The 60,948-nt window shown below is 50.3% G+C and overlaps 2 protein-coding genes and 1 long non-coding RNA gene across 5 annotated transcripts; 2 read left to right on the forward strand and 1 right to left on the reverse strand.

Moving 5' to 3' along the window:
* Positions 1–23,118: 23,118 nt before the first annotated feature.
* On the forward strand, positions 23,119–27,123 carry LOC122383334. The gene is made up of 6 exons (XM_043369645.1): positions 23,119–23,252; positions 23,645–23,854; positions 24,614–24,754; positions 25,410–25,674; positions 26,315–26,460; positions 26,753–27,123. Exons 1-6 carry the CDS (start codon positions 23,126–23,128, stop codon positions 26,860–26,862), a joined length of 999 nt encoding a protein of 332 aa, XP_043225580.1. The 5' UTR covers positions 23,119–23,125; the 3' UTR covers positions 26,863–27,123.
* Positions 27,124–39,883: 12,760 nt separating this feature from the next.
* On the reverse strand, positions 39,884–53,215 carry LOC122383336. The gene is made up of 4 exons (XR_006256820.1): positions 53,080–53,215; positions 44,775–44,905; positions 43,128–44,089; positions 39,884–40,601 (listed from the first exon to the last, which is right to left on the reverse strand). It is a non-coding gene; the product is annotated as an uncharacterized LOC122383336 (long non-coding RNA).
* On the forward strand, positions 53,095–58,539 carry LOC122383335. 3 transcript variants are annotated; one of them, XM_043369648.1, is made up of 3 exons: positions 53,095–55,296; positions 56,254–56,464; positions 56,780–58,539. In XM_043369648.1, the coding sequence occupies exons 2-3, from the start codon at positions 56,255–56,257 to the stop codon at positions 57,185–57,187; spliced, it is 618 nt and encodes a 205-aa protein (XP_043225583.1). In that variant the 5' UTR covers positions 53,095–55,296; position 56,254; the 3' UTR covers positions 57,188–58,539. The 3 variants fall into 3 exon arrangements, with proteins under 3 accessions (XP_043225583.1, XP_043225581.1, XP_043225582.1); XM_043369646.1 differs by having other exon boundaries at positions 53,581–56,464; positions 56,777–58,539; XM_043369647.1 differs by having other exon boundaries at positions 53,691–56,464.
* Positions 58,540–60,948: the final 2,409 nt, after the last annotated feature.

A 60,948-nucleotide genomic window follows, 5' to 3' on the forward strand; every position in this document is an offset into this window, starting at 1 on the left:
TTACCTAAGACCTGTTTGCCTGCCTGCCAAGCTTGCCTGCCTGGTATGCAACAATGCGGGTTGCATGACAAAACATGTCGTAATACGTGATGACATGTCGTTTTGTGACGTGATTAGACACGACGCTGCACGACATGTCGTAATGCGTACGACGTAACACCACGTACTATGTCACCTTTTTATGATTAGTAGAAACGTAAAAAACTGTAGGTAATTATGCGTTACAGATGGAGATGACAGATGTGCGTGAAGACCTGGCCGCCCTTCGCCGGGAGGTGTCCGCCCTTCGTGAAGTGGTGGCTGCCCTTCGTGAAGAGATGTCCGCCCTTCGGGAAGTGGTGGTCCCCCTTCGTGAAAAAGTGACCATTCTAAACGAGGTGGTGGCAAAAGACAATAAGGAGACAAAGAAGCTCAAGGGGGAGTACGCCGCACTTCACGATGCGATGGTCCGCCTGGAGCAGGCAGTGGTCGAAGAGCGGACCACTCGCCAGACCGTGGTGGAGGATCTGCGGCAGGAGGTCCGCCGGCGAGCGGCGCCATCCGGCCGTCCCCAGGGGTGAGACTGGGAGGCAGCAGGGGTGGCTGTGGGGGCTGAGAGATTTCGGAGAGCTGTCATGGTGAGAAGTAAACTTTCTTTGTAGAAGGTGTAAGAAATAAACCACCACTAGGTCTGTGAAGGTCGAGTAGCTTGTAATTGTAATTTCCGCCCAATTAAAGAAACATGCCTTGAATTCGTACCATCTTCTGCAAGTTAGCCGTTTAGTCTCGATCGTATTGTTCCAGCTTTCGACAGACGTCCTGCAATCTGCATAATGTTGGCCAGTTCGGGGCATTATATCCCGCACGTATTTACATGTCGTCATCAGCAATCGTGTCACAAAATCTAATCGGTCGTATCAAATCGTTCAGATTCGTATGAAATCAACTCTGAACGATTTTATTCAACCGAATAGATTTGACAACATACTGTTGCTGACGACGATATGTAGGGGAGAGAGGTCATATTGCGCCATGTTCTTAAATGCGCCACACCTTCCTCCTGTCCAAAATTCGATTCGAATGAATGCTCGAATGTGTGCATTTACTTCACCACCAATAACTCGCTCTTATTCCGGTCCACGGGGGCAGGTGAGGTGTCTCAGCTTTCTCGCAGACCATTTTTTTTTGTGATTTCCTCTATTTTCTTACGCGAAACAGTCTATTTCGACCTTTGCTAGTGTCATGGTTTATCTTAGAGATAGTGATTCAACTAATAATCATTGTTAATTGCTCGTTTAATGGTAGTTTTGAAAGTTTATCATCACCGTGGCTTCGCTGTCCTCGCCATATTTGAAGCTCATGAAAAATGTGTTCCAACCGTAATTGCGTCCACCCTATTTGCGCCCTATTCTTCAGCCCAGAGAAACAGCATCTTGTGGTTGGGACACATTTCATTGAACACTTTGAATATTAGAGCGCTCACCTTACCATTACCTTAGCCTTCACAGCATAAATGGTTAATGGGCTGACACGTCCAAATAGGCTACTTAGTTAGGTGGCAAACCGTTGTTTTTAATAGGGCGCTTTTACATGAGAGGCATGGGCGCTTTTTGATGGGGTAGTCCGTAAATGCGCCCTTTGCAGGTGTGTCGGAAAACTTTTCTCTTGTTATTTTTTATGGGTGTGATACAAATTAGGAGTTGTAATTTGATGCCAAAATAACTGAGGTACAATTTGAGATATCATCAAGCATGACAGCTGGTCAACTTTAGCCGCAATAGGCCGATATCCTTAACCCTATTAGTGGCAGGCTCCTGGCTACCTCTATTAGTGGCAGGGGGGCTGTTTACGACCCCCCCCCCCCTGATATCTCGAGATCTAACGGGCCGATTTTCAAAATTCAAACGGCATTCGATTTCGCTCCACGTGATCTCATTTCTAAAAAATGAAAATAAAAAAATGTCAATAGGGGGGGGGGGGGGAAGGGGGGTAAAAACGGGCAAATTGCAGATACATTTTAGACTGTTTATCACGGCCAGGTTTCTGAACCAATCTTAACGCAACTTTTGCCCATCGATAGAGAATGAACCAGGAATTCACATGGATCCTAAAAATATGCATTTTCAAAAATCATAGGCGGATACAGATCATTGAGATTGGGGGTACACAAAAAGTATAGTAAATAAGGTTTTTGTTGGTACTGTTTCTAAAAAGGGTGGTAATGGTCTTGTTATGTTAAATTTTCTTATGAGAGAACGACTACAATTGTATTGGTCATGCATAGGCGGTGTCAGGGCACCTATGTTGGGAGGTAAAACATGACCCCCCTTTTTGGACGCCTGGATCCACCTATTATAGCAAAAACGTGTCAAAAGGCGATGCACAATAATGTTTTATATGTTATCACATGATACCTTTCATTCACTGTTCGTAAAACTGGTGCAGCATCGTGATCTTCGCCCAAATGACTCGCTTCACGAATAGGACCCCCCCCATTCCCAGTGCTCTGGAGCTGCCCCTGGTAAAGTTATGAACTTGAAATTTTCAGGGAATGTGTCCACTTTAGTTTTAGGAAAAGTCAGAAAATTTCAGCATCGTAGCTTCAGCGGTTTCGGAGATATTCCCGAAAAAAAAAAACTGAGGGGTGGATGAAAACAACCCCCCCCCCCTGCCACTAATAGGGTTAAGGTGGCGCAATATGACCTCTCTCCCCTACCTAAATGCATATCGGATCATCAAAGGAGCCAACTAAAGTTGTGAACTTCTTTTGCATTTTGATTTATGTTCCTTTTTCTTGTCTTTTCAGTAAAATTACAAAAGCGTTTCATGACGTCACGGTACAGACGGAGCCGCAGCCACCGGCAGACAGTGATACCACAGTGCTGAGAGAGGCGCTAAGGACCGTGACGACGTTCGACGCTCCGTCAGCCCTTGGCGAGGACCAGCTGACGGCGCTCCTGCAGAGTCTTCCCCACTTGGAGGAGCTGACCGTCAGGGTCCCGTCCTTCGGAACGGGGCGGTGGCTGCGGCTGCTGCCGACGTCACTCAGGACGTTATACGTTGCCGGTAAGAATATGTTGAGGAAACGCGTACTATTACTTCTGAATGGTGGTAGGTACAGGTCTCGCGGGTTTTAACCCTCGCATGTGTAGGGGGGGGGGGGGGGTCGGATGGACCCCCCCCCCATGGTTTTTCGCGAATAACTCGCGTAAAAAGCGGCCGATCGCGACGAAACTTTCAGTACCCTCGCATTGATCAATTTGACACCTACCCTGAAAATTTCATGACCCTGACCCAAATGACCTTTGACCTGTGACCTCTTTTCCGAGACCATGTTTGGCCGGAATCGCGATTTCGCGTATGTCGGCTCGCACTAGCCGCGTGTTTGCAAGCTTTTCGTGGTTTCAAACGTTCAAACATGTGATTTGATGTTACTCCCGTGTGTGTCAAGGTCACTTGAAGGTCAGGTCAGGTCATTGACCTTTGGTGACCTCGGGTGACCTCGGGTCACTTTTTCGAGTTTTACATGTTTCTAGGCTAGTTTTTGGAGCTGAATTCGAATTTAGCAACCATTTGAACATTTACGAAGTAGTTTTGGTGACTTCGTAACATGTTACGAAGCTGTCAGAGGCGGTTGACACGTACTACGAATACCCGTCACGACGCCTACTGGTTGACCTGACCTGACCTGACCCGACCTGGTCTAAATGCTTCAAGACATCATCTGTGATCAAAACTAACACGATATTCGTGATCAGCACCCCGAAAAACCCCTTAGCAGCCACACTTTACGACTTTCTAACAGGTCCCGATTTTCCCGGTTTTCGGGTCATTGACCTGACCTGGAAGGTCAACCAATGACCTAGGACCTTAAAATTGGGTATCATCGGCTTCCTCTCGTCACGGGCAACACGCTCGTTTTTTCCGCGAAGCTCTAGCTCGATCAGGGGCCAAACGGCAGGGGGGGTCCAACCGACCCCCCCCCCTACACATTAGAAGCTGGCAAACGCCGCACACATGCGAGGGTTAAGCGTAGGTTTTGCCTTTCCGGCTATATCTTTTTCGTCTTCAGCTTTGTAGGCTTGAAGATGTGACCGATTTATTCGTATAACTCCCTTTCATGATCGTGGAAAAAGGTTTGATCGTATGCCGGCTAGTTTCGGAGAAATTAAAAGAAAACCTCAAAATTCGCCGTTTGGGGCATTCTGACCGCGGCTTCCCTGCAGTCGCCTATGACTACAGTGGCGCCACCCGACGAGTAGGACGCTGAAACACAGAGGCATGAATGAATCCAGCGCGTGTTGAAGGGTGGATAGAGGCGGGACTCGGCAGAGGCTATCACTGCGGCCCGCGCAGGGTGTCCTTGGACAGCGGTCGAGCCTTCGGGCGGTAAGGCCAGAGGTCACGACAGCCAGTCTCTGTTTGGCATGAAGGGAGGGGAGGCGCTCGCCTCAGCCAACTCGGCGAGTTTGGTGGTGGTGGTGTGGGGGGGGGGGGGCAGGCGAGAGGGGCTAGAACGAACGGGATAAAATAGAATGGAAATGTCGTGCCATGGTCAACTTACAATATTGACCTTCCAAGTCAGTTTGATGACTCAATAGTCGGAGGGGTCTAGACCTGCCTTGAAGTTTTTGTCGTGAGCTTTTATGGAGCTTTCGGTATAAGAGAGAGAGAGAGAGAGAGAGAGAGAGAGAGAGAGAGAGAGAGAGAGAGAGAGGGGGGGAGAGAGGGAGAGAGAGAGGGAGAGAGGGAGAGAGAGAGAGCGAGAGAGAGCGAGAGAGGGAGAGCCAGCGAGAGAGGAGATTATGCGAAGTGCTCCATGGGATGACCAGAGTTGGCCTCCGGACGAGACAGAGACAGAGACAGACAGAGGCAGAGAGAGAGAGAGAGAGAGAGAGAGAGAGAGAGAGAGAGAGAGAGAGAGAGAGAGAGAGAGAGAGAGAGAGAGAGAGAAAGAGAGAGAGAGAGAGAGAGAGAGAGAGAGAGAGAGAGAGAGAGAGAGGGCGAGAGAGAGAAATTAGCCTCTTTAGAAAACGGTCGGTATAGGTATTAAGCGACAATGCACGGATTTAAAATGAACGTGAATCCTTCTCAATAGCCTGTTCAACGTGTTTCCATTTCCATCGCTAGTGACCTCGCCTTTAGGCCATGTGACCGGAAACCGGCAGCTAAAAAGCAGATATTCTAGGGGCGCGGAAACCTTGAAGATTAGCTGTGCCGCAATGTCATTCCGAGTGGTTTTCAACCTGGCTAGATTGGCTCCATGCGCTCCGCAGATCGGCAAATTTGTAGTTAAGCAGCCCTGAAGGCACCGGCCAAGTTCCTGCGCTGGTCCCGGCCAAATAAGACACAAGGTGAAGGGACCAAACACAATTTCAAATGTTGGGACGTTTCTAATCACAAGTCTGGAAACGAACGGTTAATGAGACCTGACACGCCGAATGCCCATTCTGGCCTGTAATGGACTCTAAAAACTGGTCACAGACCAAAGGTCATTTTGGTCCGGGTCATGAAATTTTCAGGGTAGGTGTAAACTTTTAATTGCAGATGGCCTGAACTTATCCTGACTCCTGACCGCATGGGTATTATTTACTTATGGTGAGAAAAATAAGTTACGGCACTGAAAGCTTCGCTGTTATCCGCCACTATTTACGCGAGCTATTCAGGAAAAACCGAGGGGAGGGGCTCATTTTATCACCCCTAATAAGAAGTAGGGTTTCCATTAAAAGTAAGCGGTAACATCTAAAAATAACATTTCCTATAGGCATGTTTCTCAATTTAATATGGTGGGTTCTTTCGTAATGTTAATACATGCTTATAAGGTAAACAACGCATGACCTATGGTCAACGAATGACCTATGATCTATAAATTGGGTATCATCGGCTTCCTCTCGTCACGTGCAACATAACATGCTCCTTCTTTTCAAAAAGCTCTAGTTTGATCAAAAGGTTTTTCGCGAATAACTCGCGTAAAAAGCGGCCGATCGCGACGAAGCTTTCAGTACCCTCGCATTGGCCAATTTTACACCTGCCCTGAAAATTTCATGACCCTGACCCAAATGACCTTTGACCTGTGACCTCTTTTCCGAGACCATGTTTGGCCGGAATCGCGATTCGGCGTATGTCGGCTCGCATTAGCCGCGCGTTTGCAAGCTTTTCGTGGTTTCAAACGTCCAAACATGTGATTTGATGTTGCTCCCATACATTAGGGTGGGTGTCAAGGTCACCTGTTGGTCAGGTCAGGTCATTGACCTTTGGTGACCTCAGGTGACCTCGGTTCACTTTTTCGAGTTTTACATGTTTCTAGGCTAGTTTTTGGAGCTGAATTCGAATTTAGCAAACATTCGAACATTTACGAAGTAGTTTTGATGCCTTCATAATATGTTACGTAGCTGTCAGAGGCGGTTGACACGTATTACGAATACCCGTCACAACCCCTACCGGTTGACCTGACCTAACCTGACCCGACCTGGTCTAAATGCTTAAAGACATCATCTGTGATCAAAACTAACACGATATTCGTGATTAGCACCCCGGAAAACCACATAGCAGCCACACTTAACGATTTTCTAACAGGTCCCGATTTTCCCGGTTTTCGGGTCATTGACCTGACCTGGAAGGTCACCCGATGACCTAGGACCTTAAAATTGGGTATCATCGGCTTCGTCTCGTGACGGGCAACACGCTCGTTTTTTCCGCGAAGCTCTAGCTCGATCAGGGGCCAAACGCGAGGGGGGTCGTACCAACCCCCCCCCCCCCCTTGTGCCGTCGAAGGACGCAAAATGGCCTGTGCCGGCGAGGGTTAACTGTGGGGTCTGATCCATCCCCGTCCAAACGTTAGCGCCTGCGAAAACGCCGATATGGTTGCGAGTTATGGCGTATTCCTATATAAACAATGTTATGTTTTGCTTTTTTAGTGGCTCACTTCGATTTTGTTCTAAAAATAACACAAAAAATCAGCTTACAGTGATGTTACTTAAACTCCTACGCCTGGTTTCCTTTTAATAATATTGCATTTTCATTCACGCAACATATTTATTGGTAGTTTCGTGAAAAAGTTTTGGAAATATAGTGCAGCAGAAAACAAAACTTTGTTGTGAAACGACCTCCAGCCTCAGCAGGTCACGGTTAACCCTCACCCCGTTGGGGGGGGGGCAATATAGTCCCCGTGTATTTTCCTGAATAGCCAAAAAAAAAAACGGCGGCGCGCAGCCCCGCCAAATTTTCAGTAGTTTGCCGGGAATCAATTTGACACCTTCACACAAAATCACAAGCCTTGCCTTACCTTACCTTAGGTCAGGAGTTATTGAGGTCAAACTGAGTTCATGTTCGAGAAAAAATGAGCAAAAAACACGAAATATTGAAACGCTCATACAAGCTACAGTTAACAAGCAATTTCAAAGCTCTCTATCTGGTCGTGTAGAGGAAAGACGGCGCTACAAAACTGCAATCTGGGATTTTCGAACTTTTGAGATTTTGACCCCCAAATAAAAAATTGGTCTGTTATAAAATAGCAAAAAAAAAGTTTGTAGAGTTAAAAAAACGGAATACATATAATAGTGCCTGCTTTCTTCGATCAACATAACAAATTGTAGGTCGATGCCTCCTTTTTTGGCCAAGTTTTAGCAAAAAAAGTTCAAAATTGATGAAGTCAATTTTTAAGTCAGTTTTTAGCAATTCTAAACCACGTAGCGCAAAACAAAGACCACCACTAGCCTTCCCGTGACGAGCTGCATCGAATCGATACCCATTTTATGCAAAAATATCAAATTAGAAATTTGGCAAAATTTGACCAAAACTTACCTGACCTTCACTAGAACATAACCTAAACTGGCCCCAAAGGTTGCCTGACCCACATAATCGCATTTGTCATAAAACAGACCAGGAAACATGCATCACATAATAGTTATTTTCATATTGTGACCCTGAGTAACCTGACCTCTGTGACCTGACCTGGTATCAGTGACCTCAAATAGCAAAATACAGGCGCGTAACCACCACTGGGGACACTGGGGACCGGTCCCCAGTAACTTTTAGGTTACTGGGGACCGTCCCCAGTAAAACCGAAGACCTCCTTAATTTGCTGCCAACTATTGTCTCTAAATCGACGTGAAGAGTAATATGTAGGTAGTAAAAAAGACAAAACTATGGATATTTTGTTTAGCCAGCGCCCGGGTGGGCCTCTCGGCCAACTTCGCCATGGTGAGAGGGGGGGGGGGGGCTTTTTGGCCGCACCAGATTATCTCGGAAAGTAAGCAAGCTAGAAAGACGCGGTAAAAAGCAACATATAGCTCGCTACAGTGTCTTTCAGAATTACTTCTGTCAATTTTAATCGGTTCAGCGATGAGGTCACTGGAGGTCACCAAATGTAAAATTTTCACGAACGTTTGTTGCCAATTTTGACAACTTTTCACAAATCGGCGCATAACTCAGGAACCGATAGAGCTGCATTGCTGCGGGAAAGCGCATTCGATAGCTCTTTTGAATGCCTTTCTGATTAATGTTCTCAGATTTGACCTAAGGTCAACGGTTTAGCTTCCAGGTTGGCGTTTTTGCGGAAAAGGTTTTTGGATCATAACTTTTGACTCAAAACTTGTATGACGCTGATTTTACCGGCATCGCGTTTGTCTCGTCGAGACGCGTCGAATGAATTATAAATTTACCTGAAAAGGTCAACATGAAAATTTGACCCCTGGTCAAGGTCACGGAAAAGGTCATGTTGCATGTCATTCGATTGGTGTTGTTGAGCTGAACCCATTCATGGTGTTTTAAGGGCTCTAGCATGTTTCTACCTAAAGTTATAATTAAAAACTGTTGCAGATGTTTCATGACCTGGAGATGACCTCAGGGGCATAGAAGGGGTCACAAGGGGCAATTTTCCGGTTCAGTGTTTACCTGTGTCACGGTGTTTGAATGTGTTTTCGGCCAAAAGAAGAGCATTTCAATTTTTCCCAATGACTTATAACGAAGAGGTCTCAAAATTGACCTGACATTAGGTCACCGATGTGAAAATTTTGAGACGATTGTTCATACTGATTTCCTCATGCAAAAGTTTGAGTTTCAAACTTCTGGGATGTAAACTGTAGGAATGACAGTCACAAAGTTTTCTAGAGGCATGGCTACTTTACTTGACCTGGTGACCTCACCTTATAGGTGACCGGCGGTCGAAATTTTCACACACGATGCGAAATTGAGGTATCATAGGCTATACCTACCAAGTTTCGCGACGGTGCGCGCCGCGGCTTTCCTTACACGCCCAGCAAAAAAAAAAAAAAAAACTGACAGGTGTGGCTAAAAACGCCCCCCCCCCCCCCACCCACCCTCTGCCCCCCCCCACCCCACTCGGACCAAGGCTGATCCTGAAATATAATAAATATTTGGTCTTCGCGGCCCTCCATGTGGTCCCCAGTAACTTCAAACTCGTGGTTACGCGCCTGGCAAAATATGTGTTTGACGAACAATTCCCCATCGAATATTGTCATTCATCGATTCCTTATCGATGAATGACATGCATTTTACTCGATTTTACAACACACTTCTTGAAATGCCTGTAAACGGTGAAACTTCGACATTTGACCTGACCTGTGACGTCATCGGTTTGACTGAGGTCAAAGAAATTGAGCCAAAAGGTATTTCCTCGTTGGGGCCATCCAACACCGTTTGCTGCTTGTCGCTATTTTGCGTGGTTCTCGAGATCTTAGGTGAGGGGGGCAAAATACTCCCCCCCCCCAATGGGACCGATGCTTGGTAGACCCTAACGGTGCGCGGGTTAAGTGACAGAACTGTTCCCAAGAAATAACATTACAGTCGTCTCCCGGCCTCAATGGTAAGCGGCTAAAACTTACGACTACCTATGGATCGGCACGCTGCCGGCTCACTCCGCCCGCTCTGGCTACGTGTGGCCTTGACCGTTCAATGTCGATTGGCCAACGGCCGAGGTCGTGCGCTGGTCAGCACGCAGAGAGGACGGGACGCGGTACTGCACATTGTGAGTGACCTCTGACCTTTCCCCGTCCCCTGACCGCATGCCGTGTCGCCGGCCCAGACGATAGAAACCGGTTCTAGCCTCTACGCAGGCTGCCACTCTGACCCTTCCCTCCCCACTTTACTATGTGTCGTAGTACGCACTCGCGAGTAACTGGGCGGAGCAAATGGTCGCCGATACAGAGGCGGAACTGGTTGCCCTCCCGCTCGCCGAGCGACCTACCGCTAAAACCCGCTAGACCTGTACTTACATAGCACAAAGTAACAGTTTCAGTGATAAACGTTCAGCGGTCATATGTGTGCCATGCTACCTACATGCTACACAAATATTAGCCACTGTATTGTACCTTCTTTATACTCTTTCAAACGAATAGGTATGACCTGTATGTACTGAACTGTATTAACCCGCGCCGTGCTGGTGGCCTGAACTTTCCGCCGAGTGCTGGGGGGGGGCGTTTTCACGCCCCCCCGTCTAACTCGGCTCCTGGGCCACGTAGCGACACGCGGTAAGCGGCAATCGAAAGAGCGTCAAAAATAAGGACGAAAACACTTCGGTCATTTTTTGGGTCAGGTCAAAGGTCAGGTCACCAGAGGTCACCAAAGGTAAAATGTTGACTATTTCAACATTTTGGAAACTGCCAACGGCTATCTCGGGAACCGATAGAGCTACAGCGCCGCGGAAAAGCGCATTCGATAGCCCTTTTACAGACCTTTCTGAGTAATGTTCTCAGATTTGACCTCAGGTCAACGGTTTAGCCTCCAGAGGGCAAAAACTCCAAAAATAGCCGTTTTTACGAAAAACGTTTTTTCGTCAATAACTTTTGACTCATAAGCGCCATGACATTACTTTTGCCAGCATCGTGTTCCTCTCGTCGAGACGCGTCGAATGAACTATTTGTTGACCTTGAAAGGTCATTTTGAAAATTTGACCTCAGGTCAAGGTCATGACCTGACCGAAAAGGGTCATGTTGCATATCAGTCGATCCGTATCGTCGAGCTGAACACATCTGACGTGTTTTCACCGCTCTAGCACGTCTCTATCAAAAGTTATAGCCAAAAAACTGCTGGCGACCGTTCATGACCTGAGATGACCTCAGGGGCACACAGAGGGGTCACAGGTGCATTTTTCCTATTCAGTGTGTCATGTTTACCTATGAACCGATGTTTGAGAGCGTTTTGAACGATATTCGTCCAAAAGAGGCGCATTTCAATTTTCTCCCATTGACTTATAATGGAGAGGTCGCAAAATTGACCTGACCTTAGGTCACAGATATCAAAAATCCGAGATATACATTTTATACATACTGTTACTCATATCAATCGCTGAAAGTTTCAAAGTGATCGTTCAGTCGGTGTAGCTATAGCGAGCCTTTGAACTTTTTCTGAGGTAAGGTCACTTGACGTGACCTGGTGACCTGACCTTGAACGGCCTAGGTCTGAAATTTTCACAACATGTGCGGAAATAATGTAGGAACACGTGTACCAAAAACGGCGGCGCTGCGCGCCGCCGTTTTTGAGATATTCGCGAAAAACCTGAGGGGGGGGCGTAAAAACGCCCCCCCCCAGCACGGCGCGGGTTAATTAACTGACGCATGTATAAGCGTAGGTTATACACACTAGTGCATGCATTGTGCACAATGTTCAATTACTGTCCAACAGTGCCGATCGACCCTGGCTTTGTCAGTGTCGTCTGTGTCAGGGTTTGACACCACAGTGTCAGCCGCCTCCCGACCCGGCAGCAGCTCCGTCCGACTGCTGTCAGCTGACACAGCTCTGTCCGACAGGGCCGGAGGTGACGAAGCCGAGGTGGCCGGGACGGTACGGGAGTGGTCTGTCGGTATCTCTCCAGGGGGTGGCTGCCGACACCATCAGCCACCTGGCCACGGAGCTGGGGTCTCGGATTACGCTACTAGACACAGATGGTGAGCAGCGGTGGAAGTTATTTATACATTAACCCTCGCCGGCCGAGGGGGGGGGGGGCGGGTGCCGCCCCCCCATAGGGTTTTTTCGCGATAGCTCCGAATACGCTGACGATAGAGAGTTGAACTTGGCATACCTGACCTTTGATCCAAGCCGCATCTTTTGACACCAATCGCATTTTTGGGTCAGGTCAGGTCACTGACCTATGACGTCATAAGTGAACCTCAACGCCCTCACTGCCAGAGGAGATGTCACAGGGAAATGAAACTTGCAGGATCTAGTATCCATTATGAGTCTCACAACTTGTATATCTCGGATTTTTCCTAAAGGTCATATGAGGTCAGGTCATTTTCGTGACCTCACCATTATAAGTCAATGGGGAAAAATGAAAACTGCTATTCTGGCGCCGGGAACGATCTCCAACTATCTCAAGCACACAGAATCGTGATTTGATGCACTCCTTGCAAGGTTAGATGCGTCACTTTTGCAATGTTGACCTTGCGTGACGTCATTTATGACGTCATCAAGGTCATATTAGTTTTTCGTCAATAACTCTTGATCAAATTGAGCTAGCGAGTCGAGAAAGCCACCAATGGACTCAGGAAGACCTGCCGAATCGAATGATATGCGCCATGACCTCTTTCGACCAACTTCGTGACCTGGGGGTGCTGACCTGACCTTGACCTGAGGTCAACACCCCAAGTTGACCTGACCCGGACAAAAAGTATATCATTCGACGCGCCTGAGCGAGGTGAACACGATGCTGCCAAAATCGCGGCTGCGAAGTTATTCACCAAAAACTGAACCGTACCCTGGGGCACTTGACCTGACCTCAGAGGTCACCGGTTGACCTAGGACCTTAAAATCGGGTACCAATCTCTGCGTCTCGCAACGGCGCACACGCTCGTTTTTTTCCGCGACGCGCTAGCTCCACCAGGGGCGAAACGGCGAGGGGGGATCGTACCCGCCCCCCCCCCCCCTCGGCCGGCGCGTATGTAGAAAACCAATAGGTCCGGCGAGGGTTAATGGTTAGGAGGTGATTAACTACAGTGGGTGTTCCGGCGCTCGGCGCTCGCTGGCTGTGACGTCATGGCCACGCCGGCGGGCCGCGGCCCGGCTGACCTCCAGTGACCTTGAGACGCGCTGCCGGGCGCGTCAGCTGATTGTCGGCGGTGTGCGGCGACCCCAAACGCGATCGGACTGGTCAGGTGCAGGTGGCGCTGCCGGGTGCTCCCGAACGGGGCAGGGGGGCTATACGAAGACACGAAGAACAGGAAAACACTCCTTGCTTGTTATTTTTGCTCTAAGGAACCGTTTTTTTTTTTTGCAAATGTTCATAAATAACGTGGAGAAGCAGTTTATCTCTGAAAATCTGAAGCCTAAATCAAACCAAGAATAACTGGATACAACACATATTACATGTACTGCAGGTAATGCTGCATCATCCTAAGGTAAGACGGAAGCCATGGTAAGCCGTAGGATGACAAGTCGTGTGGTGAATGGTGCTGGTCAATGGTTTGGGCCTGTATTGGACATAATGTTTACGCTACAAAATTTAAAACTATACAAAATTGAAATAATAAGCTACACATAAGAGCTGAACAAAATACTTACGTGAAAAGTTTTCAAAAGCTTTCAGATTGATCAATTGACATCAATAAAATATGCCTAGTTCGGAATATAGGGGAAAGTGGGGTAAGACCGGTCAGTGCAGATAAGACGGGCACCCCTTCTGCAGAACAAACCAATAGCGCTACGAGCGAGAAAAATTAGGACCAGAATTGCCTTTCCCACTACACACCACCATTGAAGTCTGGTGAATTTGTGTTCGGTCGATAATCTTTTATTTTGATTTCTTTAACCCGCGCACCGTTGGGCTCTGCCGAGCAACGCGCCCTGTTTGGGGTGGGGGTGGGGGCATTTTGCCCCCCCCCAAGATCTCGAGAACCACGCAACCTAGCGACAAGCGGCAAAAGGTGTTGGATAGCCCTATCAGGAAACTACCTTGTGGCCCAATTTTATTGACCTAGGTCAAACCGACGACGTCACAGGTCAGGTTAAAGGTCGAATTTTCACCGTGTACAGGCATTTCAAGAAATGCGTTGTAAAATCGAGTAAAATGCATTTCATTCAAAATCATCGATGGGGAAATGTTCTTCAAACACATATTTTGCTATTTGAGGTCACTGATACCAGGTCAGGTCACAGAGGTCAGGTCACTGGGGGGTCACAATATGAAAGTGTCGTGTGATACATGTTTTATGGTCCATTTTATATGACAAATGCGATTATGTGGGTCAGGCAGCCTTTGGGGCCAGCTTAGGTCACGTTTTGGTCAAAGTCAGGTCAAGGGCAGGTCAAGGTCAGGTCAAATTAGGTCAAATTTCAAAGTTGATATTTTTGCATAAAATGGGTATCGAATCGATGCCGCTCGTCACGGGGAGTTCAATGGTGGTCTTTGTTTTGCCGTACGTGGTCTAGAATCGCTAAAAATTGAGTTCAAAAATTTGACGTCATCATTTTTGAACAGTTTTTTCGCTATAACTTGGCCAAAAAACGAGATATCGATCTGAAATTTGGTATGTACATAGAAGAGTGCAGGGACTATCACATATATTCCGTTTTTTTCGAAATTCGGAAAATTTTTGTTTTTTTAAGTTTTTGAAAAAAAAAAAATCATTTTTTTGATTTTTTTGGGTCAAAAACCCAACATTTTAAAAATCCGAGATCGCAGTTTTGTAGCGCCGCTTTTTTTCTACTAGACTATATAAAGAACGTTGAAATTGCTTGATAACTGTAGATTTGGTGAGCGTTTCAAGATTGCATGTTTTTTGCTCATTTCTGCTCGAACATGACCTCAGTTTGACCTCAATAACTCCTGACCTAAGGTGACCTAAGACTTGAAATTTGGTGTGAAGGTGTCAAATTGATGCCCGGGAAGGTACTGAAAATTAAGCGGCGCTGTGCGCCGCCGTTTTCTTGCTATTCAGGACAAACCACAGGGGGGGGGGCAAAATGCCCCTCCCCCAACGGGGCGAGGGTTAATTAAAACACTCATTTCATTGAAAACATCCATGATGTATTGTTGAAGCTTTTGTGTGCAGCACTATAGAGTTAAAAACTTGGAATCACTTGCATGGTATATACACTCATATGCCACCGGTGTTCATTTACCGCGGATTTACTTTGTCTGCATCAAATTGTCCACAGAGCAAAATCGTGCTTAACTTCTGACATTGAGTTTGGGGTAAGACGGGCAACTATGAATCCGATGGGTCTGTAAATGGTGAAAATATTGTTGTTGCTGTAGGAAAAAAGAAACATTTCTTATAAGAATATGCTCGATTCCGATACTCACAGACATGTTAGCAATATTCCTTCGATACAGTTTATTCTCGAAAGTCGAATAATGAATGTGAAAAACGGTTCTACATGGCTTCTGAACTAGGGTCTATATAATTAGGAACTAGGGTCTATATACGAGCATACGCCTTCTGCACGAATCTCGTATACTGCCATTTCCGAAGCACTTCAGACCAACGAGCGACTGTATCAATGCAGCTAATATCGGGTATTTGTTGCGAGCTGCGCTGGTCAGTGAAATAAGCTGGCCGTCTTGCCCTACCCATATGACTGTTTTACCCCATGGGGTGGGGTAAGACGGGTTTTTGCAAGGTTTAGCAAAGAAAGCTGCAGTTTATTTTTTGAATCAGGTCTAAGTCTCATATTCTGGCAAATGGAAGTAAAATGTCTAAAAAAAGGTTTTCACTCAGTTTCCCGTTTCTATGATGTTTCTAACCGGCCGAAAAATGGCTCCAAAGTTAAGGTGCCCGTCTTACCCCACTTTCTCCTAATGTACTAAATAATTGTGATTTTTGTTTTATATGTCAAAGACCCATTATCATTTTGTTTGTTGAGTACGCTGTTCCGGAAAGTCGCCGTAATTTATGAAATTTACATGGTTTTGATAAAGTACATATTCACTCAGACACGGAATTATCACAGCATTGTAGCCACAAACAGTTTTCACTCTGTGTTTTCTACACCTGTAGGTAAGTGTACTATGTTTGACCTAGACAAATGCCTGACATTGGTTCAATCACCTTTCCAGCACAAATTACTACTATCCCAAGTCAACTTCGTGGTGCCATCATCAGGGTGGAGCCAGACACTGTCATCCTTCCGGCCGGAGTCGGTGACAGCGAGCTGACGGAGCTGCGGAGCTCACGGGAGACTGTGAAACGCCTGTCAGTTTCCGCCGCCGACCTCCCGCGACTGAGGGGGCAGCTGCCGGAGGGCCTCAAGCGCTTCAATGTCAGAGGTGAGATACCACGGATCATGCATGCAATGCCGGTATAATGGACAATGCATATGGATATACAAATGGACAGGGAGACGGCAAATGGACGAACCGATCGAATTCAGCCAACATCTTACAGCCTTGTTTGTGTTATATAGTATTGTTAGAGTGATGCAATGCATGCATTTGCATATAGTGTGAGCATCAAGTGCATGTATGAAATATTATTGCACCAATTATTGTAATTTGAAATGGTTTCATTGCAACCACTGCGAACCATATATTTATGTAGTCTACCAACCTGATCCGTTACTATACCATGACTGGCTGCCCAGTGCCTAAGCCAATGTGCCTTGCAAAAATCGTAATAGGTACTTATGTTGCTCATATTTGAATATTTACGTATGTATGCCGTTGGTAAAAATATCGTTGTGCAGCCGCTCGGCTGTGCTAGTGCTGGCTGTGTCAGTATCTGACACTCTGGTGTCAGTGGTGCAGCGGGGAGCTGGCGGCAGCTCTGTCCGACTGCAGTCAGCTGACACAGCTCTGTCCGACAGGGCCGGAGGTGACGGAGCCGAGGTGGCCGGGATGGTACAGGGATGATGGTCTGTCAGTGTCGCTCCAGGGGGTGGCTGCCGACACCATCAGTCACCTGGCTGACCTGGGACGGACGGTCAGACTACTGTATATATACGGTGAGCAGCGGCAGCATGGACATGCCGCTGATATACCAGCTCAGCGAATGGCGGACACCGAGTAACGGTGTGCCGTTGTCGCACCTCATGGAGACAGGTGTGATACATAGCCAATGTGCTTTGCGATAAAATGAAGCTAAATGAGCTCCAAACAAAATAGAGGAGGACTGTTCACTCAGTGACATATTCGTTCAGAGTTAGTTGATCATACTCATAACAATTGTGTTGCACTGTTCAATGAAGTTCAATGCATTTGCTTAACATTGCATATCATATAATAGCACTGTTTAGTGTTTTACCATTGTCTACTGTGTCCATGAAACCATGTGAATTATTAGGTGTTGTTTCGTTTTGTCATATATCGACATGTATTACAGCCAACTGATCCTGTCTGTATGTGTGTCTGCGTGTTTTCCAGATTGTACTGATCACACGACCGGCAGCCTGGAGCCCCTCACCAGGTGCCGTGGGCTGCAGGATCTATCAGTCACCGCCGCCGACCTCCCGCGACTGAGGGGGCAGCTGCCGGAGGGCCTCTGTCGCCTCAATGTCAGAGGTGAGATACCGCAGATCACACATGTAATGCCGGTATATGCAAATGAACAGGGGAGACGGCAAATGGACGAACTGATCAGCCTCAACTAGCAAGTTTCATCGTTAATCGTGTATATTACTCGTCTCGTATTGTGGTGAGAGGGGGAAGGGGTTCAATGCATGCCCTTCGATAGTGTCCATGCTTGTGGCATATGCGTGGAATATTAGTGTAACGTCACGGGGTGATTTAAAAGTTGAGGTACTAGCGATAGTTGCATTGTTACAAGCAGCAAATTTCCGAACAAACGTATTGAGTATTAGTGCGAATTCGGCATCCGGAAAATCAGGGATAATTTTCCTGGATCAACGGGATCATTCGGTGTTTTAGGCTGACACCGTGCACAACGCACATGCCAATGAGTAAAAGAGCCATTACTGAAGCAAAAGCAATATAAAAATATGACTTATTGCATCGATAGTCCTTGCAATACCAAATTATTACCGGTGATCCCGGATAATTATCCCTCATTTTCCGGATGTCGAACGCACGCCTGATCGACAACTGACACTGACTGACTACATAGAGAGCGTACTGACGACGAGTCTGAGCAGACTGACGAGACTGACTGGCCGCGGCCCTGGCGGGGCGGTTATACAGAGTATACATAGGTGACGCCACGATCGAAGGCGGCCAGCACGGGAATGCAGGCATTGCTACAATTAGTGAGCACGTATTCCAATGAGGAATGATTATAGACATAATACAACCAATGAGAGTAGTATAAGTAGTTTTATAGACTATTGTATTACGCATATACTTATTCCATATACATCTTATGTTCATATTCACATTATACATACATTTGACTGCTGGTGCTAAAAATTGCTGTGCGGCCGCTCGGCTGTGTCAGTGCTGGCTGTGTCAGTGTCTGACACTCTGGTGTCAGTGGTGCAGCGGGGAGCTGGCGGCAGCTCTGTCCGAATGCAGTCAGCTGACACAGCTCTGTCCGACAGGGCCGGAGGTGACGGAGCCGAGGTGGCCGAGACGGTCCCCGTGGAGCGGGCTGTCAGTGTCGCTCCAGGGGGTGGCTGCCGACACCATCAGTCACCTGGCTGACCTGGGACGGACGGTCACACTACTGGAGATATACGGTGAGCAGCGGCAGCACGGACAGGCCGCTGATATACGAGCTCAGCGAATGGCGGACATCGAGTAACGGTGTGCCGGTGTCGCACCTCATGGAGACAGAAGTGATACATAGCCAATGTGCTTTGCGAAATAATGAAGCCAATTGAGCTCCAAAATGGAGGACTGTTCACTCAGTGACATATTCGTTCAGAGTTAGTTGATCATACTCATAACAATTGTGTTGCACTGTTCAATGAAGTTCAATGCATTTGCTTAACTAATTGCATATATCATATAATAGCACTGTCTTACCATTGTCTACTGTGTCAATAAAACCATGTGAGTTATTAGGTGTTTTTCGTTTTGTCATATATCGACATGTATTACAGCCAACTGATCCTGTCTGTATATGTGTCTGTGTGTTTTCCAGATTTTACTGATCACACGGCCGGCAGCCTGAAGCCCCTCACCAGGTGCACTGGGCTGGAGCGCCTATCAGTCACCGCCGCCGACCTCCCGCTACTGAGGGGGCAGCTGCCGTGGGGCCTCATACTCCTCAATGTCAGAGGTGATATAACGCAGATTACACATGTTGGTAATGCCGGTATATACAATGGACAGCGGGGACGGCAAATGGACGAACTGATCAGCCTCAACTAGCAATTTCCACCATTGATCGTGTACATGGGAGGGGGAGGGCAATGCTTGCACTTGCATAGGGTGCACATGCTTGTGGCATATGCATGGAATATTAGTGCAACGACGCGGGGTGATTGAAAAGTCAAGGTACTAGTAATAGTTGCAATGTCACAAGCAGCAAATTTCCAAACAAACGTATTAACCCTCGCCCTGGCAGGGCATTTTTCATAACACGGCCTGGCAGGGGGGGGGGGGTCGATGCGACCCCCCCTCGCGATTGGCTCCTATGGCACCTAGAAACACCAAATTTGGTAGGTAGGTGGGCCCCCTGGAGTTCTCGCCCCTGTGCAAATTTGGTTGCTCTAGGTCAATATTTAGGGGGGCTTTGGGGGGTATAAATGTAAAAATTTCGCTAAAAACAGGTCAAAAGTTTTTCGCTTATTACTTTTGATCTAATTAAGATAGAGCAAAAAGAAAAGCACCAGTGAACTCAGCACGTCAAGGCGCGTCGAATGATATACTTTTTAGCTTGCTTAACCCTCGCCCGCACATGCCATTTTCCCATCCTAGAACGCACATGGGGGGGTGGTTGCCACCCCCCCCCCCCGCGCCATTTCGTTCCTGTTGGAGATAGAGCTTAGCAGTAAAGACCAAAAAGATTCTTTGGGAAGAGACGAATCCAATGATACCCAGTTTTACCTTCTCAGGTCAGTCATTGACCTTCCAGGTCAGGTCAAACTAAAAAATGTTGCTGTTTTGGGTCACCGTTGGATATCAAGTGCGCTGCTTATCAAATACCGATGACGATGCTGTTTTCTGGTGTCAAGCCAGCTAGAACCTCTTTGTCACACTATCCGACCAGAATTTTGCTGCTGAGGTCATTTCAGGTCAAGTTAGGTCAAGGTCAATTATATGCGTTTGTATGTCTGTGTGTGTCTGTGTGTATACTGATGTGTGCACCGATTGTTTTTGGGTCCATATCACATGAAATCATGATCTGAGAAGCTTTTACCAAAAATGCAGTCAAGAAAACTTCACAAAAAGTAAATTCAGCTTGCCTAAAACGCAATTATCTTAGATGACCTAGGTTGACCTTGACCCTGACCTTGACCCCTGTACATCGTCGAACAACATGTCTCATGATAGGTGGGAGGTAAGGCTGGCAAAAAAGACCGAAATCAGGGTGTCAAAAGCTCACAAGGCCCATGGCAAACGCAAGATGTTGAGAATTGGCCATTTGGGTCATGACATGACCTGAAAAACAAGGTCATATCTCCGAAACCAAAAATCACAGAAACTTGAAATTTTCAGTGGACATCAAGAAAGGATAGACGAGCAGCTATACGAAAAATCAGCCTTCTAGCTCAAAAAATGTTGAGTGCAGAGCAGAAAGACTGCCTGGGGGGGGGGGGTGGCAACCACCCCCCCCCATGTGCGGGCGAGGGTTAAGTGTACTTAAAGTTTTTCTTAAATTTTAAGTAAACTTAAATTAATAAATTAAGTTCAAGTTAACCAAATTGCATCATATCGCATATCAATCGATTCGGCTGATGACCAGGAACACAATGATACCATTTTTTAAGCTCTAGCGTCATTATGTGCCAAGTTATTGGCAAAAACGTCATTTGACCTCAGTTGACCTCATTTGACCTGACCCATGGATAAGTACACCAAACAAAGAAGCACCAAGTGACCTGCTGTTAAGTAGGGTAGACCGGGGCAAGTCGCCCCGCCGAGGTAAAACGCCTCACCGATGTTTCTCGGAACTGGCAAGGTTCTGGGGAAACATCCTCTCTTCTATAAAACGTGCACTATACGATCATTATATGAGCAGACTGGAAATAAATTGTGATGACTCTTTAGGGAGATGTAGCCAAAAATGTGTTTTTGGAGTGATTTTTATGTTTTGTTGTCAGATTATGCATCATGGCGTTCTTTTATCGTCCACATTAGGTTAACGACTTTTATGTATTTTGAACACCTATTGTCTAACGCTTATAATGCCGGGTTGGTTCGTGTTGAATTATGTCTTCCTGGAGTGCAAGGCGTTGTTCTCTGACCGAACTACGTGATGGGGTAAAACGCCCCAGTAGGTCGCGGGGCAAAAAGCCCCATGGGGCGTTTTACCTCATGTGTTGTTCGGACTACCCACTTCCTAATGTTCGGTAGCTGGCGAACGGTATGTTTCTATGCATTTATATGTACTTTTCTCAGCAACTGGATGGCAAAGGAAGTATTTTGTTAACATTTGCATTGCAATAATTTATTATTTGGCCTTATGAGGCAGGTGAAAAACCTGCTCATACAATAGTGTCGTAGCTGAACACCTGATAGGATGGAAGGTGCTAACTTCAGTGCCATGCCTCCCAAGGTCTAACGGACCTTTCATATAAGATTTAGTCAACTAGCATGTTTAATCTTTAATCTAGAGTATGGGGCTTCTTGCCCCAGGCCGTGGGGCGTTTTGCCCTGGGGTTGGGGCAAAACGCCCTATTTGCAGTTGCTTCACAAACCACTTCCTAGCTGGGAGTCCGATCATAAGTGAATGAATTTGAGGGGTGGATTTTAAAGTAAAATGTCCAAAGAACGCATTGAGCACAAATTTGGCCTTCCAGGTTATGTGGGACAAAAGTTATGTAGCAAAATAAATTATCTGGGGCGTCTTGCCCCAGGCTACCCTACCGTGTTTTCAAAGCACAAAAGTGATAGAACGAAGCGGATATCTCCAGCATTTTCCGAATTTAGTATTTTCTCATAGGCTTAACATTACGACGTAATGACCTCTAACTGACCTCAGGTCAGTGACCTCAAAAAAGCCGGACTATATGCTATACAACTCGGTGAACTTAGCACATCCTGAAAGTTTGAAGGAAATCAGTCGAAAACTGTGAGTTGGACAGGTGCAAGAAGAAAATTGAAATTTGACCATGACCTTGTACCGGTTTTTCTGACCTGGTGACCTGACCCAAGGTCACCCGGACCTGAAATTTTCAGGTCATATGTAAAAAAGTTGCCCCATAGGCTGTGCCAAATTTGGCGGCGCTGCGCGCCGCCGTTTTTACGCTATCTTCGAAAAACCTTAGGGGGGGGGGTCGCATCGACCCCCCCCCCCTGCCAGGGCGAGGGTTAAGTATCGACGACTGACACTGACTGACTATATAGATAGCTCGCTGACGACGAGTCTGAGCAGACTGACGAGACTGACTGGCCGCGGCCCTGGCGCGGCGGTTATACAGAGTATAGGTGGCGCCACGATCGAAGGCGGCCAGCACGGGAATGCATGGGCATTGCTACAATTAGTGAGCTGTTATTTCCAATGAGGGATGATTCACCCGTTCCATGCTTCTATCCTCAGGATACTGAAATCCTTCTCCTCCACGCCGCAACCCCCCTCCGGGCTGGACAGGCAACTTTATCTCATGCGGGCTGCTCCCTTGGAGCGGCACCGCTGCTCCCGAGGGAGCGCACCCCGTAGCCGGGTGCAGTGAGTGCCTCGGGGCTGGGTGGCCTGTCTACGGACGGGCTCAGCCCCGGCGACTCACTAGGGTGCCTGCCCAGACCAATGTCTCCCCCTAAATCCTATCATCCTTCCGGCTCTGCAATGGTCTTGTCGACCGAAAGGGCCTAACCCAACAAAACAAACAAACAAACAAACAAGAGGGATGATTATAGACATAGTGCAACCAATAGGAGTCGTATAGGTAGTTTCATAGACTACTGTATTATGCATATACTTATCGCATATACGTATTATGTTAATATATTCACATTCTACATATGACTGCTGTGCTGGTGCTAAAAAATTGTTGTGCGGCCGCTCGGCTATGTCAGTGTAGGCTGTGTTAGTGTCTGACACTCTGGTGTCAGTGGTGCAGCGGGGAGCTGGCGGCAGCTCTGTCCGACTGCAGTCCGCTGACACAGCTCTGTCCGACAGGGCCGGAGGTGATGGAGCCGAGGTGGCCGAAATGGTACAGGGATGATGATCTGTCAGTGTCGCTCCAGGGGGTGGCTGCCGACACCATCAGTCACCTGGCTGACCTGGGACGGACGGTCACACTACTGGAGATATACGGTGAGCAGCGGCAGCACGGACAGACCGCTGATATACGAGCTCAGCGAATGGCGGACACCGAGTAACGGTGTGCCGTTGTCGCACCTCATGGAGACAGGTGTGATACATAGCCAATGTGTTTTGCGATATAATGAAGCCAAATGAGCTCCTATGGAGGAGGACTGTTCAACCAATGACCTATTCGTTCAGAGTTTGTTAGGCATACACATAACGATTGTATTGGAATATTCAATACAATCGTTGTCTGAACCCATTGTACATAATATGCTTATACGCCTTGTCTGCTGTGTCCGTAAAACCATGCGAATTCATAGCTGTTTCGTTTTTTTCATATATCGACATGTATTCCAGTCGGCTGATCATGTCTGTATGTGTGTCTGTGTGTTTTCTAGACTGTCCTGATCTCATGGCCGGCAGCCTGGAGCCCCTCACCAGGTGCCCTAAGCTGGAGTGGCTCACCCTGTCCGGCGGCGTCCCTGACGCCGTGAGCCTGGAGCCCCTCACCAGGTGCCCTGAGCTGCGGTGGCTGTCAGTCACCCCCGCCGACCTCCCGCGACTGAGGGGGCAGCTGCCGGAGGGCCTCGTATTCCTCAATGTCAGAGGTGAGATACCGCAGATCACACATGTAATGACGGTATATGCAAATGGTCAGCGAAGACGGCATATGGACGAACTGATCAGCCTCAACTAGCAAGTCTCATCGTTAATCGTGTAGGTATATTACTCGTATTGTGGTGAGAAGGGGAAGGGGTTCAATGCACGCCCTTCGATAGTGTTCAACCTTGTGGCATATGCGTGGAATATTAGTGTAACGTCACGGGGTGATTTAAAAGTTGAGGTACTAGCGATAGTTGCATTGTCACAAGCAGCAAATTTCCGAACAAGCGTATTGAGTATTAATCGACGACTGACACTGACTGACTACATAGATAGCTCGCTGACGACGAGTCTGAGCACCCTGACGAGACTGACTGGCCCCGACTGGCCGCGGCCCTGGCGCGGCGGTTATACAGAGTATAGGTGGCGCCACGATCGAAGGCGGCCAGCACGGAAATGCAGGCATTGCTACAATTAGTGAGCACGTATTCCAATGAGGAATGATTATAGACATAGTGCAACCAATGAGAGTAGTATAAGTAGTTTCATAGACTATTGTATTACGCATATACTTATCGCATTTACTTATTATGTTCATATTCACATTCTACATATGACTGTTGGTGCTAAAAATTGCTGTGCGGCCGCTCGGCTGTGTCAGTGTAGGCTGTGTCAGTGTCTGACACTCCGGTGTCAGTGTTGCAGCGGGGAGCTGGCGGCAGCTCTGTCCGACTGCAGTCAGCTGACACAGCTCTGTCCGACAGGGCTGGAGGTGACGGAGCCGAGCTGGCCGGGACGGTACGGGAATGATGGTCTGTCAGTGTCGCTCCAGGGGGTGGCTGCCGCCGACACCATCAGTCACCTGGCTGACCTGGGACGTACGGTCACAGTACTGGATATATACGGTGAGCAGCGGCAGCACGGACAGACCGCTGATATACGAGCTCAGCGAATGGCGGACACCGAGTAACGGTGTGCCGTTGTCGGACCTCATGGAGACAGGTGTGATACATAGCCAATGTGCTTTGTGAAATAATGAAGCCAACTGAGCTCCTCCGAGCAGTGGCGGATCCAGGGGGGGGGGCAAAATGGGCATTTGCCCCCTCCCCCCAACGGCATGATTTTAACATTACGCCTATGGACGATGCATGGAAAGAATCGATAAATTTCTATGGTTTGCCCCCCCCCCAAAAAAAAAACTCTGAGCTGGATCCGCCTCTGCCTCTGAGGAGGACTGTACAATCAGTGACATATTCGCTCATAGTTAGTTGAGCATACCTACATATTGCGATTGAAATGCAGTGTTTGGTGCACTTCAATGCATTGGCTGAATTCAATGCATATCCATAGATAACATGAACATTCATGTTATCATGTTCATTCATTCATGTTATCACATTCATTCATGTTTATATGGCATATCATATAGAACCACTGTTACACCAAGGCTTACGGTGTCCATAAAACCATGCGAATTCATAGCTGTTTTGTTTTTTCCGTATATTTACATATATTCCTGCCGACTGATCCTGTCTGTATGTGTGTCTGTGTGTTTTCCAGACTGTCCTGATCTCACGGCCGGCAGCCTGGAGACCCTCACCAGGTGCCCTGAGCTGTGGGTTATCACCCTGTCCGGCGGCGTCCCTGACACCGTGAGCCTGGAGCCACTCACCAGGTGCCCTGAGCTGCGGGATCTCACCCTGTCCGGCGGCGTCCCTGACACCGTGCTGGACATTCTCAGCGGCTGCCCCGAGCTGCGGTGGCTTACACTGGGGGACCTCCAGCGGCCGGCAGAGACGGCCTTCACAGCAGCAGCGTACACCAGGTCAGTCAGCAGACACTGGCGAGGGGTGTCCTGTCAGACACTGACACTGACACAGTGACACACTGACACTGACACACTGACACTGACACACTGACGCTGACACAGTGACACTGACACACTGACACACCAACACTGACACACTGACACAGTGACACACTGACACTGACACACTGGTAGTGACGCACTGACACCAACACACCGACACTGACACCAACATATTAACTCTGACTCACTGACACTGATTCACTGACTGACACCGGTTCTGACACAATGACTGACACTCTGACACAGGCACATTGACATACTAACACTGACACTAACACACTGACACACTGACACTGACGCACTGACACTTGCACATTGATTTTGATGATTGACACACTGACACTGGCAAACTGACACTGACGCACTGACACTTGCACACTGACATTAACACACTGACACCGACACATTGAACTTGACGCATTGACACTGACACACTGACACTGACACACTGACACCGACACATTGACACCGACACATTGTCACTGACACCAACACACCGACACTGAACTACTGACACTGACACTGACTCGTATGTCCGGCCGGCTGGTGCCGCTGTGTTTGTGTGTGACGGCTCTGCTGCTCTGCTCTGTTACAGACTGGTCAAGTCGTGTCGGGAGCTGTGGGCTCTGTACCTTCACTGCACGGCAGACACCACCCGGGCCGTGCTGACCGCCCTGAAGGAGGCGGACCTGGGCCGGGACAGTAATGGCCGGCCCCGTACCATCAGTCTCTGGGTCCCCGGTAGGTGAGAGGGCGCCGCGCGCCGCGCCTCTGACCAGTCAGTCCCTCACAACAGACGCTGCACGGCGCCACCGGCCTCTCAGACACACACACTCGACCACCGCCGCAGGCCACGTCACGGACGGTGACGTGACGCGTCACGGCCACCACGGCCGACGGTGACGTCACGTCAGCCGTCTGACCTGTGTGTGACGTCACTGGCCGGCGGTGTGTGGACATGGCTGTACCGCTGTCTGTGTGTCTGTCTGTGTGTGACGTGTCCACCTCAGACGTGTCTCTGCTCTGTCCACAGGGGAGCTGTACCGTCAGCTGAGGAGCCAGGGAGGCGATGGGGTCGAAGTGGAGAAGTGGAAGGATTCGGAGGAGGATTCGGAGAAGGATTCGGAGGAGGATTCGGAGTAGGATTCGGAGAAGGATTCGGAGTAGGATTCGGAGGAGGATTCGGAGGAGAGTTGAGGACTCCAGCTGAAGAGCCGGCAAGGCGGTTGGGTCATAGTGTACTACTGGTGATGATTGATGCGCTGCACTACCAGTACCGACCGTGCATGCAGTGATGAGCTGACTGCAGAGAGGCCGAGCCAGTCGGCCGGGGCCGCCAGCTGACTGCTGCCGTGTGTGCTGCACCAGCCGGCACTGAGAGCGGCGCCGGTCAGCCGGCACACGGCCCCCGTGTCCGCTCTAGTGTAGTCATGTAGTTGTAGTAGTAGTAGTGTAGATGTAGTAATAGCACACGGATGTGATGTAGTGGGTAATTACCGGGTGGGTATTGTGGGTAATTGGACAGTGAAAAGTGATGTAGTGGGTAATTACCGGGTGGGTATTGTGGGTAACTGGACAGTGAGATGTGATGTAGTGGGTAATTGCCGGGTGGGTATTGTGGGTTATTGGACAGTGAAAAGTGATGTGCTGGAGAGACTACCGATCGTGGCATTACGCTATTCTGTATGTAGAACACACGTCTCTGACCGTCCGACTCGGTTCACCGCGCCTGGTCCCGGCGGCACGGCCGGCCTCGGTCACGTGACCGTCCCCCCGGTGGAGTCGGACGGCTCGGTCACGTGACCGCTCCCCCCGGGTCTGGCTGCACCTCGGCTCGGCGGTGCTGAGCGCCGTGCTGAGCGTGTTGTGACACGTCCCACACGGACAGCTCTACTCGACTACTGGCTAGCTGCCGTCCGAGCTGGCAGTATACACGCGGTGCCAGTTCAGACGGCGGCCGGCCGCGCCGCGCCCGCCCGCTCCGGTCCCGGCCGGCGGCCGTCACCCGGACCGGGGCGGGGACCATTGGTCAATCAGCTGACCATCGGTCAGTCAGCTGATTGGTCCGTCAGCTGATTGGTCTGTCAGCTGGTTGGTCCGTCAGCTGATTGGTCAGTCAGCTGATTGATCCGTCAGCTGATTGGTCAGTCAGCTGATTGGTCCGTCAGCTGGTTGATCCGGCAGCTGATTGGTCCGTCAGCTGATTGGTCCGTCAGCTGCCCCGCTCTCCACCGGCGGAGCGCGGCGCACGCCGAGACTCGAGACGTCAAACACAATGTCTATTATATACACGAGAGGAGACGCTTCAGCTGTACCATCTGTAGCCTAGGGCAATTAGTTACCGGGCGAGTATTTTGGGTAATTGGATGAAGTGATGCGATGTAGTGGGTAATTACCGGTCGGGTATTGTGGATAATGTAACCTTGGGTATGATGTAGCCGGCTATCCAACGCACAGTGTGGCCGAACACCAGTTTAGCGCGAATTTAATCCCAGCGCCGCTCGGATCCACTGAAAATGGTTCTCTGGTTCCAAAACTGACATTTACCCCTCGCCAGACCTATTGGTTTTCAAAATACCCCCCCCCCCTTTCACCAGCCGAAGGGGGGGGGGTACGACCCCCGTCGCTGTTTCGCCCCTGATGAAGCTAGAGCCTCGCCGAAAAAAACGAGCGTGTGTGCCGTTACGAGACGCAGCAACTGGTATCCGATTTTAAGGTCTCAGGTTAACCTGTGACCTCTGAGTTCAGGTTAAGTGGCCCAAGGCACGGATTCGTTTGAAAAAAATGCCGCAGAGCCGCAATTTTGGCATCATCGTGTTCGCCTCGCTCAGGTGCGTCGAATGGTATACTTTTTGTTCGGCTGAAGTCAACTTAAGGTGTTGACCTCGGGTCAAGGTCAGGTTAGAGCCCCCCAGATCACGAAGTTGGTCGAAGGAGGTCATGTTGCATATCATTCGATTCGGCAGGTCTTCCTGAGTCCATTGGTGGCTTTCCCGACTCGCTAGCTCAATTTGATCAGGAGTTATTGACGGAAAACTCTTATTACCCTAGTGACGTCATAAATGACGTCACGTAAGGCCAATAATGCAAAAGTGAAGCATCGGACCTTGCAAGGAGTGCATGAAATCACGATTCCGTGTTATTGAGATAGTTTATTAGGCTGGAGCCTGTCCGGCCGCGCCGCCCCCGACCTTGGTCAGGTCACGCCGGGCGGCCGACTAGACATGTTCAAAGCTGAGTTGACGGCAAATAGGCAAAAACTGGCAGCTGAAACTTGCTCGCTTATGTTCAGAAATGTGCGGAGAGTTCAGCCATGCCCTATTCGTCATATCCATTTTTATCCATTTTGACATTTTCCAACTTCTTTATTAAATACTATTGTGAGAACGATACACATGCAGGGCTCCTGTTCTAACTCATTAAACTCAGAAATCATTCATTGAAAAGCTACCATGATAGCAGAAACAGCTTCATCATGAATTGTGCTATCCGGTGATATGCTATTTTCTCATATATCTTCTCGAAGCTTCCGTAAAATTTACATTGAAAACTGGACATATTTCTCAGTACCATAGCCCGATTTCAGGAACCGGAGCGTGGGTCTACTTTCGGCAGGGATAAAAGTCCTCAAATGATAAAGTGGCTTAAAAATAAGGTTCTATCCGATAACTTCAGACAATTTCCTACCCACACTGAAAGAAAAACTACACCTGAAATTGGAATATTATTACGGTACACAAATCTCCACCCCTTTTAACTTCATTTTATGCCAGAGTAAAAGATGTTTGCATGGACAATTGGAGATTAATTCTGCCACCCGGTAGTAAGTAATATATCCTCGTAAGCTTAAAACTACACCCGTTGCGGAATAAAAGTACGGTACACAAATCTCCACCCCAAATCAATTCATTTTACACCCCTAGGTAAAGGGTGTAAAGGGGCGTTAGGAAGAATTAAGCATGTAATTTACGATGATAATTTTACGCCACAGTGCAATTTAAGCCAAAACAATTTCTACGCCTTGCGACATGGTGTAGAAATACCAGCGGGCTGCGAAGCTGAATGTGTAAAATTTAAGTCAAGATGTAAAAATAGCTCACGTTATAATCCGCATACAAAACAAAAGTAAACGATAATAATTGTATGTTCTTTTCCAGAGGGAGTAAAAATACGACTGGGTAAATATACATCGCCAGCCATAACTATCCCCCAGCGTGATTGTATCTACTGTCGTCTTCTGAGCACTTTCGATAAAGTCAACTATGGTGCATCTCTCCAACGTGTTGTTTATTTAAAATAACTTGAAACGACAGATCACAGGTTGCTACAGATTGGTTCCTCCCAACACTGACTTCCCTGAGGATATCACAAGCTGCACAAATCACATTTTATTCACAGCACAGTTCATCAGGTCACTAAGTCACGTTTCATCATGTACTTTAAAAACAACTGAGCATTTCTTCGTGTAACGAGTATCGACACCAAACGTACGGTCTCTGAAATCAAAGCACAGGTCCAGGTGTACGAACTAGGAAAGCACTGACAACAAAAACTCCGTTAAAAAAACTGACTGAGGCCTTCTCAACTCACATCATCTTCAGTGCCTATAGGTACTGAAGATGTTTCACGGCACGACACTACAGTGCGTTACGTGTATCGCGGTGCTGAGTTCCTATTGGAAACATCCACATACTCGAACGCTCTCAATGTTGGAGCGTCCAACATGTGGTTAATGTGTTTATGCATGTGAGCTTGTACTTTCTGTTAAATAGCACAATAAAAAGACTCCAATGAAAAAAAAAGTTTGTAGATGTTTCTATGGAAACTCAATACCGCGATACTAGTAGCGCACAGTAGTGCCGTGCCGTGAAACAGGGCCCTGCTCGGTCACCCGACCACTGCACTGGTGCCTCTGAATCGGCAACAGTGGATTATACGAAGGATGGCATTCTCGGCCGCACTGAGAGGAATCGCGAACTTCATAACCCGTGCATATAAGACCTCAAAAAGGATCATGCTGGGCCCTCTAAAAGGCAAATATAGCACAGCGTGCGCCGCAGCGAAGGCAGCCAGCATCTTCATCTCACTGCTTGGGAGACGATATTTCACATAGCTGACCAGGCACTGGGTTTCTGGGTGAACGGACACAGAGTTGCGTCCATCCTGCAGCTCCGAAATCGTCGTGCCGCCACCGATCACCAAGGTGGCCGCCAGGTCGTCATCTACCAAGATTGAAAGATAAAAAGAACTATTAACCACTGCAATCTTTAAGTTAAGAACGACTTTGTATGTCAGGCCGTCCATCCGTCCGTCCATCCGCCCATCGATGTAAATTGAAGGATGTAAAGAAATATTAAACACTGTAATCTTTAAGAAAATAGCAGTTTTGAATGTCGATCCTTAAGAATTGACAGATGAATCTATTAACCCGCGCACCGAAGGGGTTCTGAGCCAACTTAGAAGCGACGAGAGGGTGGATGACCGCCCCCCAAAGATCTCAAGAACTAAGTAACTTCGCGAGAAGCGGCAAACGACATTCGAAAGCTCGTAAGAAGGTCTATGAAAAAAGTACTTCGGTCATTTTTCGTTAGGGTTCAAAATGACGTCATCAGAGGTCATCGAAGGTCAAATTATGCGAGTAAACGTAAAAAGACCGACAACATTCAACAAACGACTCCGTAGCTCATGAACAGAAGAGCTAAAAAGTCGTATAAAAAAGGAATCTGATGGACATAAGAATGACTTGAAATTTATTCCATTGACTTATAATGGGCAGGTAAAAAATGACCTATTCGTAGGTCATCGATATGCAATTCTGAGATATACGAGTTGTAGGTGCTCATCACCAAAATTATTTCTGTGAGTTTCAAGATCTGCTTTCAACAACGAGATAGCAAACTTCGAAGATTGTGTTTCGAGGTGAGGTCACTTAACGTGGCCTGGTGGCTTGACTTTTTTAAGATATGAGCTAAAAATTTCCAGAGTGTGTAGGGGAGAGTGGGGCACATTCGTGCAAAAAATGGATAAACCCATATATCTGTTCTTTGGTTAGTGCAATGGCAAAATTGTTGATTGTAGTATGGAAAGGAACTATTGCAGATAGTTTTCCTCTTTAAAAGTTATCCTCTAAAATTATTGCTTCCATTAGAAAAAATGACTTTTAAGAACTCTGAACATTTGCACGAAACTGCCCCACCTATGGGGCACATTCGTTCAAGAGGTGGGGCACTTCCGTTCACCCTGCAAAGTTCGAGAAATTACCGGGCATTACCAGAAATTTACCAAAGGAAATTGGCAGGGGGTCATTTCACTTGATTCCTTTCGACAAGAATGCATTGCACAACATATGTAGAAAGAATGGGCTGGCCAACAAGAATGTGCCAACTGCCGGCCTCCGTGACCTCGCCAAGTTCGCGTGAATTGCTCGTCACGACGTCGCAAGCAGTCGAGACTGAGTCAGGCGAACGTCATTAGAGAAACCTACTACAGATAAAGTCATAAATCGCAAAAACTAAAAAAAAACATGCACGAATGTGCCCCCAGGCAGTGCGTACACGAACCTGCCCCACAACGTTATTAGTAATATATTTCAAAATTTCTTTTTGAAAAAAATGACACTTTTTCAACAAACAAGTTTGCAGCAGTTCCGTGAATAGAATGAGCTTCTTCACCCCCAATTTTGAAAAGCTGAACCACATTTCCGAGTCAGGATCACGAAAATGGATGATATGAGAAAAGTTTGGAAAGCTCACGAATGTTACAAATTTGCGTTTTTATCAAGCATGACAGCAGGTACAGTGTTGTCTTCTACGGTGAACGAAGGGCGGCAATGATAGACATATTTCCATAATTTACCTTGAGCTCGTGCAGTCACTCGTGTTCCCATAAACTGCTGAAAACGAATGTGCCCCATGCACGAATGTGCCCCACTCTCCCCTACGAAATGGATGTATCAACAGTCGTGCCAAATCTGGCGGCGCTATGCGCCGCCTTTTTTATGCTATCTGACAAAACCTGAGGGGGGGGGGGCTCCCCCGTCGGTGCGCGGGTTAAGCACTGTAATCATAAGGCAAAGAACGATATTGTATGTCTGTCCGTGAAAACTGAAAGATATAACTAGTAAGCACTGTAACATTTAATTACAGAACGATATTGTATGTCATGGACGGACGGACCGACAGACGAGACAGACGAAACAGACAAATGTAAAATATTGGGGGGGACACGTCCCCCGTCCCTCCCCCCTCCCCCCGGTGGCGGAGCCCATGGATGAGACAGGCGAGACGGACGGACGGACGGACGGACAGACGGACGGACGGACGGACAGACGGACAGACGGACAGACGGACAGACGGACAGACGGACAATTGTCGTCAGTCATCATTAATGGTGGTTTAAAACTCACCTTCAACGGGTGTGGCGCCCTCCGGAGGCAGGAGTTGTGCGGTGTAGCACGCCTGTCGCGTCATTGAGGTGACTTTGTCCTAATGCCATTCTCGCCGGCGTGACCCACGACGAGAGCCAGGTCACCCCAAACCTGAAAGTAATACACAAAATAAATTAGCAACTTTTCCAGGCCAAGATTCTAGTACTTTTGTAAAACGTAGAGAAATAAAATTACTAAACATACCTAAACATATATTGATCAATCGACACATTGAACATTTGATGAAGTTACAGTTAAAAACCTCAGTAGGTACTTAACTGATTTCTCAATTTGCCCTTGAGAACAAACTGCAAGGGTCAATTTGAGCTTCTGGAATCACTAATCAGAATGCCACGTATTGACACAAACAGCTAAGTGAGTGACGTGCATACAGACAGCAGCAAATCAATTTCATCAACTGCTACATCGAAACATTATCAAGTCAACTTACCCTCAAAGTTATTCGGAAATGGGTCCAGCACTAGTCAGTCATCACCACACCGAACGCACCAGCACACTCGCACCTATCTCACTGTTTCAACCGCCAGAAGATCACTTGCAAGCGCCAGAAGTCTCCGTGGCTCCGGTTCGGAGCAGACACAAAAATGAAAATGGCGGAAACGGAAGGCTCGCGAGCCGCACGTGGACGCTATCGTAAAATAATGAGCATATGGGTGCAGAACTATTATGTTTAGGGTATTTTAAATCCTTGTCATAAAATAACACCATCCTCATCGAAACACACTTTACAAAGGATGCATATTTACACCATGATGAGGGTTGAATTATCAGCTGACAAATCAGAGTGCAAATTTATGCTATCAGATGGGTATTCTTATCCCACTTGAAGAAAATACACTATAGTAGTAATTTTACCATCCATCAATTAGAGGGGTAAATATCTCAAAAGTTAGAATTGCACCATGAGTGTTAAACTGGATTGAATTAAACCCCAAGAATACGCTCGTGATAGAGTACATTCGCACCGGAGCATTATTTTATTCTCCATATACGTCGAACAAGGGTATAAATATTCTTGATTTCGGTGTAATGGCGGTGTATAATAATCAAATTCAAATTACCAAGGTGTACTTTTCTTTCAGTGCATTGATAGGTATAAATAATAGTTTATCGAAAGTCGGGTTTTTGATTAAATTCGCGCTAATCTGGTATTCGGCAAGACCGTGCAACGGTCGGATATAGTCAGCTGGATGCTACTGAATTGTGTAGAGCTCTGACGGCACCGGTCATAGCGAGTGTCCTCGCGTCTGTCCGACTCGGTTCACGGAAGCACGCCGTCACGGCCCGGGTGTGCGCCACCATGTTTTGTGTCCTCTGCTTCGTACAGGGGGGTAATTGGGACTACCGACCGACTGGGAGTCGGAGTCGGAGTCCGTGTCGATCAAGCTGCCTTGACTCCGACTCCGGAACGGCTTTTTAGATTTTAGTTATCACTTGGCCATGCTACTGATAATCGGCTGCGCTTTGACTAATACATTTTACACATGTCCAGTCTTTGTCCTGGAAAACAGCTACCTTCGGAGCTTACCTCATCATTTGTACTAATGTCCTGGTGACCTGAGTACAGTTTGGCTCCACCAGAGGGGGGGGGGGTGTTTCTGCGCCGCTGTTCCGCCGCTGCTGTGACCTGCCGAGCTGCGGTCCCGGCTCCAGAGCACACCGTCGGCCGTCGAGGCCTGGTCCTTCTGTTCCGTGCACATCATCAACAGGTGTCGTATATATCTATAATACAGGCCCAGCGTGGGAGTTCACCGTTAACCGGCGGCCACACACTGACTGGCTGGATCGCCACTCGCCGTATTTCACCGCCTTCCCCGGTGCCGGGCGGACGATAACCTGTATACGACACACTGTTTTACCCGCCGTCATTTGGGATCAGGTCTGAGAGCCGCCTCGGGTAAATCAGCTGCCGTCTCGAGCCATTTGCCTGGATCTAGGATCCCATCGGATCCGATATCAGGATAACTACGTGGGATCAGATCACACATATACCTTTTCTGAGATTCCTGCACATTGCACATGTGTTTTGGCCACTCTGACTGGTGTCATGTGAGTAGTTCTCTGTTGCAGTTCTGTGTGTGTTGTATGGCCTGCACCCGTCCCCCTCACAACTGCAGTGCTCGGTGCTGGTCAGTGACCCAGTGGCCAGCAGTCAGTGGCCAGCAGCGTTAGCAGTGACCGGTTAGTTATCGCACAAAGATAACTGAGGTTCTGGCCAGCGGGAAACGGACGGGAGACCGGCGCAGCGGCCATCGTGGGTTGGAGGCTGGGGCGGGGAGGGGACGGGAGAGGAGAACGGGGCGGTAAAGTACACACGGCCGGGCCGCCGGCAGTGATAACACCCTAGAGTGACAAACAGGGGAGGCGGGCCGACCGCGGTGCCGCACAGTCAGTCAGTCGCCGCGTGGGGGCGAGAGGAGACGACGCTGTGCGGTGAGGCGTGGACGGACGATACTCTGTGGTGAGGCGAGGGGTACCAGGATACCAGCGTCCAACAGCCGGAAATGGAGCCACCTCCAAGTAAGTCCCGGGTTATGACGACGCCCGACGGGACGCCCCGGTCCGCTACGCCACCATTACCAGCCTCACTTCAGAAGACCCAACGGCACACACGCCGCACTCAGTGGCCGCCATACCGCGCCACCACTGCCGTACTAGCGGGCCGGGAGCCACCCGAGACGGGGTTAGTCGTCCCCGGGCACATTTTCTGGGTGTGAACAGTGTCGTTATTAAACGCATGCGCTAGACCCCACGGGTCCGGCAGCCGCGTGCATGGGTCTCAGAGATAACTGGCCGCGCGCAAGGCCCCACGGGCCGGCCTGACGCATAGAAGGGCCCCACGGGCCTCTGGATACATTCATTAGGCCCGACGGGCTCGACAGCCGCACGCACGGGCCCCATGGGCCACCGACACATACATCAGGCCCCACGGGCCCGCCAGTTCCGCACACGGGTCTTACGGGTCACCGGCTGCATACATTAGGCCCACGGGCCCGCCTGTCGCACACACGGGTCCCACGGGCCGCCGACTGCATACATTAGGCTCCAAGGACCCGCCAGTCGCACACATGGGTGACCCCCGGCTGCTTACATTATGTTCCACGGGCCCGCTAGCCGCCACACGGTTCCCACGGGCCACCGCCTGCATATTAGGCCCCACGGGCCGCCAGTCACACACACAGCTCGCAGGGACCACCGGCTGCATACATTAGATCCTACGGACCCGCTAGCCGCCGCGTTTAGAAGCCCCATACACGCCCCTTGCACTGGCTGTTACCAGCCACCACCACCGTCGTACCGGCGGGCTGAGGGAGCAGCTCGTAGCGCGGTCAGTCGTCCCCGGCAGAGTCGGCCTACGTTACGTTAGTTTGAAATTTTCGGTAACCCGTAGCTGTCAGTTCCGTTTCGTAGCGTAAATGGGATGTTTCGGTAGCGTAGTACGGAAAATAATGGAATAACGTAGGAACTACGAAATGGATTCGGCAGCAATTTCAGGTCAGCCGTATTTGTATAAGGTACATATTTTTTTCAGTTTACTCACATCGTCACCAGACCTCCGGCCGTTTACACGGATATGAGACGCCTGCTATATGAATACCAGTGAGTCTTTCTTACGGCTGGACCGACACCGGGGACTTCACACTGGGGAGTCCCAGGGAATTCCCTGTCGGAAGTCCAGCGCATCTAGCGAGTAGCGCGTAGGCACGGCCGCACCGACGATGCTGCAAAGCCGGCGATCATTGTGCGCAGTATTTGGCTTACTAGAGACTAACCGTTTCCACTGGGTAGTGGATGATGACATATTGCATAACGTAGTACGATAAAATAATGTGCTGCGTTTATTAACAAATGCCGTTATTCAGTAACGTAGCAATATATATAACGTATCGTAATTCGGTATCGTAGTTTTGGAAAAGCAAACGTAGCGTAACGTAGTGCGCAACGTAGCGTAACACAGACCAACTCTGGTCCCCGGGCATATATGTCGCTATACATATTGCTGTGTGCAACTATCTCAACCAGCTGTACGCGCAGACCCCACGGGCTCGCCAGCCGTTCACACCGGTCCCAGGGACCGTCGGCTGCACGCGCACGCCGCCTCGGCTCGCCAGCCGGCCGTAAGTAGGTATTGGTCCCACGGACCGGATAGCTGCACGCGCAGACCCCACAGGATCGCCAGCTGCTCACACCGGTCCCACGGACCGTCGGCTGCACGCGCACGCCGCCTCGGCTCGCCAGCCGCACGTAAGTACTGGTCCCACGGACCGCACAGCTGCACGCGCAGACCCCACGGGCTCGCCAGCTGCTCACACCGGTCCCACGGACCGTCGGATGCACGCACACGCCGCCTCGGCTCGCCAGCCGGCCGTAAGTAGGTATTGGTCCCACGGACCGGACAGCTGCACGCGCAGACCCCACGGGCTCGCCAGCTGCTCTCACCGGTCCCACGGGCCGTCGGCTGCACGCGCACGCCGCCTCGGCTCGCCAGCCGCACGTAAGTACTGGTCCCACGGACCGCACAGCTGCACGCGCAGACCCCACGGGCTCGCCAGCTGCTCTCACCGGTCCCACGGGCCGTCGGCTGCACGCGCACGCCGCCTCGGCTCGCCAGCCGCACGTAAGTATACTGGTCCCACGGACCGCACAGCTGCACGCGCAGACCCCACGGGCTCGCCAGCTGTTCACACCGGTCCCACGGACCGCAAGCTGTACGCGCACGCCTCCGGGCTCGCCAGCTGCTCACTCCGGCCCACGGCCGCAAGCTGTACGCGCACGCCTCCGGGCTCGCCAGCTGCTCACTCCGGTCCCACGGACCGCAGGCTGTACGCGCACGCCTCCGGGCTCGCCAGCTGCTCACTCCGGCCCACGGCCGCAAGCTGTACGCGCACGCCTCCGGGCTCGCCAGCTGCTCACTCCGGTCCCACGGACCGCAAGCTGTACGCGCACGCCTCCGGGCTCGCCAGCCACACGTAAGTATATGTACCGGTCCCACGGACCGCAGACAGGTCCCACGGACCACAATCTGGTCACGCGCAGACCCTACGAGCTCGCCAGCCGTTCACCCTGGTCCCACGGACCGCCAGTCACCCCCCCCCCCACCCCCACCCCCCAGGCCCCTCGGGCGCTGCTCCCACCATTCCCACGGACCGCCAGCGGCATGTACAGGCCCCCTGGGCCCACCAGCCGCATACACGCGGCACAAGGACCACTGCTGTCCCGGCACCGCACGTCTGCTTCGGACCGGCCAACCCACTTCATGGTCTAACGTCTCGCCGTCACATACGAGTAGGAATGGAACAGCTCAGTCCGGCCAGCCAACGCCCGGCCCTGCCACTGGCGATGTTCGGAGCTGGGCCTCCTGCGCCCCCGGTGACAGGCTCACTCCCGGCCACGGGCCTGGGAAGCCAACATGAAGGCCCGGCGGGGCGCCACAGGACGGGAGCGGCGGCGCCCGGAGCGCCCAGCTGTGCAGCGCCACGACGGCCAGCTGCGAGACCACCCATTCTCGAAATTCGTATATGCATGGACGGAAGTAAAGTCCGTGTTTACAGGGACGTCCACGTTTTTCGGTGTCACGCCGTTGCCGTTGAATTTTCGACGATGCCCTCTTGACATGACAACAAGCGAAGTTGCCCGCTTGTTACTAGCCCGATTCTGTGCCGAAATTGACGTGTTTAAGGGTAGAGAATTCGACCGACATACATGGACCAAAAAAAGATGTGATAAGGGTGTTTGCATGGACAGTGGGCGGAGCCTAATTTCTCTATGAGTTATTTTCATATATCCATGGACTTGTGGGCGGAGCTTAACACAGTCCATGTAAGCACGGTTTTATTCGCTTACTCGATTCGAAAGCAACCTCTAATCGTGTTTTATCGCCATTAGATTGTATGTCATGCGCGTAATTTAACCCTCGCCAGACCTGTTGTTTTTCTACATACCGTTGGTACGACCCCCTCACCTTTTCGGCCCTAATAAATAACCTGAACTCATGTGACCTTTAGGAAAAATCCGAGATGTACAAGGTGTGAGGCCTCTAGATGATATTAGCCATTAGGCACTGTAAGTTTCATCTCCCTTTGAAAGCTCCTCTGGCACTGAGAGCGTTGCGAAGTTGCGACATTTTAGGACCGTGCAGATGCTCACTTATGTCGTAAGTCATTAACTTGACCTGACCTGAAAATGCGGATGATGTCACAAGATTCGGGTTGAATCAAATGTCAGGTATGCTAAGGTCCAGCTCTCTATCTTCAGCGTGTCCCGAGCTATCGTAAAAAATAACAAATATAAAAGGCGCGGCGCTCCCCCCCCCCCCATTCGGCCGGCGAGCGTTACTTAAACCGCGCCTGACAGGGAAGAGGGCTATTTAGAGCCCCTCCCCTCCCTACACACTATACACAAACATATAAACACTAAAATGTGTGTGCAAATTTTATATAAAAAATGTGTGGAGATCTGGTGATTGTTCGGAATGATGGACTCGAGTGAAGCGTGAATTGTCGGCACCGATCACCCCGTCAAAGAGCAAGAAAGTAGCTGCTAAAGAGTTAAATGAGGTCATATCACATGGGCATGAATACACTTGCTATCGACTGTTCGAATTATTCAAATGTATTGCTTAAGTCTCGCTCAGCTCCCAAATTCTGCAGAACAGAAAAGACTCGGTTGATTATTGTTGCGAGATACACAGATGAGTTTTGAAATAAGAAAAAAAAATGGAACGCTTCACACCATATATTATCAAATATCAGCCACGCAAGTCAGCATGAATGATCAAAGAATGATATTACCTGGCGAACTGAGGGCAAACAATTGCATAATTTTAAGCCAGCTGATAATGATTTTCTTCGCGGTGAAAAGTAATCCGCCTATGTGATTGCGTCATACCGCCGCTCGTCAGGTCCGCATGAACAGGGCCAGGTCATTCGTTCGCGCGCCACCAGCGCGAGCGGACGGCGAATGCCGAGCGCAACAGTTTACATAACAACTTTGCACATGTTGAGGCGGAACAAGCAAATCCGCTGCCACAGACGAGGCATCTTTGTCACCACGCACCTTCATGAACGTAGACAATTAACATGAGTGTATGCCTAAACATTGAACATGAATCTCGAGCCGCAGTCAACGGCGGCAGAGCGCATATTCTGGGCGGGCACGCACACGCGGCGGCTGCCGACTGTGCGCGCGCGTGGGGCGGTGGCACCAGTGGAAGGGCGTCTAGCGTGCGCGTGGCGGCATCGGCGCCGGTAGACGGCCGTCTTGGCGCGCGCGCGGCGGCGGCGGCGGCGGCGGCGGCTGTCTTGGCACGCACTCGTCGGCCAGCTGGACGGAGTCAGAGCAGCCAGATTCCCAACCAGAACTGACGGTCTTCCGACGCAGCGTCTTCAGTACGGCCAGAGACAGACTCGTTGTCCAGCGCCTCAGTCTCCTCCGTCTGGCATCACACAGGGGTGGGGCTGGGTTAATACAGGCTGACACGGGGAGTAGTTAGGTTTAACCCTCGCCCTGGCAGGGGGGGGGTCGATGCGACCCCCCCCCCCCTAAGGTTTTTCGAAGATAGCGTAAAAACGGCGGCGCGCAGCGCCGCCAAATTTGGCACAGCCTATGGGGCAACCTTTTTACATATGACCTGAAAATTTCAGGTCCGGGTGACCTTGGGTCAGGTCACCAGGTCAGAAAAACCGGTACAAGGTCATGGTCAAATTTCAATTTTCTTTTTGCACCTGTCCAACTCACAGTTTTGCACTGATTTCCTTCAAACTTTCAGGATGTGCTAAGTTCACCGAGTTGTATAACATATAGTTCGGGTTTTTTGAGGTCACTGACCTGAGGTCAGTTAGAGGTCATTACGTCGTAATGTTAAGCCTATGGGAAAATACTAAATTCGGAAAATACTGGAGATATCCGCTTCGTTTTATCACTTTTGTGCTTTGAAACCACAGTACTTAACAGCAGGTCACTTGGTGCTTCTTTGTTTGGTGTACTTATCCATGGGTCAGGTCAAATGAGGTCAACTGAGGTCAAATGACGTTTTTGCCAATAACTTGGCACATAATGACGCTAGAGCTTCAAAAATGGTATCATTGTGTTCCTGGTGATCAGCCGAATTGAATGATATGCAATATGATGCAATTTGGTCAACTTTAACTTAATTTATTAATTTAAGTTAACTTAAAATTTAAGAAAAACTTTAAGTACACTTAAGCAAGCTAAAAAGTATATCATTCGACGCGCCTTGACGTGCTGAGTTCACTGGTGCTTTTCTTTTTGCTCTATCTTAATTAGATCAAAAGTTATAAGCGAAAAACTTTTGACCTGTTTTTAGCGAAATTTTTACATTTATACCCCCCAAAACCCCCCTAAATATTGACCTAGAGCAACCAAATTTGCACAGGGGCGAGAACTCCATGGGGCCCACCTACCTACCAAATTTGGTGTTTCTAGGTGCCATAGGAGCCAATCGCGAGGGGGGGGGGTCGCATCGACCCCCCCCCCTGCCAGGCCGTGTTATGAAAAATGCCCTGCCAGGGCGAGGGTTAATACCGATCTGGCAAGAGAGAGGGTAATGGGTCAAACACTGAGCTGACACAGGAGGAACGGCTGGGTCGAACAGCGAGCTGACAAGGGGTGGGGGCTGGGTCAAATACCGATCTGACACGGGGAGGGGTCTGGGTAAGACATCAGGCTGACACAGAAGAGAGGTTAGATCGAACACCGAGCTGGCACGTGGGAGTAGTTAGGTCTAATACCGACCTGACACGATGGAGGGGGCCGGGTCAAACACCGAACAAACACGGGGAGAGGGCTGGGCGAACACCGAGCTTTTAACGCATAGGCGGTTACTCGACAGGCCGAAAAGGGAATGTCAGAGAGTAAGTCACCACAGGAGCTAATGCAAAAGGTAGCTGATACAGGGTGATCGAAAAAAAGTGTCACCCCTAATTTAAAAGCCATATAACTCGCGATTGGTTGGTCGTACGACTTTGCGCCAGGCAGCATAAGAAAGAGCATACAATTTCCTTTTGAATGGATGTAAATATGCATGGTTTATGCCGCAAACGAAGATGTAGCTATTCAAAAAGTATGTAAAGGACGCAATTTGGCGTGTTCAAAAGTTTGGTTGTGCGAATTTGTACTTTTGACAGAGTTTTTGATCTGACAGCTCACGTGACAGCTCACGTGAGCATTTTTCTTAACTGTTCCATGGTTACCGCTGCATAAAATTGATAATCCGGTAGTGCGGGTTGTCGCAATGTTTCGCTAGTTACCGGCGAATTTGTGAATAATGAGGCCGCATGTTTGCAAGGAAGATCTGATAAAGTCTGCCTTGCCTAATGTCAGCTGAGAAACGAGTCTAAGGTCAGCTGAGAAGCAGTCTGCAGTGAACAACATACACTCCATGTGTAATGTGTAAGGTGTGTGTCCTGTTGAGTTACGATACTCATTGTTCTCGTTTAGCGGTGTCCGATCCCGTTCGGTGAATTTCGTTTCACGTGAAAGCCGCACATTGACTGGTTTTTGAGCCCATGGGGACATGATTTGGAATAGAAAACAATCATGAATACATTCAATTGAAAAGAAATTGCCTGCTCTTTCCGATGCTGCCTGGCGCGAAGCCATCCGACCTACCAGTCGCGAGTTATGTAGATTTTAAGTTAGGGGTGACACTTTTTTTCGATCACCCTGTATTAGGAAAGATAATTACTGACAGCACGGACACGGAAAAAGGCCAAGCTAGTCGTACGAGACACCATAAAGTATCACAAATTACCAAAAACACGTCGTTGGCGGTTCATGGTACGGCACATAATTGCCGCACAACTGCTATACGAGGCTCGGAAGACCAATTCCCCGCTGACCCTGCAGATGCACTATCAGCCAAGCCAGTTCAACAGCCATATCAGAGCGACCATGACGTACATAGCTTCCATCGGTACCCCCCCCCCCACCTAATACCCACCTGTTCAGTATAATCAGCTGAGATGTAGATCAGCGGCCGCCCTGCCCGCAGGTGCCGCGGCCGCCGTCAGCTGTTGTGGTGTCCCCAAACTAGCTGCCGCCGTAGCCAAAACAAGGCTCTTGTGGGCCTCGTAGCCGGCGACCAAGATCGCCACCATGTCGTCGCGTTCGACATCGTGGGCCGCGCCGACGATGTTTCCCCGCGCACGGAGCCGGAGGCCGTAAAAGCACGGACACTCCAGCAACACGTGCGCCTAATTGTCTGCTGCTTCGCCGCAGACCAGGCAGCGGCCTGTTGGACATTCGGTGTCACTGCTGACTGCACTGGGCGCACTCTGACGTTGGCCTTCTTTCAATCCGGTGGAGATGCTGCCCCGATCATCCCCAGTGGCCCGACCAGCGCTGATAAGTGTAACAGCCTTCTCCCTGGTAGCAGCTCGGACCGGGGCGGGGGCGCCGTGAGCTCCGCGCGCGCACTGGAGCAGAAGCGGCCCGCCGGGACCCATATGTCCCAGTCGTCTCCATCTGGTAGCGGCTTGGACCGGGGCGGGGGCGCGGTGAGCTCCGCGCGCGCACTGGAGCAGAAGCGGCCCGTCGGAACCCGTATAACCCAGTCGTCTCCATCTGGTAAGCGGAGCAGGGAGCCGCCGCCGCCAAACCATCCTCCGCCGGCCCGTCCGAACAGATCCAGACGGCCTCATCCGGCAGCTCCCGGATGCATTCCTCCGCGCAGCACGGCCACTACAGATGCTGCGAGCCTGCGAGGCTGGCCCGCGGGCCGACTGCCGTCTGGACGCGCGCGCGCAACGGCGGCGCCAGCGAGCTGCTGTGTAGGCACTCGCCCGTCGGCCAGCTGGACGGAGTCAGAGCAGCCAGATTCACCAACCGGAACTGACGGTCTTCCGACGCAGCGTCTTCAGCACGGCAAGAGACAGGCTCGTCCAGCGCCTCACTCTCCTCCGTCTGGCATCACACAGGGGTGGAGCTGGGTTAATACAGGCTGACACGGGGAGTAGTTAGGTTTAATACCGATCTGACAAGAGACAGGGTGCTGGGTCAAACACTGAGCTGACACAGGAGGAACGGCTGGGTCGAACACCGAGCTGACAAGGGGTGGGGGCTGGGTCAAATACCGATCTGACACGGGGAGGGGTCTGGGTAAGACATCAGGCTGACACAGAAGAGGTTAGATCGAACACCGAGCTGGCACGTGGGAGTAGTTAGGTCAAATACCGACCTGACACGGGGATTGGACTGGGTCAAAGTTTAGACGTTTCTGTCACTGGCGGTGGACCTGCGCGTCACCCTCCCCGTCGGCGCCCACCTTCGGGACCACGGCCGTAGCCAGCTCGGCCAGCTCCAGGTCACCCTTGACATTCTATAGCTCTTAGTCTGAACACCAGAACACACAGGTCAGGTCAATTATCAGTATTTTGAGTAAATCAATAACATTTTACCAGTTTCCCACGCATTTACTTTGATGCACCATAAGAAGCGGCGGTTGCTGTGCACTAACGTTTTCCCTGTAACTACCCCCCCCCCCCCACACACACACAGGCCTGTACCTTCCTGCCGTCCTCTCTTTAGTTCTTGTGTGCGGGTTCCCTCGTCCGTAGCAAGCCCCCCCCCCCCCCCAGACCCGACACACCTGTATCCGATGGGCGTCCGAGCGCGAGACTGTTGGTGATGGCGACGGCGTCGCCTGTATGAGCGCGCGCGAACAGTTTTTCTCTGGAATCCCTTGTGCACTGAAGGTTCATTTTTTCTGGAGGTCGCATCCTGCAACGAGGAAAAAAAAATGTTAAAGAATAGCAAAATCCCAAGGGATGATGCATTACTTACCTATATGGCGGGCATCACCATACAGTTATGAAAATGCCATCAACATTTAACTGTCAAAAATGGAAATATGGCTTATGTGGCCTGCATCACTATGTTGTCATGAAAATGCCATCAAAATTCAAACATGACCATTGACCTTGAGTCTGAGTAGGTATCTTTGTACCGGGCATGAGCTGAGTTTCTGCTTAGCCTGAATACTCTGAAACTGGGCTTCAGCCTCTTGGGCTCGGCTGGGCTCTTTGACAAAAGCTTATCACATGAGCAGGCACGTATCCAGGATTTCGCTCAGGGGGGGGCGACAGCCGAGAAGGGCCCGGAGGTCAGCCAAAAGGGGCCCCACAGCGACTGCCTATCCTGGCGTGTAAAAATTCGAGAATGTCGAAAAAACAGCAAATTTACAATAGAATTTGGCATTGTAAATGAAAATGCATTGTCTTGCGTTTCTCGACCTTGATAACATGTTTGCAGTTAGCTTCCGTTGAAGTTCGTTTTTGCAGTTCACTTCCGTTGAAGTTCGTTAACCCGCGCCCGGCCGGGGGGGGGGGCTGTTTGAACACCTCCTCCTTGCGGTTTTGCGTGGATATAAAAAAGAGGGATGAATCTTATCTACAGATATGAAAATTTTACACCCAGGTCGCTCAAGGTCAGGTCACCAGACCACGTCAAGTGACCTCACCTCAGAAAAGGTTAGAATGCTCTCCATAGCAACACCGACTGAACGATCGGCTTGAAACTTTTAGCGATTGATAAGAGTAACAGTATGTATAAAATGATTATCTCGAAATTTGCATACCGGTGGTGACATAAGGTCAAGTCAATTTTTGCGCCCTCTCCATTAGGTTTTATAAATGGGAGAAAATCGAAAGGTGCCTCTTTTAGGCAAACGTCATCCTAGGCACCCTCAATCACCTGGTTACATAAAAAATGACAACCTAAATCGGAAATTTGTACCCGTGACCCCTCCTTATGTCTATGGGGTCATCTCAGGTCACGAAACGTCTCCACAGCTTTTGACAATAGCATTTGTTAGAGACACGCTAGAGCGTTGAAAACACCTTAGATGTGTTCAGGCCTTATCGACGATACGGTTTGACGGATGTGCAACATGACCTTTCAGGTCAGGTCACCTTGAATTTAGTTCAAATTTTCTAAATGACCTGATAAGGTCAAATTATATGTAGTTCATTCGACGCGTCTCGACGAGAGTAACACGATGCTGACAAAAGAAATGTCGTGCCTTTTCCTGAGTCGAAAATTGTTAAAGAAAAAAAGTGTTTCATAAAAACGACTATTTTAAAAGTTTTTTCTCTCAAGAGGCTAAACCGTTAACCCGAGCACCGACGGGGGGGGGCTGTTATCCGCCCCCCCCTTGAGGTTATGCGGGAAAACCGCGGCGCGTAGCGCCGCGAAATTTGGCATGACTATTTTCTCATTAATTTTACACATGGTGTGCAAGTTCGAACCTCCTAACTTTTAAGGTCAGATCACCAGGTTACTTCGAATGACCCAACCTCAAATCACTTTTTTGCAACTTTGTCACGTCGTGTCAGAGCTACAGTAGATAACGGAGTATGATTCGATGCGGATTGACGAGAGGATCACGATGGTGCCCTTAGTTTGTTCCTAGCTTGGCTCATTCGAAAGTTATTCGAGAAAAACTCTTCATATCTAGCGCCGCCATTTTGACTTTTTTTACCCCTGTGACGTCATCTTTGACCTGATCTGGAAATGACCTAATTAAAAATTGTAGACCTTGTCCGTGCGTACCCCATGCCGTTTACCGCTTGTCGCTATCTTGCTTCGTTCTTGAGATCTCAGGGGGCGGGTGGTCATCCGCCCCTCCCCCCCCCGTCGGTTCTAAGTTGGCGCGGACCCCCGTCGGTGCGCGGGTTAATCGCAGGTCAATTCTGAGAACAGTTTACGGAAAGAACGTTAAAAGAACTATTGAATGCGTTTTTTGTGGCGCTGCAGCTCTGTTTGTACCCGGGTTATGCGCCGGAGTTGTCAAACAATGTTGAAATAGGCAAAATGTGACCTTTGCTGACTTATGGTGACCTGACCTTTGACCTGACCTAGAAAATGACCGAGTTACTTTCGGCATGATTTTTTACGCTCTTCCGAATGCCACGTACGCTTACGTGTCGCTACGTGGCCCAGGAGCCGAGTTAGAGAGAGAGAGGGTGTTCAAACGCCTCCCCCACCGCCTGTCCCAAACGCCATCCGTGGCGCAACTATGGAGCTCATTTTGTTCGGAGAACTGTAAACAGGAGCAGCCCCATGAGGTCAGTCGAAAGGGTCCCATCATCGGCTGTTGCCTGTTCCTCGGGCCCCATGGCCTGGGCAGGGCCTTCTCAGCGGGCCCTTCCGTTTCTGGGGCCCGGCCAGGACAAGCTGTTTCTGAGACTGGGCACGGAAGTGTATATCTGGGCTCGCTTTCTTGATACGTTGTCAAGGCCGAGGGACCATACTTAAGCTCAAAAGCCTGCTTCAAGGCTTTCTGAGCGGGCCCTTCCGCTTTTGTAGACCTCCCGGGCCCCCGGTTGTCATTGGCTTGGCCCGGTCCGCTTGTGGGGCCCGGCTAGGGACCCATATGAGCACCGGCAAGACCCTATGGGCCCTTTTTGGACCCGAAAGCCTGGGCAAGATCTTCTCAGCGGGCCCTTCCACATCTAGGGCACAGACAGGCCCTGTGACTGGGCACGGAAGAGGATTTTTTCGGATCCGCTAACCATAACTTCTCCGGGGCCAATTAGCTCAAAAGCGATACCTTTGGGCCCGATAAGGGACCCGTTTGGAGTCCGGCAGGGCCATAGGGGCCCTTCCTCAAGCTCGAAGGCTCGAGCATATCCTTCTGAACGGGTCTTTCCGCTTTTGGGGCCCTGCCGGGCTCCAAATTGCCCTCGCTCTGCCCAAAAGTGGGCCGAAGGGCCCAGTTACGGACCTGTTTGTGGCCCGGCAGGGCCCCAGGGGCCCATCCGCGAACCAAAAAATTCGAACAAATCCTTCTGAACATGCCCTTCCGCTTTTTGGCCCAGCCGACCCCAAATTGTTCCTGACTAGGCCCCAAAGCGGGCCCTTCGGGCCCGCTTTCTTGCTGCCTAGCGGGCCCTGCCGGGCCCGCTTTTGGGGCCCGGCAGGGCCCAGGGGGGGCGACCGCCCCCGTCGCCCCCCCCTTGGATACGTCCCTGCACATGAGCAAGTCTCTGACTGAACCGGTCAGCGGTCTCTTCAACTCAATGTGCTATAAATTGAAAATTTTGATGGAAAACAACATGCAGTTCCATTGATATTTCACTTTTTTGGATCATTTACCTTTCTGTTCTCACATACCGGAGCTGAGTTTTACATAGGCGTGGGGACAGGGGGAAAGGGGGCGACCGGAGGGCCATGCCCCCCCCCCACTTTCGGAGGTGGGGGGCAGCAATGTTAACTCCCCCCCCATTTTTTGATGAACTTTTGCGCCTGTTTATACCACTCGGCACCCTGAACAGTGAACACCAAAACTTGACGATTCTTCAGGTTCGGCCTTCCCTTCGAAATTCGATGAAGATTTCCTTTTTGTATCTACAGCGTTAAAGTTAATGAGCGCAAATTTCCTTCACTCAATGTAGGAAACCATATCAGAAGCAACAAAAGAGAGGTCTGTTGGCAGTATTACGTTGAATACGAGGCGAGGCGTATGATAGCAGTGAAAGAAAAGACTAGACAACAGTGGCCAGAGGACCGAAAAATCCATGCTTTGCTGCAAATAAAATAAAAATAAATCTGCTTTGCTGAGCCGAACGCATTGAAAATTCAGATGCTTTCATCACACTGTCATCATCATGTCTCCATCAAAAGTTACTGTCAAAAACTTATGGTGAGCATTGGTGAGATTTCTGGTGACCTCTAGGCTCTACAGTCTACAGGCTTCTGCACACACTGCTAGGGGCCATGCTGGTCACTGAGGAGCCACGCTTGTCAGTGCCCTTACGCCGGTCTCTAAGAGCTCCAAGTGGTCGATCTCTGAGGATCCCACGCAGTCTTTGGAGGCTTCACGTCGGCCCCCTGGTTCTTAGGTCATTAAGGACTAAGCTGGTCCATTTTAAGCCTCAGCAGTCAGTATAGGTCTAAGAGCCTCAGGTCGCCCTAACGGAGCCAATATCGATCTCTTCGGGGCCCTTTGCTGGTTGAGAGCTGATGCCCTAAGCTTTAAGAGGTCCCAACTCGAGTTATGACACCTGCTCTGGCCCCTGATGGCTCCATGTCGTCCTCAGAGGCCTCACTCCGACCTCTGAGGTCTCATGCTGGCCTTTGAAGGCCCCATACGAACAGATGAACCCACGCTGGCCTCAGGGCCCTACGAACGATGGCCTTAAGAGGCCCCTGCTGACCTCATGGAACCCAGGGAACATCTAGAAGCCTATATCGGTCTTTGAAGGCCTCGTGCCGGCCTCTAAGGGTCTTCTCCGAGGGCCCAGTTCTGCATAAGGGCTTAAAACGGCTGGCGAGGTCCTCGAGATGGCCTCTGATGGTTTCTGAGGGCTTAGCCGTCGGAGGACCGAGGAGAGCAATTAGATGCATCGAGAGTATTCCGATAGGGTTTTGGTAGAAGGGATGCAACTACCTGACATAATGACATAAATGACCGTGAATTGATCGACCTAGCGGCTGCGGAGATCTCTAAAAATAAGCCTCCAGGCTCTAAACAAGCCTAAAAATACATCACTTGAGCGGATCAACATTGACACCCATGACTTTCCACGTGGCACGGCAAGGGCCGGGCCGGAAGTTGCGGGGTCACAAAAATAGGTGGAGCGGTGTGTTCGAGACTGGCGGGTGCCAGCGAGGGCCGGGCAGCGGAGCAGCACGTGCTCCAGGACATAAAACTCTTCTCGGCACACGGCGCAGAGCGCCGCGGGGCACCGCTTGTCCAGGCACTGTTGGCCTGCCGCGGAGGGGAGACGGCCGATTTGGTGTACGTACTGGAGCGAGCGGCCCCAGTGGCCTGCCCTCATGTGGTGCACCGAAACGGCGTCCCCCCGGTCCTCTCAGAGGATGGGGACTGCTGCGTGCTCCCGAAGAGTGGCTTGAATAGTGACTCGGACCAGTTGCTGCACCATTGACGCGAGACCTCCCGGCGTCCCAGAAGACCCTGCTAGGAGCCGCCATCTGGACCGAACTAGCGGCCCTGGGACCAGATCGCCAAGGAGGCGGCCGCGCTCCCCCAGGCGGCGGTCCCGGTGGACGTCGCTACCGCCCACCGTGCGGCCGTCAGAATGGCCCGCGACCGCACCACCGCCGTCTGGCCGGAGGGCTGGTACCGGACCCTGATGGGGAACCGGCTGCCGCTACCGGTCGCGACGGGGGACAGATCGTCGGCCGTCGACGTCCATCAACTCCGCGCGGGCCACTGGTCAGGATCCCGCCAATACCTTCACCGGATTGGACGGAACTCTTCCGAAGATTGCCGCCAGTGCCCTGACTGTGCGGCGGGCCGGTGCACCGTGTGCCGGGAGGAGGCCGACACGCCCCGGCACCTCTTCTTCCGGTGCCCGGCCCTCATGGGCTGGTACGGGACGATTTTCCCGAGCCCGGAAGACGTCCGCGGCGACGGAGAGGTGGCGGCCCTGGCGGCCGCCGTGAGGGACCTCCAGAGCCGCACGGCTACACCGCGGTAACGCGGCTGGAGGGAACATTAACAACAACATTAACAACAAGGCCGCACAATGAACCGCCCGGGTAGCGAGCGGGCGTCCGAGGGCGGGGCGACCGCTTGTTTCGCCACGCCGTTCGTGCTCTCATTCCCCTCGATCCTGCAGTGGGCAGGAGCCTGGAACCCACTGCAGGATTACTTCACGACGCTCGGCCATGTTTAACAAGGTCTTCCATGCCTATCTCCGCGCCGAGGGTGGAGGCCTCACCTGGGCGGAAGCTCCTCCCCTGAATAGACTTAGGGCGGCTCGCAAGTCGAAGCACACGACGACCGAGGCGGGGGACGTCCCATCCCAAACCCTCTCCAGAGCCGCCCGCAGGTGAATCTGCTGCTAGACTGACAAGCGTGGCGAAAAATTCGGTGACCGCCATTCGCCGAAAAAATTCTGCGGCCGCCCTGCTCCGAAAACTTAGCGGCCGCCATGCGCTGAATTCGACGCATGCGAAGTTACGCCGGAGCTGAAATTTTCGGCGCAATCCCCGCCACCACGCCGGACATATTCGGCATCACGTGTATTGTTTTCCAGTCTGGCAACAGGAACGGAAAAATTATAGTCATTTGATGTTTCAACTGGATGAATTGCTTTGAAATGTCCAAGGAAGTGGCCCTTGAAAGCCGCTCTTCTGTAAAACTAACTGGCGCAGTTTAGAAGCTACTTGACAGTTGCCACAGCCAAGTTGATTTCAATTTTCAAACTCAAGGAAGACTTTAAAAATCCCAAATTTCATTCCACAGGTTCCACTTCATTTTAATTTTCAAATTTGCGGAATTTTAGCTCAAAATTAGGTAGGTAGATGTGGTAGGTATAGATTAATATTTGTGGTTCTCATTGCAATGTCAACCTGCAGATTTTACAGCATTAAGTGTTTCTGCTTTTTATGACACAGATGCTGGGTTAAGATGAGTAAATTCACAAAAGAGAGGAAACACTTTGACCAGAGCATGGCCATGGACATTCACCTAAGTTACAAGTTTGCATTTCATACAAGGCTATTGTGCCTTTTCAGTAACAGCAGCAGGTCAGCAAACTCATCCACCAACTGTGCCCCTGCAACTGGGGGAAGCAGGGAAATGAAGTGTGACTAATGGTTGGTGACAAAGCCTATCTATTCATCTGAGTCTGTCTCAGCTGAGTCTTCATGGGTGGAAGCACTAATAGTTATGCAATGTCTGTAATTGTTATGAGGTAAAACAGTAGCTGCAATGTTGGATAATATACATAATACATACCTATGAGGCAGAATAAAAGAAATCTGCCAAGTTAAATGCAAATAATTTTATAAAAAGGTAAATATAATCAACCATGGTGATCAACCATGTCTATGAATATAGAAAATTGACAGAAGTCAAAGCAAGGTTGTCAAACAGCACAGCTGCCACATACCCAAAATACTCTATTAATTCAGATTTAAAAATGGATACACCCATAAATGATCACATTGATACATGCTTATGCAATCTCCAAATTAACATTTCCATACAATATCCAGCAAAAATCCACAGCATAGGTACCTATCAAAATTCGGTGCCGGGGACCCCAAAAGCCTTAAAACTATCAATTGACACCACAGGCAAAATTTTAGGATTTTATAAGTTATAAAACAATGTATGATTTTTCCCCTTTATCATAAAGACCACAGGCCAGCCAATGACCATGCACAACAACACAATTGGACAGTGATGAAATTTAACTATATATACCTCTGGGAAAAAGTCACATTTTCATTGCTCTAATCTACTCTGGATATTACCTTTAAAAAAATTGAGCCAAGATGGTCTAGAACCCTACCAACCAGGACTTCGGAAATGGCATTCGGAATTATGTAGGAATTATGTCGGAATTATGTGTAGGTACTACATATGGCTACAGTTTATTATTTCTTGACAATAAAATGGCCAATAACATTTTCTTTTGTAATCAGATAGATCAGCACCACTGATAGGCAATATAACATCTAGGTATATATAAAAGTAAAGGAACACTCAGTAGCTGGCAACGCTGCAGACCTGTGCCGTCTGCAGTGTTAAACTTTGTGACTCTGCGTAAGAGGTTGGTAAATTGATTGATTTTCCCCAAGTATTCCAAACTGACTTTGGAGCATAAGCAAGATAATGCTGTTCTTGCAACAAAACTAGATTTTAAGGATTCATAACTGTGACTGTGACTGTCTTGAGCAGGCTCAGCTCAACAGCCCCTATTTGTGTACAAATATAGAACAGCATGTCAATATATTGACAGTGGTAGTCTATTTATTATTAGGAAAAGGTCATCTCATTCAAGCACAGGAAAATCAAGCTTGACAAACATGGCATGCCTAAATCTAATGCTGTGGCCATGCTCTTGGGCTTAGAAAAGTGGGGCAACAATACAAAATACAAAAATACATAGTAGTATGCCATACAGCCGAATGCTTACCTTTCTATTTCCACCCATCGTTATCCACTCGCCTAGAGCACAATCCAAACGCCAACCAAACGCGACACGACTCTTCCAACACAGAAAAACGCACATGGAAATTGCCGCGAGAACTTTCTCGGCGCCGCCGATGTTGCTTACCAACGGCTTCAAGCCTTGCAACAGCTGACGATTAGTGAGAACTGACTTCTTTTCATGGACGACCAATCAGAACCGGTCTTACAAAAATGCCAACCAATCAAAATGTCGCTCTAAAAGGGCGATGCTATCGCCACGTGGTGGTGAAAAAACACACTAATCTAGGATAGCATTTTACATAGGAGTATTCTCAAGGACGAACGGGCGCGTCCATGCATTTCGGATGATTGGTATATCGCTTCATCGTCCATGATAATGCCCGAAACTGCTATTAGGAATTCATGGACAGCGAGACGTCCATGCAATCCCAGCCGTCCACGTTAATACCCTAAAAACCGCAAATTGTCCATGGGTTTACAACATTTCAAGCACAGCGGGCACAGCGCGGGAACTGGCCACTGGGCCCCGTGTAATCGGACACCGATCCCGTCTCCACCGCCCGGCCCCGCGGCGGCCGGCGGGCGGCCAGGGGAGAGATAGGGCCCACGGCCAACACACCCGCACTGGGCCATGAGTTCGGCAATCAACACGTGGGGAGACGGGCCGCCCGTCGCCACGCAGGCGGCACTGGCCGGTCCCGGCCCGTCAAAACACGAGATAAGGGCCGCAGACGAACCAACAGACCACTGGTTCCAGTGCGTCATCGGACCTAGACATACAGTCCGCGCACAACACCGCCGGCGGCAGAGCAGCTTGTCGGGGACCGACAGCGGGTCGGCGGACAGTTCAGACAGCGAGAGAGGCGTGCAGAGACGGCGCAGGGGCGTCCGATGAGTTACCCATAGCCGTGGCATCGGAACAAGGAAACGACAGCGGCAGAGCTCCTCCAGTGCTAATAGCGAGGACACCAGGCGACGCAGCAGACACCGCCGTCAAGAACGCCGGGACAACGGCACCCCCTCCCCCCCGCAGACGGCGTACCGCGGGCGCACGGAGCGCCGGGCGAACACGGGGACGCATCGACGGGCGAGCGACCGGACTCTGTCTCCTTCTGACCCATGTCGCCGAATTCGCCGCCTAGAGACCCACTCCGTGTGTGTCCCTCGTAAGATGACACCCACCGGCGCTGTACGGCTCCGTGGGTCAGCGTCAGCCCAGCTCCCCTCCCCGTAGTTACGACATTCGCCGCCAGGGGCTGACCCCGGCCCGTGACCGAGGTCGCGGGCGGGGTCAGTCTGCGTTGGTGCTCCGCACGAGCCGCGACGCTCCGTGTTGCGCGAGCCGCCGGTATTTCGAGGCGGCTTGTTTCCTCATGGAGGAACGGTTCAACAACCTTCTTGAGAGGTTTGACAAGTTGGAAAGCTCAGTGGCTGCAATCAGTGAGCATTTGAAGACCGACACCGCCGGTCGTCGGCTGGTCGACACTCAAGAATGCGCAGACACTCAGCCGCAGCCGCTCGGTGAGTCTGAAGTGGGCGCGAGCAGTGATCTGCAGACAGACTTTAAGAGCATTCGCGAAAGTCTGGCAAAGGTCAGACTACCACCGGACTTGGTGGTCGGTGATTCAAGAGCAGGCGTCAGCAAGGCTGACTGGCCGAAGTTCCAGGTCATTCAGAAGTGTGCGCGGTATCAGGAGACCGTATTGAAACTGCTCTCTCAGTGTACAAGCAGAGAGCCCGTCCTCTCTGAACTATCGACTACAGCTATCGCACAACTCCGGTACCTGCAAGAAGAGTATACCAACCTGCTGGTGGCGAACCAGTTTGATGACGGGACGACCAGGCTGTTCCAGACGCTGCAGCAGAACCCGGCAGCTTTCACGCCGGGGGCGCTGGAAAATCTGCAGCGAGCCGTGTCCATCGCCGGAGCGCGACACAACCGGCAGGTCAGTGGCTCTGGAAGGTTCCGCGGGCGGGGCTCATTCTTCCCGTTCGCTTCTGGCGGTCCGGGCAGAGGCTACCGCCTGGACGCGGCGGGTCAGCGACCCGGCGGCGGCGCGGCGGGCTCGGGCTCCGGATCAGCTGACTGGAGGTTCCGCCGCGGGCGGTTCGGGTACGCACCCGGGCCTCGTGACCTGGCCGCCCGAGCGCAGCAGCCGGATGACGTCACAGGGACATTCTCAGCTGAGTAAACCATCACGTGAGTTGTGAGGGGAATTATGCCGCTGCATAAGGACGAGTGGGTGCGCATTGGGGCGCCTGATGCAGTTCTGGACTGGATTATGAATGGTGTGCCGGTGCCTGTGCGTGACATTCCAGAGCCCCGTGTCTTTGAAAATCCCTGTTTTAATGAACCAGAGAAAAAGTTTTTGGAAACTGAGCTGATGGCGCTAGAAAAGAGAGGTGTTATAGAAAAAGTAGCTGACGTGCCGCATTGTGTCTCCCCTTTGAAGGTTGTTCCAAAGAAAAATTCCAAATTTCGCCTCATTTGTGACTTGAGATATGTGAATTCTCACTGTGATGTGCCACATTTTTCGTCAGAAGGTGTTTCTGTCCTGCCAGAGGTTATGAGAGGTGGTGAACTGGCGGTCACTGTAGATTTAAAGGACGGATTTTATCATTTCCCTGTCCGTGAAGAGTTCAGAACGTATCTGGGTTTCCAGTATGGTGGATGCTGGTATGTGTGGTGTTTTCTACCATTTGGTTTGGTGGCTAGCCCGTACTATTTCCACAAATGTATTCGTGTGGTCATAGAGTATATGAGAGGGACCGAACGCCTGTCGGTCATGGCCTACGTAGATGATTTTTTATTGACGTCAACGAAGAATAGAATGGCCAGTGACGTGAAAATATTTTTAGATACTTTAGCTTCATTAGGATTGTGTGTCAACTGGGAGAAGTCGTGTTGGGAGCCGTCAAATGTTGTGTCTTATTTGGGTTTCGATGTGCACTGTGCGTCCGAGGGTGAATTGCCGTTCATTACTGTGCCAAAATGCAAAGTGTCGAAGCTGAAGCAGGATATAGGTAGGATGTTAAAGCGGCCCACTGTGTCGGCGCGTCTGCTGGCTCGCATCGCGGGTAGGTGTATCAGTATGATGGCAGCGGTGTTCCCGGCCAAGCTGAAGTTGCGGAACATTTACCGTCTGTTGAATTCTAGGATGTCTTGGGACGAGGCAATGCCGTGGTCGCCCGAGGCCAGAGAGGATCTGGCGTGGTGGCTTACATCGCTGGACGGGTGGAACGGCCGGCTGCTGGTGCCGCCGGCCAGCTGCGACTTGCAGCTCTCCACCGACGCGTCCGAGACTGGCTGGGGAGCGACACTTTCCACCCCGGTCGCTCAAACCGCCTCGGGTTTCTGGCGGCCAGAGGTGAGCGCAGAAACGTCCAATTTTCGCGAGTTACTAGCTGTTTATTTTGCCTTACTGTCATTTTGTTCTACGCTTCGTGGCAAAACCGTCGAGATATTGTCCGATAATATCACGGTAGTCGCGCTCATTAACAAGCTTGGGTCAGCTGATCGTCGCCTGGACGCCATCGCTCAGAATATTTGGGAGTTTGCTTTTGAGCATCATGTCATGCTGGTTGCGCACCACATTGCAGGATATTTAAATGTAGACCCCGATGAGCTGTCACGTATTCCGCTGCGTCACGAGTGGACACTCCATCCGGCTGTGTTCCAGCAGTTGGAGCGCATGTTCGGCCCGCACACGATCGACCGGTTCGCCTCCCTGTCTACGGCGTTGCTACCGGTCTACAACAGCCGCTTCAGGGACCCCGGTACCGCTGGTGTGGACGCTCTGGGTCAGAACGATTGGCAACAGCACAACAACTTCATAAACCCGCCCTTCCGGCTGGTCGCACGTGTGCTGGACGCGGTGCAGGCGCAGCGTGCCGAGGCCACGCTGATTGCCCCGATGTGGCCAGGCCAGCCATGGATGGAGCGGCTGCGGCGGCTCAGCGTCTGCCCGCCGCTGCGGCTGCCGCCTGTGACGCAGGCCTGTATTCCACTGCTACCGCACCAGCAGATAGAGCCGCACCGCAACAGACGGTGGACTCTGTTCGCCTGGCGGATCTCTGGAGAGCCCGGTTAGAGGCGCTCGGCTGGTCTCCTGCTGCACGTGAGCAGTTCCCTCTGTGTTTGGCTCATTCCACTCACGCGAATTATGACAGGTACATCTGTAAGTTTAAGGAATTTTGTAGAATACGTGAATTGATTTTTCCACCGGTAGATGGCGCGGTAGTGGCTGATTTCCTGGTAGGCGAGTGCAGTGTGTCTGACAGACCCCACTCTACGTTACGCTGCATGTCAGCAGCCTTGGCTGCACTGTACGAGGTGATGGGAGTAGTCAACCCACTCCACGATCCCCTTCTCGTGCGTCTGTCTCAGGCCATTGTGAAAAGCGGCACACGGGCACCCATGACTCGGTCGTCCGTGATGGATGTATCAGCCTTTGTTCGTCTGTTTGAGTCGTGGGCTGTGAACGAGTCGCTACCGTTGAAGTTGCTGCGGTTGAAGGCGATATGTCTGCTAGCTATCGCGCTGATGTTGCGGCCCTCAGATATTGCCCCCCTGTCGATGAGGTTCGATGCAGGCTCGGGGGTAACGTCGCCGTTTGTGCTGTCCACTGATCAGCTTCAGTTCCGTTCAGATGGTACCCTGCAGGTTACCTTTCTGGGGATAAAGAACGACGCTCAGCGCACGGGGTTTCAAGTCGCAATCCCGCCTAGCCCCAATAAGTCAGCGGACCCTATCGATGCCCTGCGTGTTTATTTAGCTAGAACAGAGTCGTGTCGATGTCCAGTTTCGAAGCCTGTTTTCATTAGTTTAGTTCGCCCTTATGCTGCAGTTTCTGCAAGCTCGGTGGCTGCCGTTTTACAGCAGGGTATTTATTTTGCGGAGGATTTTGGTCTCGCCAAAGGTCACACGCCGAAAGATTTTCGGCCAACTGGCGCGACCCGTGCGGTGCAGCTCGGGTTTGACGCAGACGATGTGCAGCGTCTCGGTAGATGGAAGACCAGGTCGGTTTTCCTGGATCATTATGTTCACAATAGCGTAGATCCGTCGTTTACACAGCGTCTGTTCGAGTGACATGGCGGTGCATATGTGTGATGGGTGCTACGACGCGACGTTGTGATTTTTTCTCTCCACGGAATTGCATTTATGTTTGTTTGTACAATACATGTACGGCTGGCGGCGAATGTCTGTAACGTTGGTTTTAAGAAACCGTAGTTACGACATTCGCCGCCAGGGGCTGACCCCGGCCCGTGACCGAGGTCGCGGGCGGGGTCAGTCTGCGTTGGTGCTCATGGATTTGGAAGTTGACGCATGGAACATGATCTCGCCATAGACCAGTAACTGGAAAGGAGCTCGGTTCGTGCAAGTGCCACTGCGGCGCAGACGATTGCATTTATGTTTGTTTGTACAATACATGTACGGCTGGCGGCGAATGTCTGTAACGTTGGTTTTAAGAAACCTCCCTCATTACCCACCCCACGTTATATAGCTTAGTATGACGAGCCAGTGCAGGCTTAATCGGACATGATGTTAAACCACCGCCGACCTATTGCTCTGACGCACAACGAGCGCTGGTTTTACTCGGGCACCGGCTGCTCCCCCCCCCCTCACTCCTACATTATCGAGGCAACTGGAAACACGCGCTCCCCAGCCAGTCGCAGCCCGCCGGAGGAGACGGCAAGTGGGCCGGCCGCCCGAGACGCCATCTTCCCCACCGTGGACCGTTGGTTGTGCCACAGGGCGCCCGCCCTCACCCAACCGCCGCACTATGGTTGGAAACGGCCTCACGGATGGCCGGGGGTCAACGCGAAAAAATGTTTTGCCCATAACTTGTTAATGCGTAGACCGACTGCGATGAAACTTTGCATAGGTATACCAGTGTCTTTCGTGCATCATACAGTAACACAGAAATGACGAGGTCACGTCACGTCACGCGTGTGTGACGTCATCATTGCAAGTATGTTATAAGTCGCCTATGTCTTTCGTTATGTTATCGATATCGCGAGGCATTTTGAACATGTTTTGAATACTGCTATTACTGAATGGATATTGTTGTTATGCTTTAGGGCGAGAAATATCAACGTAGTGACGCACAGTGTCTTACTATTGGTCATAAAGGGTCAAAAATTTGGAGAAAGATTATTTATAATTTTTTTTTAGATTGGGCAAAAAAGTAAGAAATAAATGACGATCAAATGACAAAACATGCGTCAGATTAACCCGGCAGTTGCTGGGGTATTTCCCCATCCGCCGTTTGCCGGGGGGGGGGGCGTTCAACGCCCCCAGCCGATAACTCGCGAACAAATAGGCGCATCGAAACGCACGAGGCGCGGCAAACGAAAGAAGAACGCGACGAGACGATTCACATGAATACTTTAAAGTTGAATTTCGAGGTCACAGGTCGGGTCAAGTCAGGTCAAACACTTGAAATCGGGCTTTCAGTAGCATGGACTTTAGAACCTCGCAATCGGTGCCTCGCGTTTCGCGTTTCGATTATATCGTCATCAGTTGGTCCTAAATAAATTCAGTCATCAGTTGGTCCTAAACAATCTGTCACAACTGTCACAACTGTCACAACCCTTCATATAAGTGCTAAAAGAGTGTCAGATCAATGTAGGGGTCAGTCAAACATAGGCCACTGGCCATGGTCAAAGTCAGGTCAATCAGGTAAGCACATAACCCCGAAAATTAAAACTGGTACCTATTCGCAGCCCATGCATGACACATGTTTTATGGGTACTTTTGGGCGTAGATCACGATGGTGACATTCATTTTATCATACGAGTACGTGGCTGGTTGAAAAAAGATCAATTTCAGAAATGCATGCATCATGGTCGTGAAGTAGTCACGAGAAATTGCCAACATTCAGTTCAAGATTTTGGGAAATGTAGAACGATGATCAAAAACCATAGATAGCCCTTTGATTTGCCATGGTATTAGCAGTGTAATGGCGTTTACAGCATGTCTGTATGTCTGCTCTGTCGGTGGATATCCATATCCATACTCCAGGATATCCATACACGTTTGCACGATATCCATACTCCAGGTGCAGCGGCGAGCAGTTACTTCTTACGAGGGGTGCGGAGTCGAAGTCAGAGTCGGAGTCAGAGTCGGAGTCGGAGTCAGAGTCGCCCAGAGTCGTGGCAACGAGCCAGGAGTCGGAGTCGGAGTCGGGGTCGGTCAGGAGCCCGCAGTGGAAGTCGGAGTCGGTCCGAATCGGAACAGCTCCATCACGACTCCGAAACACTGGCAGGGGTCCGGAGTCGGAGACAGAGTCGGCCGGAGTCATGGCAACGAATCAGGAGTCGGAGTCGTAGTCGGAGTCGGATTTGGCGCCACCACGACTCCGCAACCCTGCTTCTTACCATCATTTATAAGGATAAGCGATTGCAAGACTGACGAGCCGACCTGGTGCTAACGAAGCGACGGGTAGGTACGCCTCGGGAGATGAAGCTTCACGGACGATTTTGCGCACAAGTGCGCAGTCTGCTTTTACGTTCCCCTTACGCAGAATTTAACAGAGACTTATTCTGCCAAAAAGCTCAATGGAGGTCGATGGAGAACTTTTTGTATGTCCAATGAAACATAAACGTAATTTTGCAAATATTGCTGTGGTGACACTGCAAACAGAATGCAATGCCGTTCCTGATTTTGAACACGCATGGGAAAAAGAGTCACTCCACTCGATAGCCAACATAACAAGGATTATTTTGATATATAATAATCCAGTTTTACAACGTCATGGAGGTACTCCACATGCTATCACCAGCGCGGTTGTTTAAACCTTTGACGGCGCACCAAAAAAGCCACTATCAGAAACTCCCGATTCCACGTACA

This window comes from Amphibalanus amphitrite, unplaced genomic scaffold (genome assembly GCF_019059575.1).
Source record: "Amphibalanus amphitrite isolate SeventyFive unplaced genomic scaffold, NRLGWU_Aamphi_draft 000161F_arrow, whole genome shotgun sequence".
NCBI lineage: Eukaryota > Metazoa > Arthropoda > Thecostraca > Balanomorpha > Balanidae > Amphibalanus > Amphibalanus amphitrite.

What these genes read in the sequence shown, in the direction of transcription:
- LOC122383334 (XM_043369645.1), top strand. Translation starts at nt 23,126, where the DNA reads ATGGAGCCGAGGTGGCCGAAATGGTACAGGGATGATGATCTGTCAGTG. An exon ending in CGTATTCCTCAATGTCAGAG is followed by an intron (nt 23,855 to 24,613) that starts GTGAGATACCGC and finishes TCTGTCCGACAG; the next exon opens with GGCTGGAGGTGACGGAGCCG. An exon ending in CACAGTACTGGATATATACG is followed by an intron (nt 24,755 to 25,409) that starts GTGAGCAGCGGC and finishes TGTGTTTTCCAG; the next exon opens with ACTGTCCTGATCTCACGGCC.
- LOC122383335 (XM_043369646.1), top strand. Translation starts at nt 55,316, where the DNA reads ATGCCGCTGCATAAGGACGAGTGGGTGCGCATTGGGGCGCCTGATGCA. An exon ending in CGGGTTTCTGGCGGCCAGAG is followed by an intron (nt 56,465 to 56,776) that starts GTGAGCGCAGAA and finishes GCTGTGTTCCAG; the next exon opens with CAGTTGGAGCGCATGTTCGG.